Here is a 60,593-nt window from a genome sequence, read left to right as displayed (position 1 = left end):
AGAAGAAAATAACTCAAGTCGACGTCACAGTTTAAAACAACAAACAGTATGAACACACACACACACACACACACACACACTTCTGTTTAAAGGGGCAAACTCAGAATTTTGATATTTACAATATTAATGAGGTAATAATACAAAATGGTTTCCTAAAGTGAATAAACGAGCTGTTTGCAGCTAGAAGGGTGGCAGGGTCCGCCACATATAGACAAAGTAAAACAGTATGAACTGTGTCGTCCTTTACGGTCAGTTTGTTTGTTCAGTCATGAAAACAAAGAGTTTGATTATTAGTCGGTGAAGATATTTCTCTGCTCATTAAACTACAGAATGCTCCTTTAAGACCAGAATACTTCATTACACTCTCCTTTAAAGTATTATATATATAAATATAAGAAGTACAAGACAAATACTTTGACCTTCTGTCAGTAAACATTATGTTGTGTGTCTCTGACGCACTCAACAAGTTAACTAAAATAATTCTGTCTTACTTTGTGTGAAACGTGTTTCTAAGTTTAGCTCATCAGGCTACAGAGGCTAACCCGGATGTGGCGTCATGACAACGGTTGCTAAGCAACGGTGTTTTTGCATTTCGGCTAACTGAGCAGCTAACCCGGACTGTAATAACCTAAACCTGGTTAATTTAAACTTATCCGGTGATGACGGCGGACCCGAGCCGGGCCCCGGTGGCCTTCGGCCGGCGCGCGGTCCCGCAGCTGTTCGAGGAGCTGCAGCGGCCGGAGGCGGAGCAGAGGCTGCGGGCCCTGAACTCCCTCTGCGACCTGATGCACGACCCGGAGCGGCTCCACCAGACCGTCAGAGGCGGTAACTCACATCCAGACAGCAGTTTAACAGCATGTCACATAAACACAGTCCAACATTCAACACTCACCTGACCAACTAAGACACTCACACACAAAACAGATGCAACAAGTGCAGCTTCAGCGAGTCATTCAGTCTGTAGACTCGATAATCTAATATATTACAAAGACAGTATGGAGGATAATATCTGCCAGTTACAGAAAAATAATATTAAACTAATCTTGGTTAAAAAATCCCATGTTTAGTCATAATTATAGGTTAGAAAGTCACAGTCATGTCATAAAAAGTCATTATTATTAGATATAAATCATAATTATGGGATAGAAAATTAAAACTCTGAGATAAAATCTTAATTATTGGACACTTCTGATTAACGTGGGCTTTTTTTTATCATGGCTACATTTTCATAATCTCGTGTCTGTCACAGCAGAAATGTGCTTCGTCACAGTGGAGCTAAATAAAATGAGCTGCACCACCTACAGCAGCAACATCCTGCTCTACATGAACGACTTTACATCTGATGACTCTCTACTGACACCAGCGCGTTCACGTTTAATACCTGAAGTACCTGCAGCTCTGCAAACATCTTTAGATTTGAATGCAGCATCTTTATGTGTAATGGGGTATTTTGCATCACAGTATCAGAAAGTATCTGAGTACTTCTTCCAGCACCTCTGTACAACATCTACAACCATCTCACTGATAACACTCACTCGGCTGTGGGATTCAGATTAATAAGATGTTTTGTGGCATCTTAATCTAAATCGTCCTCTCTGTTTCTGAAGGACTTTTATGTTCGTACACAGAAACTCCTTCAAAAAGTAACAAACTGATTTTTCCAGTATTTTCAAATATGTGAGAAAATCATGTTTCATCATAATCAACAGGGAGAGAAGTGAAGTCATCTCTCTCTTCTCCTTCTTCCTCTTCTGCAGGTTTTCTGGAGCAGCTGAAGGTTTTGTTGAAGGATGAACATCCTTCAGTCAGAAGAGAAACCTGCGAGCTGCTTCTCCTGCTGAGCAGAAAACACACTGCCAGGTAAACAGTGTGGAGACACACCTGTACTGTCAGGTGTCACCAGCAGGTGGCGCCATGACACAGCAGAGGAGTCCAGGTAAACTCACTCATGTAAATAAACACAGAGAGAAGTGAAACCACATCGTCTCCTCCTGATGATATAAAGTCAGGCTCAGCCATCGTCTCCTCCCGATGATATAAAGTCAGGCTCAGCCATCGTCTCCTCCCGATGATATAAAGTCAGGCTCAGCCATCGTCTCCTCCCGATGATATAAAGTCAGGCTCAGCCATCGTCTCCTCCTGATGATATAAAGTCAGGTGAAGTCTCGTAGTCCACAGAACATTTCTGGAGCTTCACAGTAAAACAGAGTTGCAGCGTTCTGCTGAACACCTGAAGCAGCTGGAGATGATTCAAACATCAGATGTCTCCATGCAGCTCGTCTGCTGTGATCTCAGAGATCACAAACTGATTTTCACTCTCTTTAAAGTTGAACTCTTCACTGGAGCTGCTGAGCTAAAAGCTCGACCGCACATCGAGGGTGTAAATAAAGTTTTTTAAAACTCAGCTGGGTTCATACCTGTGTCTGTGTCTCCTCCTGCAGCGAGGCCCTGCTCTCCTCCTCCCTCCTCCCTCCTCTGTCTCAGCTGCTGGACGACTCCTTTTACTCCTGCAGGAGGAGCGCCCACCGAGTGGTGAACCAGCTCAGTGTGTGGATCTCAGGTACCCACATCTCACCGGATTCGTTTTATTTCTCTGTCTTGATTCAGTTTGGTTACAACTAGACGATGTCTTCTGATTTAGATAAATAACTGCAATTTAAGATTTCCATCAAGTAAAGTCCTCGATTCATAATCAGTGCATTGACGCAACAATCAAATGTTTTCACTGAGCTTCACTCCTGACAGTTTGGGTCTCATCCTGCTGGTTTTGTAAAATATTTTCTGACGTTTCTGTCGAGGTCAGACTGACAGTGACGAGTCTGTCTCTTCACCCTATCCTGGGATTAATCCCTGTGCGTCGTCCTGCAGGTGCCAACGCTCTCCTGTCTCTGGTTCCTAAACTGATGCTGAAGCTCAAAGAGGAGGAGGACGAGGAGGTGCTGGTGCTGCTCCTCTCCACCATCAGCTGCTGCTCCAGAGGGGACGCCCTGCCGGCTCTGGCCTCTGACGGAGTCTCGCTGCTGGGCCAAAAACTGTCCCATCCGTCCCCGAACATCCGCAGGGAGGCGGCTGCAGCCATGATGACCCTCAGGTTAAACAGCCTTTACTCCACATCATGCTCACACTTCAACCTCTCTCAGCTCTGACATGGAAACTCAAGAAATCTATGTTTGTAGAACATTTGCTGAATTTACAAGAAGGCCCAGATAACAAAGAATTTGTCAGAGACAGCGTTTCACAAAGTTTATAAAGTTTCTCAACTCAACAACTCACTAAATCACACGATTTGTAAAGGGAGTCTGGTGACTTTCCCCAAGAAGCAGCCTATGTTGGTTGCCGTTTACTGCATTTGTAAAATGCGACATGTTTAGCGTCAACAAAATGATAAATAAATAGAATAAATAAAAGCGTAATTGGTGAAAGTCTTTCACCTAAAGTTGAACAAACCTGAATCATGTGTGCAAACATGAAATAATGTTTGTAGTTGTGGGAAATGTGTCTTTTGGTCGATGGTGTCATGCTGCGGGATGTTTAGTTAAAAGCTTCAGTTAATCTCACGCAGTCATACAGGCCTCTGGTGTCAGTGTGTGTGTGTTTGTTTGTTTGTTTGTTTGTTTGTTGTGATCGCTCTCTGCTGGTTTCAGTGTGTGTGAGGACGGGAGGCAGCAGATTTGTGAGCAGTCGTTACTTCCTGTCCTGGTCGGTCTGCTGCGAGAAGACGACATAGAGCTTCAGATCAACGCTGCAGGAGTCATCATGTACACTGTGGTCATCACACCAGGTACAAACACACACCTGTCTGTTTGTGCAGCTGAAGTTTCTGTTTTCAAACTGTCAGTGAAGTGGACACTCAGAGACAGCCGGCCGTCCAGCAGCACTGAAAGTTATGGAAAAATGTTTTTCCTCAACATTTCCTGTTTTTTCTGGAAATGAACGATCTTCTTGAGGCGAGACAAACATCTCTGGACCAGGTTTCCTGCAGAACAGCTGGAGCAGATGTGTGAGTTTCTCTGAATGTCCTCCTGCAGGGAAGCAGCAGTGTCTGGACCTGGACGTCATCCCCGTCCTCCTCGACCTGGTGTCGAAGAGGGAAGAGGAGGAGGATCGCAGGAGGGTCCTCGTCATGTACTCCCTGCGGGCTCTGACCGCCCTGGCCGAAGCTCCAGATGGCCGCCGCCTCCTGCTGGAGCAGCTCCCCCTGCTGGTGGCGAGGAGCGGCGCTGCAGAGGAGAACGAGAACATCCGGTTGGCCGCTCAGACCACCGTCAGGGTCATCACCTGGACTCCCTGATGACCTCTGACCTCCAGAACAGACCAGCCGAGTTAGAGATCAGAAAGAAAACTATAAATGCATCAACTACGTTCATTATTATGTATTTTTGATGACAGTCCACAGAAGATGAACCCTGATGACCTCTGACCTTTCCTCCGGCGCCACCACAAGTTCAAATGTGTGTTTATTAGAGAAACATGTCAGCGACTGTTGGACTGAAGTCTTTGTAATACTGAACATGATGTAATGATAATACATCAAAAATGATCTGTTTCTTATATATTATATTAATGATCTCAACCTGCAGATTAACTAAAGTTATCAGATGATTATCATGGTGTAAAATAACTTCCTCACAGTGCAGTTGATATATATACATGAATATGAACACAGAGCCTGACAGCTACTGTTGAACCTTCTCTTCCATTACAAGAAACACACAGATCACCACAATACTCAGAACTGAATCAAGCTGAGGAGTACGCAGGGACACCTGGGGGCTTTAGTTAGCAACATGCTACATTCAGTCTAATATCAATGCACACAAACAAAGATAAGGGGAAACTAATATCAGTCAAACAGCATGATAGTTAGCATGTTAGCATGGCATGGGACTGATTAAGGCACGTTCCCTGGTAAATAAATAAATAAATAAGAAGGCTTTTTATTTATACATAATTGTTTAATTAATGATATGATAGATATTATAAAGTCTTACCAAATATATATGTATTAAGATCTCAAAGACCCAGAAGAAGATCCCGAGGACATGGCCTCAGCTCCGGCCGTCTCCACTGGATGTTTGTTGTACAGTTACACGGAGCAGGTCGACGTCGCCTCCTGAACACAGCTGAGTGGAGCTGAATAGAGTTTCCTCTGACCTGCTGCTCTGAATGCAGCTGCTCTTCACTCACATTAAGGCCATCAGCTCATCAGAACCATGACTGAAGCTCCTTTATTTCACACCAACACTGAGCTGAGCGACCGCCTGAAGCTGCTGCCGCTGACGTGAAGAGGAGGCTGAGATATCACCTCCGACATCACGACGCAGAGGAACATCAGGGCTGAAATCAGCTGAGATATTTTCCTCTAAAAATACAAAAAGCTGTCGAATGTTTAAGCTGCAGTATCTGAAAATTGGCGTCTTGTCGACTTCATGCTCAGATCATATAGCGGGCAGCGTATCCTCAGAAAAACCCCGACTGCTGCCTACTGTAGCCACCGTTAGCTAGTTAGCTCAGTTAGTGGTGCAGCTAGCGGCCCAGACTGACAGCTCTGAGCACCGGGGTGATATGATGGCATGTGAAGGCTAGCTGGTTAGCATGCTAACTTCATGATGTCAAAACTGTTATTTCTTCAGATTATGTCGATTCTTAATTCACCATTCAGTTTGTTCTGAACACAGCAGACGCACAATACGTTTGTTTAGACAAGAAAGAGTCGAAATGATGATTTAAATCAGGAAGTGATTAAAACATCACAGATTTTCTTTAAAATCATCAGTTTTCAGACCGATTTCTGCTGAATTCACTTCAAACAATAATCCTGATGACTGAAGAGCAAAACTGAAAGTTGACATGCAAGAAAAAATATTACAGAAATATTAAAGTCTGAAGTGTCACGGGAGTAAAAGTACCTTAAAGTCATACTCGAGTAAAAGTAAAGATATGATGTTGAAATGTTACTTTGGTAACAGTGAAAGTCAGCCATGTGAATGTAAAGTAACTAGTAACCAAAGATATCAGTACTCGAGTAAACGTCTTAAAGTATATGATATTAAATGTACTTAAGTACAAGTAAAGGGATACATATATACTGTATACTACCAGTAATCATTTTACTGATTATCAGAATCAGTCAATATAATAAAATGATTTAAAATGGCTCTGAGGATGTAATCTGTAAAGTAACTAGTAACTAAAGTTATCAGATAAATGTAGTGGAGTAAAAAGTACAATATCTGTGGAGTGGAAGTGTAAAGTAGCAGAAAATGGAAATACTCAAGTAAAGTACAAGTGTAAGTACAGTACTTGAGTAAATGTACTCAGTTACATCCCATCAGTGCTTATTAATTGACGATGCAGGAATTTCACACACACACACACACACACACACACGCACACACCATGTTGCACCGTCATGTTTAACCCCCCCACACTGCCGCAAATGGACTGGTCCAGAGAGAGAGAGGTGGAGAGACACTGACAGGTACTGGGCCGAAACAGAGAGAGAGAGAGAGAGAGGCACACTGCTGCTATCACACACACACACACACACACACACACACTGGGACTATATGTGGGGCTGCGCGCGGTGGGGACAGTTGATGACGGAGCTGCTGGATGTTTCTGACGAACACCGGCATCAACACACAGGTAAGAGCCGCCTGCTGTCGCCCTGCTGCGGGTCGCTGTTGCTGCGTGGCCGCTAATGTCTCTCAGCTGTAAAAACACTGTAACTGTGTGATGATAGAAATATTTCAGCCTGCGTGTCCTGACCAGCCGCTCTGTTCGTGCATGTGTGGTAAATATCACACACGTCATATTAAATATTAAAATATATTATTACAGGAATATTTCAGAGATGTTCGTTTATTCATGTTCAGCCACAGTACGAAGTGAAGTTTGGGTTAAAACACACAGTGAGACGTGAACACAGAGGAGATATTACAGGAGGAGCTGCTGGAAAGATGTTGTCGGTATAAAATGTCGCAGTTTTTAGCGGGACTCCGGCCCGGCTCTCCCCGCCTGTGCTCGACCTTGTCCGGGGGAGCCGGCGCTGTGACACGCCGGTCTGCGGTGCGCCGCAGCGGGGCAGAGCAGCTCCGGCGGGCCCCCTCCCTCCTGCGGCCGCCTCACCGCACACACACACACACACACACACACACATGTGTCATCAGCAGGTTATGGAGGTACAATCAGGTGTGACTGAGTTACCGTGTGATGGTGTGAAGTTATGTAAGAGGTGCTGAGAGTGAGCACGCCGCGGAGGAGAGGACGGGAGGAGGGATGGAGGATGGATTAAGAAGGGGAGGATGGTTTTATGTAACACCCCCCTCCTCACCCAGCACCACAACATCTGCCGGCCGGCCTCCACTCTCAAATCCTCCCCGTGCTGTCCCAGAATATCTCTGAAATGCTCCTTTATTTCACACCATGTTACCTGTAATACCTGTAATACCATCCTGTAATCTATCTATCTATCTATCTATCTGTCTATCTATCTATCTGTCTGTCTGCAGTGCTGACATTATGTTATTTCATCAGGCTTTAACTACATTAAAGGAACAGTTCACCCCAAAAATGAAATGATGATATAAAGTCAGGCTCAGCCATCGTCTCCTGATGATATAAAGTCAGGCTCAGCCATCATCTCCTCCTGATGATATAAAGTCAGGCTCAGCCATCGTCTCCTCCTGATGATATAAAGTCAGGCTCAGTCATCGTCTCCTCCTGATGATATAAAGTCAGGCTCAGCCATCGTCTCCTGATGATGTAAAGTCAGGCTCAGCCATCGTCTCCTCCTGATGATATAAAGTCAGGCTCAGTCATCGTCTCCTCCTGATGATATAAAGTCAGGCTCAGCCATCGTCTCCTCCTGATGATATAAAGTCAGGCTCAGTCATCGTCTCCTCCTGATGATATAAAGTCAGGCTCAGCCATCGTCTCCTCCTGATGATGTAAAGTCAGGCTCAGTCATCGTCTCCTCCTGATGATATAAAGTCAGGCTCAGTCATCGTCTCCTCCTGATGATATAAAGTCAGGCTCAGCCATCGTCTCCTCCTGATGATATAAAGTCAGGCTCAGCCATCGTCTCCTCCTGATGATATAAAGTCAGGTGAAGTCTCGTAGTCCACAGAACATTTCTGGAGCTTCACAGTAAAACAGAGTTGCAGCGTTCTGCTGAACACCTGAAGCAGCTGGAGATGATTCAAGCATCAGATGTCTCCATGCAGCTCGTCTGCTGTGACTTATGGACTACGAGACTTTCACCTGACTTTATATCATCAGGAGGAGATGATGACTGAGTTTGACATTTTTGGGGAACTGTTCCTTTAAAGTTTGTAGCCGTGCTAACAGCAGCTAGCTCCAGAGAGAATGAGATTAGCCGTCTAAATTAAGTAAATAAAAAATAGACTTAAATATGTCGACAGCTCTGTGATGGATTGCTTCGGACTCTTAATCTAGCGCCATCATCAGGTCAACATGTTCATGTGTCCGACTGGACTTTGTGTTCACTGCTAACTAGCTAATGTTAGTACGCTAACACGCTAAAGTAAGCGGGAGAACACTGTAAACATTTAATCAGCACGTTAGCGTGAGCTGGTGTTAGCATTTAGCTCGTAGCCTCACCTGTAAACACCTGAGTGTTGACTGACAGGAGGGAACAGCAGAGCGGATGAATCCAAATGCTTCCGTCGGTTCAGGTCGGCGGACCGAGCTGGTTTGGTTCTGTGTGGGAGAGATGCGTCGTCATGGTAACAGTGAACAACAGACTCTGCTGATGGATGTGATGTTAAATATTTCAGTTTTAAAACATCTTTTATGAGCTTTTTAACTGTCTTGTCCTGGATCTGGAGGTCAGAGGTCAGAGGTCACAGAGACATGTGACCTCTGAGACGTGTGAATGGACCGGGCCTGTATGAACTGTACATAATGTGAAGTATAACAGGCTCTGATGACTCGTGTCCTGTTGAACCTGCTGGAGCTGTGAATAATGGGTTTACTGTCCTGTGGGAGCTAGAAAGAACCTGCTGTGTGTGTGTGTGTGTGTGTGTGTGTGTGTGTGTGTGTGTGTGTGTGTGTGTGTGTGTTTGTGCGTGCGTGTCTGTGTGTGTGTCTGTGTGTGTGTGTGTGTGTGTGTGTGTGTGTGTGTGCGTGTGTGTGTGTGTGTGTGTGTGTGTGACAGACTGCTGCAGTTAAATCTCTTCATACTGAGGATTTTATTTTTCCATTTAACACAAAATTTCAGCCTCATTTAAAAAAACACAACTAACTGGACACATGGTCCTACACTGTAAAAAATGACAACAACAAAAACCTGTAATATTCTGTCAGTAAATACTGTAAACCAACAGAGAATAGATCTCATGAAACACAGCACTTTTCTGTTTTTAGCCTGAATTTTACATCAGATCTTGTTGATTTTGTTTGTTTTTTCATGTTTAATTAAAGATATTTAAAAAATTAAATTACTTTTAAATGTGATCAAACACTGCCATAAGATAATCAGGCTCAAAGTGACAGACGAGTGCTGTTATCATATTATTATACTCATTCATTGAGTTAGCTATGTATTTGAGCTCATCTATTTATAATTTGATCTTGGCACAAGTATAGCTGAGGTTGTGCGAGTTTAAAAATGTATATTAAAAAAATACTTAATAAAGTTTTAGACCGGAGATTCTTCTAGATTTTTATATTTCTTAAATATTTTAAAATGTACGTTAAACGTTATTTAAAATGTTCGTTCTTTTCTCCTCCGACTGGGCTCCTTAGTTTCAAATACTGAATAAAAAATTATTATTGTGAAGTTACGAGTTTTTTACAGTGTTCGGCCATTAAGCAGCAGCATGTTGAACCTTTCCAGGCTGCTAACGCTGCAAAAAGTTACACAGATATAAGAAAATAAAATATATTTATGAATAGATTTGAGTCATTTTTAACATGTTCAGCAGCTGCAGTGCAGAGATACAAAATACTACAGCAGGTACAACACCAATTTATTACTTTATAAAGCAGAAGTCATCTTCATATACAGTGATGGAATGTAACTAAGTACATTTACTCGAGTACTGTACTGAAGAACACATTTAAGGTACTTGTACTTGAATCTTTCCTTTTAATGCTACTTTATCTGGCAGCTTTAGTTACTTTACAAATGAAGATTTTATGAAATATGATGTTTTGTTTATAAAGTACAGCTCAAACAAACAAAATCGGTAAATTAACCAATGAGAATATTAATTATCAACTATTGTAGTTTCAGAATAGTTGAGCCATCACAGGGGAGTACTTTTACTTGAGTATTTTCACAATCTGCTTTTTGTACTTTTACTGCAGTAGAAACACTTCCTCCACCTCTGTTTACGTTGTGTATTTCATTTTGTCTTTGACTTTTTATTAAATTTGCTATTTAGGAACGTAAAACACTGAAAAGAGAAATTTTTTTTATATAAATATACAAAAAAATACAAAACAGGTGGAGTGAAAAAAATCATACTAATACTAAACATGATAATAATCATAATGTATTGTGTATTTTAACTGGTCATAACTTAAAACTTTCGTGTTCAGTCTTTGTCAGTTTGAGAATATCAGTATCTGAGCAGCTGAGGAGGCTTCAGGGTCACAGAGCTCCTCTCTGCTCGTCACTGATGCTTCTTTCTGTTGCAAACATTCACAGTTTGGGTTTTTGGCGACGCGTTCTCGTACAGTCCCTGAACGTCTCAGCGCTGCGTGGGCGCTCTCCTCTATTTCTGGACACATGAGTCATCTTCACTCTGTTACACAACAGAAACTTTGTCCACTGAGACTCGACTGCAGCAGAAATAGACGCAGGAGCTCAGGTGCTGGTTTGAATCCCTGACTACAGCTCAGAGTGAAGGTTTAACTGAGCCCGGCTCTCCGGGGTTACTCAAGTAAATCTAGTCGAGTATTACTTTTAAATACGAGTACTTGAGTCAGTGCTGCTTTATACTTCAAGGTAAACATTGTGTTGTTACTCCAGTATTATCTGACAGCTGCGTCTCTTTGCAGATTTGGATTTTAAAAACCTTTAATGATCCTATAAAAAACAGAAACTTGTTCTTGTTGGAAAACTGAGTTATTTTGGCATCTTAAAGTGATAATGAGTGACGTCAAAGATTTATAATATGATCAATAACATGGTGGTCCTGCTGGTCCTCTGACAGACTGTGTACTGCAGGGCTGTACTCAGACGGGTCAACAGTCCTCACAGTCTGTCCTCCAGGAGACGTTCAGACACTTCAGAAACAGACTCTGGTAAAAGCAGAAGTGCTGAATCAGTTTCTTTACTCCAGTAAAAGTAATCGAGTACAGGCTCTCACATGTACTCAGAGTATCAGAGTAAAAAGTCTCCCTCTGAAGGACATCTGTGGTCAAAGCTAACTGAAGCTCACGTCATATTAATATAATTCAAAGACTGTTAAAGTTAAAGGTAGAGTCAGCAGGATTTGTCCCAGCTGTTCCTGAACGCACCACAAAGATAGTTGATTGTTGAGTCTCATTCCCAGGACGTCAAATAGCCACATGTTGGGTTGGTAAAGCGTCCCGAGCAGCAACAAAGAGAGAAAATAAGAAACTCTCTGCAGATACGAGACACTAACACGCCTTTTCTCCCCATTCAGCCTCCCTCTCTGTCTGTTCACGTCTTTTACGTCTTTGTTTCGTCTCGCTGCGTCTTTATAATTCACCTCAAATGCATCAAACTAAAGTAACGAGGCTGTTTTGAAGCTGTGAGGAGGAGAAAGTTCAGATGTTTGTGTTCAGGTGTAGAGAGGGAAAGTCTCAGAGATACTCAGGTACAGGACAGACACCTGAGACATGTACTGAAGAGCAGTAACTAAGTATTTGTACTTTGTTACTTCCTAACCTCTTCTAAGCAGCTGGAGCCTCATTACTGTTCAGTGGACGACTGCTCGACCTCCTGATCCACTGGTTGAGATGTCCTGATACTGACGGGGCATATTTTGTTGGATCAGTATCAACTGAAATGAAGCTGATCTTCACTGAAGTCTGCTGCTGATGTCACAGCACTGTTCTGACAGAGACGTTGGCAAAATGCACAGATTCACAATCTGTTAATGAATCCTCATCTCTGTTCTTTACATCAGGGAGCAGTTCCTCCGTCTCGTATCAGCTGCTGCTGATTAATGTTCCCTCTGTGAGTTAATGAGAGGACGAAGGGAAAATATGTCAGTTTGTGTCTGAACTCGACTAAAGATCATCTGTGAGGGGAGAGGCTCCACTCCGTGACGCCACTGCAGAACCAGAGGGTTTCTGTAGTCCAACAGAGTGAGACCTCTTCTCTGATAAAACATCAGCTGATCTCACATATCAGATCAATAATTCAAGTTATAAATGAGGTGAGGTCTGCTGCTTCAGGGGTTCAGTGTTTCAGACGATCTCATTCCCTCTTTCCTTCCCTACGTCCTTGCCTCCTTACTCCCTGGTGTCTAGAGGAAGTGTGCAGCTGGTTTCTGGTTGTGTTGACTTTAATCCTCAGGTTGTAAAAAGCTGAATGTTCCTTTAATAACTGGTGTGATGTTGCCGCAGCAGACGGAGGCCTCGGCTCTTATCTCTGAGAGCAGCAGGGGGCCGAGGGGGGCCGGGGCCGGGGGGTGTTGATGCTGCAGGAATGAGGCCATGGACGCAGCCACTGCTGCTGGTGTGTGTGTTTCTGTGTGTGTGTTGTTTGGCTGCAGGCGTTCAGGCTGCCGTCAGCGCTGCAGGAATTTTAAGTTGAGTGTGTTTGCTGATAGGACAGACGGACGAGCTTCAATCAGAACAACACCTTCCTTCCTCTGTCCTCGGACATCAGAGCAGGACGTTCACAAAGTCGTCTGTCTGACACACCGAGCCGCCGTCACGTGATCGAACATCCAGATAACTTCAGCTGAGCACACGGCACAGGTGTGTTCCCGACACACTGCTCGACTCTGATTGGTTAAAGGAAGAAGGAGACGCTGAGAGAGATGAGGAAGATATTGATCAACTTTTATAATCACAGACTTTATTTTTATAACACACTTCAAACAAAGGACTTATATTAAAGCAAAGACGTTTACAATAAAACAAGGAGGTTAGGAAGGAAGGACGGTAGGGAAGGTAAGAAGGAATGAGGAAGCTTGGTGAGGAAACAATAGGAAGGAGGAAATGAGACAGAAGAAGTATGGAAGGAAGGAGGATGTTGGAAAGGAAATAAGGAAACAAGGAGGGAAAGAGTGACTATGGCAAGGAAGTAGGAAAGGAAAAAGGAGGAAAGGAGGAGATAGGAATGGTTAGGCTCAGGAAAGGAGATAAAGGAAAAAGGGAAAGAGAGTTGAGAAGGAAATGTGGAAGGAGGAAGGGCGTTAGGAAATTAAATAAGAGGTGGAGGAAAGGTTGGGAAATGGTTAGGGAGTATGGAAGGAAGGAAGACACTGAAGAGGAGAGAAGGAGAAAGGGAACTCTGGAGGTAAAGGAGAAGGTAGCTAGGAAAGGAAAGAAGGATTTGATTAAGAAAAGAAGATGCATACAGGAAGAAGGACGCTGATAAGGAAAGAAGGAGGTAGAAAAGGAATGATGGAGGAAAAGAAATAAGGAGGTAGGAGAAATGGTGAGGGAGTATGGGAGGAAGGGAGACACTGGAGAGGAAGGAAACTAAGGAAGGAAAGATAGCTAGGAAAGGAAAGGAGGAGTAAAAAGGAGGAAGGAAAGGAGGAAGATGAGGGCACATGGAAGGAGACATCGTCAATCAAAACTTCACAAACACCTAAAGACGTTACACAGGCGCTGTGATGTCACCTGAGTCAGCCAATGACGGTGCTCAGCTGGGTGTGGTCACACGCCTGTGAGCAGAGATAAAAACCTGCCAACACACACACACACACACACACACACACTGTAACTGTTGCGTCTTGTGATTTCCTGTAACTGAAAACAAACAGGTCAAAGTGAAAAATGAGCGAGAAGTAAATGAAGTTTGGTCTGAATGTTTAGCATGTTAGCTTATTAGCATTGGGCCACTGATAGCAACAGAACCACATGAGATGATCCTTACAGGTCCGTCCTGATGATCATCCATCCATGTCCATATTAGTATAATCCATCAGCACCACGTTACACAACTCTTTCCAGGAAACATCGCTGATTTTGAATTATTCAGAAGTGACTGACCTGTAAAATAAAGCTCTATAACTTTAGTTACTAGTTACTTTACAGATTACATGCTGCATCAGAGCCAAAGAAACACATTCATAACATCAGTACATAACATACACTTCACAGTGTTAGTGAAAAGTGTAATCTTGTCTTGTAAACGTCCCTGAACGTCCCTCGTTTGCTTTAGTGACTCGAGCTGCATGGACTCCACTAGTGAGTGTAAAACCTGCTGACTCATGGAAACCCAGCATGACTTCTGACCGGCTCTCAGCCTTCAAGTGCCCCCATAAATGTTGAATGGGGTTGAGGTCAGGTGACTGTGGAGGAGAGTCCAGGGCAGTCGGGACTCCTCGGTCCTCTTTGGTCTTCAGGTAGTCGTCAGAGCTCTGCGGTGTGTTTGGGCTCATCGTCCTGCCGCAGGATGAACGGGTACTCTCACAACACGGGTCAGAGTGTTCAAGGAGCGAAGGAGCCAGAAATTCATCTGCAATCATTTGTGGAAAACAGGACGCAGCCAGGATCTGCGTGTCAGGGTTTTACCATGTCAGTCACGTGTTAATATTCATTTTCTGCAGTTCTCTGGAGGCGGCGCTCTGCAACATATCCAGCTCTTCATCTGTCTTCGTCCTCTTCGTCTAATCTTCTCAGCAGCAAATGTAAAAATGTTTCAGTTGATGAAGATGAAGTCGGCGGTTCAGCAGAGGTTGAGTCGAATCAGTGAGAGCTGTGAATGTGACTCAGCAGATTTCAGTCTGTGACCCACTTACAGCTTCAGGCATCAACATGTTTTACATTTCACTGCATCACGACTCGACAAACGCTCTGATGAGACCGACGGCAGGATGCTGCTGCTTTTTATCTGAACACGGACACTGGAGAGAAAATGTAACATTAATGAAACTAGAAATGATGTTCGAGATGTTAGTTCAGTTTTCTGCCTCGAGCCGGAGAACTGATCTGACGACTGTGCTTGTTGGTGCGTTCAGGGACACAAATCATCTGGTGAACAGAATGTTTTTAATCAACCACAAAACAACAAAAACAACAGTCAGTGCACGTTTACACACGTGGCAAAAGCTAATTATGTACAAATGTATGTAATCCACATGTAAAAATGTAAATTTCACATGTGACAAAGACGATTACTTGTGAAAATGTCTCATGTAAAATTTAAGTTAACAAAAGTTTATATGAACAAGAACAGCATCATATCACTCAGAGGTGTGTGTGTGTGTGTGTGTGTGTGTGATGTGTGTGTGTGTGTGTGTGTGCGTGTGTGTGTGTGTGTGTGTCAGATGTTATAAATCAGTGTAAGGTCTGCACGTTCTCAGGACCTCAGTGTGTTTTCAGAAGCAGTGACCGTCACTAACGACCTCCTCGGAGATAATTTACGTCCTCAGACACAAAGAGAAGAAGACGGACGGACCAGTCAGTGAACGTCCCTCTGCTGCTGCCAGCCAGGGAAAGTAACTAAGTATATTTACTCAAGTATGTACTACTGCGCTTGGAGATTAGTAAGTGATACGTATATTTCCATGATAACTTCCACAATACTTGAGTAAATGTACTTAGTTACATTCAGTCACTGCTCATTACAGTTTTGGTCACAGAGGCCTTTTTCATTAGTGAGTTTAACGTCAACTCAAGTAAATTTACTCAAGTACTGTACTTAAGTACACTTCTGAGGGTACTTATTTTATACTTCAAGATACTGCAGTTACAGGAAATCGAAGTACCTCAAAATTGTATTTAAGTACAGTAGTTGAGCTCATTGTCTTGTTCTCTGATCAGATATTTCCTGATTGAAACAATATTTTTTAAATTTTCTTTCATTTATTAGAAGTTTTCTTTGCTCTGGTATCAACGCTTTTGAAACAACATCCATAAACTAAAGATAAAGTGTAAAATCCTCCAGCTGTGAAAGTCCTCTCCTCAGACACATCCTGCTGTTTGTCTTCATTTTGGCTCCATTTTGGAAACGCTTTGTGTTTTCCGGTCAGGAGTGAGACTCACACTTCTCCTCCTACACACCAGCAGCAACAAGCTGGAGCACCTTCACTCTGAGCTGCTGAAAGGAATTCTGGGAAATGTAGGAACTCAATAATGAGGTGGATTCACCCAAAAAAGTCATCATCAAAAGTCATCAGAGGAGGAACTTTGATTTATCCCCCCAGGCGGGGCAGCTGGGCGGGGTTTACCTGAGACTGTGCCCTGCAGAGTGTGTGTGTGTGTGTGTGTGTGTGTGTGTGTGTGTGTGTGTGTGTGTGTGTGTGTGCGTTACATGGACACACTCTCTCTCAGTGTTGGGGTGGTCTGATGGTGGGAGGTCTATTTTAGTGCAGCATCTCTCTCTCTTTGTCTCTCCCACATTCCTGCCAGCTGATTGGACGGCTGGGTGTGGTAACCTAGCAACCTTCAGATATCTCCCAGCATTCCTCTGAGTTATCTCCCGTCCCAGCAGACTGACAGATCTGCTGAACGCGAGCCTGAGCACTGGTTCATCATTATGTTCAGTGTGTTGTTACAGCAGTGCGCAGGCGGCAGGTGAGGTGTCACAGGAGTGCTGGAGGGGGAGGGGCCTCCTGAAGCCCCGCCCCTTCTGGGTCCCCTCATGGACCTTATTGATATTGACCTGATAGTGATGAAGAGAGACTGATGACTGTGATGTCATTATAAAGACGTCACAGCCAACAGTGTCGTTAGTGACGTCGCCTCCTCACTGAAACTTTGCCGAGCTGCTCCTGTTTATCAGCGGCTCACAGAACTGAACCAGAACCAGCTCTCCTTTCACAGAACTGCAGTTGTCAACATGGACGGATTTATTGTGATGTTCATCTCTGTTACGACCTTTTTCTACAACAAACTGACACTTTATTGATTTGAATAATTATCTTTTCAATTCACAAACATCATATGTGTGATTCATGACACATTAAAGAAATGAGGCCCACCAGAAGTGGCACGACTTTGGTTCTGTTTCCCTCCGAAACTCCTTCCGGTCGCAGTCTGGGAGAAACGAACGAGAGCTGCAGGCGACAAGATGAAATCATACCGACTCCTGAACGTTATCAGGCTCTCTGTTATCACTGAGTTTAAATCCGACATGCTGCCAAACAGCCGCTCTGTAAAGCTAAAGGCTAACGTGACTCTGCTGCTGGCCCCGCTGCCTCCTAACGTCTGCCTGTTGATCCTTAAAAAGTGAGATGGCGGTGCGGACGGTGATGCAGCCGGTGTTCGCCCCGTCACTACCAGATGTCAGCATATATTTATGTAGAAGAACTATTCTGCTGCTCTGTGATTAAATCTGTGGATGTTCCTAATGTAGCGTCCTGGGTGGATGCGTGTCCGCCATCTTGGACAGCTAGGTACGACAACACGACTCGACGAACCACAAGAACTTTGTGAAATTAGTTTAAGATTACATTATCTTATCTTATTACCTGTTGTAGCGTAGCATATTTTGTTAAGTTTAATAATTTTGATAAATAATACTTTATGCCTCTTTCACTAGTGACATGTCATGAGAGGCAACAACACACATCTGATTTGTTCTTTTTTAATCTTGACATTGTTGTGTTACATTAATTGTTCATGTAAATACAAAGGGTTATTCAAACATTATTCATTTTACAGCTCATTCATATGCATGAAATAGACAACATCAAGTCAAACGTGTACAAGGGTGAAAATAAAAATATATTAAGTACCTGATTTTCTTTATTAGACAGCATTTTACAAAGTAATTGAGAAAATATAATCATAATCATAAACTAACTTAACAAATTCCCCCTTTTACTGCAGTTCTGTGTGGTTTGTCCACGTCTGTTTGCCGTACCTGTCTTCCCAAGGTAGCAGACGTACCTGTGCATGTGGCACTGAGATCAGGTGGTGAAGACCTGACCATGTGCATACAGATGTTTACTTCTGTTTGCATTGTTTTTAAATATGAGGAAACTTTGAGCAGAAGTTCTGCCAGGCGTCTGAAGTAATTACAAATGTGTGTCATTTGTTGGTTCAGGCCTCTACAAGTGGACAGTACCAGCACAGTGAACGCTGCTCAGAGTCCAGCTGACATCAGAAAGGATCCAGTCGGTCAAATCGTCTCATTAAGTCAAACCTGGACGCCGGTGTCCTCCTGAGCATCTCTCAGCTTCATGTTGTGTTTTGCGATGGAGCAGATTTCATTTTCAGATCAAACTCCTGCCAGCACCGTCGCCTAGCAACAGCGTCGACTTCCTGGAAATAAAACGTGGATCTGAAAATAGAAACGGAGCAAACAAGAGGAGAACGACTCGGGCTGAGCAGAACTCCATTCAGATATCTACTGATTTTAACCGAGAGTCGCTCTGACACGTGAGCTGGTCGTCTTCACCTGAAGCAGCTCTGAACTCACCTGATGATACGGTTTATTCTGCAGGATGAGGCTGTTTGGTTCTGCTTGGTTCTGTTTGGTTCTGGTGTCCTCTGAGTGTCAGATATGTGAAAGTGAACACTGATGACATGTTTTGTTTGTTTGTGTTTCTGTCATCAGACCGGTGAGCTGAAGAATCTGAGCTGCAGAGTAAACATGTGAGTTTCATCTTTATTAATTTAATGTTTGCATCAGATAGTTTCACACAGTGACTTTTTACCTGGACAACTTCATTTTTATATTCTTATATATTCAGTCTTTTATCGAACATCATTCAGTCGTCTGCCTCTCAAAGTTTAAAGTCATATTCACGCTGTAAAACTTGAACCCTAATCACCATTTTTGTCTTAAATTGTAAGAAATGTTACTGCTGAGGGCTGCGCTCATCATTCACAGGCTGATATATGGAAGATTTTATTCATAAAAACACACTCAAATGTTTTTTATGGCTGTTTGTTCTGATTATTGAGTGAAAACAGAGATATCCAACGTTACCTCGGTAGAAACGTTTCACTCTTACATGTCAGCAACATGGAACAAGAAGTTCTGCTCCTGCGGTCTCGCTTCCAGGACAAATGGCCGGTTCTGGTGTCAGACCGCTTTTGTCCAAAGGGGGCGCTAGAATCAACAACAGCTGAAAGTTCCTCGTCGTCTCTTTAAGAACAGTTCTGGAGTTAAATTGTGAGGGAGAGGAGGAACTGATACCTGCCGCCTCCAGTCTATTGATCCGGTTATGTATTGATCAGATTGTAACTGATCTCTCTCCAGAGGCGGACACAGATCTTCTTCTTCTTCTTCTTCTTCTTCTTCTTCTTCTTCTTCTTCTCTGGAATCTCAAACACACGCTGTTTTAAAATACCTTGAATTAATATCATTTAAGTGAAACTATGATCTTTCTCTGACATTAACCACAGTGCTGTTGTTGTCGAAGCCCCAGACGGGATCAGGATGTGAAGCCTGATCCTAATATTATAATACAACATAATTAAAAACAGTTCAGTGACACAGAGACGTGTGAAGGTTGAACCTGCTCGATGGGCCCAAAGAATTCAGACTTTTTGTGGAGAAATATTAAATATTTAAAAATAAAAATAAATGAACATTCATTGTAGGAATCCTCCGGTGCTCCCAGTCAGAGTGAAACAGTCACATTTTAACATATTAATTATTCAGTGACAGCAGACACCAGCAGAGATCAATAACACTGCACACACACACATATGACAAGACTGCGACAGAAATCTGCAGGTTCATCATCTCTGAGTATCGTGACGAGGAGAAACTGCTCAGATATTTGAGTTTCTGTAAAATAACTTGTGTCTGCTGTGTTTTATCTTCATAGATTTATTAAAGTAGTCGTGTTTGTTTCAGGTTCTGATCGGGTGGACGGGCCTACAGACGGACACACACAGACATGATCCCTTATTCTCCCTGAGGTATGAACACACACACACACACACACACACACACACACACACACACTGTATTTCATTGTGAGTGTGTGCAGGGATTTTCCCGTCACTGACCGCACGTTACCCAGACATCCACCTGTGTGTGTGTGTGTGTGTGTGTGTGTGTGTGTGTGTGTGCGTGCGTGTGTGTGTGTGTGTGTGTGTGTGTGTGTGTGTGTGTGTGTGCTGGACAAAGCTGTGGACTCTGGAATAATCCCTTTGTGTCGGTCAGTCACGTCGGACAATAAAGCAGCTGCAGCAGAGCGCTGTGTACTGACTGTGACTGTCTGAGAGTCACATCTGATCGAACCATCTGAGACTTCTGTCCACGTTTCTCACGCTCAGATGTGTCAGACGGACATCAGTGTGTCCATCACAGAGATCAAGTGTTATTTTTGTCTCTAGGACTGTCCCACGTTGTCCCGCCCGCCTGTGTCAAGCGTGGCTAGTACTCGTCTCTCAACACGACGTGGAAAATGACTTAACACCAGTCGAAGTATGAGGCCGTTCAACTAAAGTGAACAACTTTTAAAACAGGAGAATTCATCTGATATTTTTCCAAATTTACGATTTAAAATCTCAGTGAGTGCAGAACTTTTTGCAGTGTATGCTCGTGCTGCGTTCACGTCATCTATGTGACGTAGCTCACTGCTAACGCCGTGCTAGCGTCGTGCTAACGTCGTTGTCAACAGCCTGAAAAAACACTTCTTGAAACCAAAGAAACAGCTTGAAATGATCTGAACCGACTGTGTTTGTGTTATTATTGGATTTTATTGCAGTATTCTGTAATATAATGAATATATCGTCACATCTGTAATATAATACCATGTTCTGTCTGTCCCTCTCAGGAACTGACCAATCAGCAGTCAGGATGATGCCCAAGGTAAACAGCTCCTCTTGATCCGACTGAACATTTGAACGTGTTGTTTCTGTTTCTGCTGGTCGACTGTGAGGGAACAAACCTGACTAACGCCGAAGGTTCAATCAGAGGAGCTCCTCACTCCGTCTGAAACACCTCAACCAACCGCTCAGCGCTGACTGAGACGCCGCAGTAAAGCTGAGTCATGTCACAGACATATGGTTTGTCCTTTAACGAGTAACTCAACAACAAAATCGCAGTTGTTCACACCATCAGCATCTCGTTAAGGTCGTAGACAAGATCAAGCAAATATCATCCGTCACCACCGTGAGGTGCCACATTCACAAATGTTTCCGGTTCAGCTTTTGATAACAAATATCATTTAAACTCTTCTCGACATTTTGTGTTGATTGAAACTTGATATTTGTGTTTTACTCACTATATTAAAACATGTAATCAGGAAACAACACAAATGTCTCCTCCCATCCATCCGTCTCCTTCATCTTATCCGGGTCGGGTCGTGGTGGCAGCAGGCTCTGGATCCCGAGGCGTTCCCAGGCCAGATGAGATGTATAATCTCTCCAGCAGGTCCTGGGTCTCCTCCCAGTTGGTCTGTGTGCCTGTAACGTCTCCAAAGGGAGGCGCCCAGCAGGATCCATATCAGATGCCTGAACCACCTGAGCCGGCTCCTTTAGACGTGACGGAGCAGCGTCTCATCCTCTCTGAGGCTCAGCCCAGACACAGAGGAAACTCATTTAGGCTGCTCGTATCTGCGACCTCGTTCTTCCAGTCACTGCCCACAGCTCATGATCAAACTTGCATGTTGAAACGTAGATGGACTGGTAGATGGAGAGCTTTGTCTTCTGGCTCAACTCCCTCTTCACCACAACGGTCTGGCTACACGCCTGCAGTGCAGCTGACGCCGAAAACCTCCGGTCCATCTCACGCTTCATCTTTCCGTCGCTCATGAACAAGACCCAGAGATGAAACTCCTCTGCACTGACCTGGAGGAGCTGTCCCTGATCCCAACCGCTTCATACTCGGCTGCAGACCACCACAGCGGCTGCTGGAGGTCACAAAATGGCTCTATTTCCATTTGTAAAACAAAAAGTCCCTGATTTTATTTCAGTACAGAACATCAGTTGAGACGCAGGTTCAGGGACTCAGCGGCGTCGACTCTCCAGATACATGAAATCATCCCGAGAAAAAACCTGAATGATTGTCATCGATTCCTTCATCAGCCGAAGTCTTCGTCCATTTGGCTGCTTATCAGTTTGTGTCTGACCTCCGACCTGTGTGTGTGTGTGTGTGTGTGTGTGTGTGTGTGTGTGTGTGTGTGTGAGCAGCAGCTGGCTCAGACGTCTCCAGGGAGTGTGTTGTCGCTGAGAGGGACCAGCGTCCCAGGATCCCCTGCTGCCGCCATCGTGGTGAGAGACACACACACACACACACACACACACACACACACACACACACAGACTGAGTTATATTATCCTTCAGATTAATCTTGAGGCAGTAATCTGTAATCCCTCCCTTCAGGCCCGAGTGGAGGACGGAGTCATCGGCTATAAGGACTTAGCAGCGTTACCGAGAGACAAAGCCATCCTGGACATCGAGAGACCAGATCTGATGATCTACCAGCCGCACTACAGCTACAGTCCACTGGAGGTGATCAGGTTCTTCTTCACAGCAGTCACGTATGCATGTGTAGTCCTGCAACAGCGTGTATTAACCCTGGCTCACTCGCAGCGTGTGTTCGATGAAGCTACTGCACGGCAGCAGCGGGAGGAAAGTGCTCGCTCATCATGAATTAGATGTCAAAGCTTCGGTCCGTGATCGGTCATACGAGTACGTTACCAAAAACAGCGACTACAGCCGCCGCTGTGCCTTCAGTGAGCGACTGTGTCCGCGGTTCAGAGCAGAAGGAAACACTTCATCATGTTGTCGACGTGTCACTTTAAAGTTGGAGCAGTATTGTTTACAGCTGCCATTCACACGCATACTGCAACGTTCATACTTCTATAGACAAATCAATTGTCTGAAGCACGTACTGAGACTGTCCCACCGAACCACAGGCCCACCCAGGTGCATCATGGTCCGACACCTATCCTTCAGCACACTGTTTCAGAGATTTAGAGACGGACACGTTAATCATTGAACAGTCCAACATCACCTGTTTCTCTGTGGTGCAGAAAGAAGTCCAGGATGTGTTAGCGTAGCTTAGCATCAGATGTCAGAGCACCAGAGTGTGACAGCAGGCTGCGGCTGGTCCGACAGGCGGTTAGTTTGTCGGTTGGTTAGCTGAGCGTCAGACTGCGACATGAGACATCAATCTGCTGCTTAGAGACCGACAGCTCGTTACCACAGCTGAGACCCAGACTGTGTGTGTGTGTGTGTGTGTGTGTGTGTGTGTGTGTGTGTGGATGAAGTGATAACCAGGAGAAAGGGAAGCAAAGAGATCAGACTCTGTGTCTGTTTGTGTCTTTAAAGCCGACATACAGTATGTGGATTATTTACACACCTCGTCAGTGTGACGTCACTGACGTGTTTTAAAGAGAAAAGCAGCTTTCTTTTGTCTGAATCTGGAGAACACGGCCAGAACATCCAGAACCTGTCCGTCCTCAGTACACGTTCATTCAGGTCTCAGTAGTGATTTGTGTAAGTCCGTATTATCAGTTTCCAACATGAATGCACATAGAAATAAATAAGTAACGGTGAGGTATCACATTAAAAAGAAGGCAAACAAAAGAATATTGATGAGAAGCTGAAGCTTTATTTAATTGTTGCATGATGACGATGATTGATTTTTATTTGTGCCCGACCCTCCCGGATCTACAAGACGCCAAAAATACAGCCGCAGCCGTCGAACAGTTCAAACCACAAATGATTTTGCAGCTCAGTCTTTAACAGAAACACTCGCTCATGTTCGACACTTCACATCTGCTACAGTAACGTTCCTCTGAAGCCGGCCCCAGATTTTCATGATCATCCAAAACAAATCAGCAGAAACTGACATTTCAGGGAAAAGACAAGAAATGAATCTCATTCTCACCGAGCTCACACAACAATCAGTCTGTCCTCTGGAGCGGCGCTCACGTCCCTGAGCTGACTGTGCACGTTGACTTTTGTTTACGTTTGCCTCCGGGTTTAAAGGAGCAGTCTGTAAGAATCGTCCAGATTTTTAGTTTAAAACCTTCAAAAAACTGAACAAACATCCTGAACAGAGCGAAGAAACAACAGTGCTGACGTGTCAAAGACGTCTCTCTGTGGTGTTGCTACTGAAGTTAGCGTGCTAACCAGCTAGCGAGGCCGTCCTCCCTCCTGAGGGGGTGAAAGCAGTTTGAACTCTGAGCTCAAGTTTCTCTCTTTGACTGAACTAAGTCCTTGTTTCCTTTCCTCCTCAGAGGTCCTTGTCTCCTCGCTCCATCTCTCCTCCTCCCTCCCCCGAGGTAAGACTCCTCACACCGTCCTGTAGTTCACACTGTGACCTGCCGAGTCATCGGTGAGGTCGGAGGTCAGAGGTCGCAGCAGCTTCACCCTGTTCCTCTGTGTTTCAGAGGGAGTCCAGGGAGTGGCTGGAGAACCGGTCTCCTGGAGGTTCTTCTCCTGGTTCCACCATCCAGACCAGCAGAACACACAGCACACACACCCCGTCCACGCCACACACACCCAACACACCACACACACCCAACACACCACACACACACTCCTCTGGAACCAAGAGCACCATGCAGCACTTCCACAGGCCTGGTAACCCTCGTCTCCTCTCCTCGTCTCCTCTCCTCGTTTCCTCTCCTCGTCTCCTCTCCCCGTCTCCTTTCATCTGCCTTTGTCTCCTCTCCTCAGTCCTTGTCTCCTCTCCTCTCCTTGTTTCCTTTCCTCTGTCCTTGTCTCCTCCCCTCACATTGTCTCCTCCTCTCCTCCTCTCCTCTCCTCTCCTTGTCTCCTCTCCTTGTCTCCTCTTGATTTCCTAAGGTCACTTGCTCTCATGTCTCCTCCTCTCCTCTCCTCCTCTCCTCCTCTCCTCTTCTCCTTGTCTCCTCTCCTCTCCTCCTCTCCTCCTCTCCTTGTCTCCTCTCCTCTCCTCCTCTCCTCCCCTCCTTGTCTCCTCTCCTCCTCTCTTCCTCTCCTTCTCTCCTCCTCTCCTCCTCTCTCCTCTCCTCTCCTCCTCTCCTTGTCTCCTCTCCTCCTCTCCTTGTCTCCTCTCCTCAGTCCTTGTCTCCTCTCCTCTCCTTGTTTCCTTTCCTCTGTCCTTGTCTCCTCCCCTCACATTGTCTCCTCCTCTCCTCCTCTCCTCTCCTCTCCTTGTCTCCTCTCCTTGTCTCCTCTTGATTTCCTAAGGTCACTTGCTCTCATGTCTCCTCCTCTCCTCTCCTCCTCTCCTCCTCTCCTCTTCTCCTTGTCTCCTCTCCTCTCCTCCTCTCCTCCTCTCCTTGTCTCCTCTCCTCTCCTCCTCTCCTCCCCTCCTTGTCTCCTCTCCTCCTCTCTTCCTCTCCTTCTCTCCTCCTCTCCTCTCCTCTCCTCCTCTCTCCTCTCCTCTCCTCCTCTCCTTGTCTCCTCTCCTCCTCTCCTTGTCTCCTCTCCTCAGTCCTTGTCTCCTCTCCTCTCCTTGTTTCCTTTCCTCTGTCCTTGTCTCCTCCCCTCACATTGTCTCCTCCTCTCCTTGTCTCCTCTCCTTGTCTCCTCTTGATTTCCTAAGGTCACTTGCTCTCATGTCTCCTCCTCTCCTCTCCTCCTCTCCTCTTCTCCTTGTCTCCTCTCCTCTCCTCCTCTCCTCCTCTCCTCCTCTCCTTGTCTCCTCTCCTCTCCTCCTCTCCTCCCCTCCTTGTCTCCTCTCCTCCTCTCTTCCTCTCCTTCTCTCCTCCTCTCCTCTCCTCTCCTCCTCTCTCCTCTCCTCTCCTCCTCTCCTTGTCTCCTCTCCTCCTCTCCTTGTCTCCTCTCCTCAGTCCTTGTCTCCTCTCCTCTCCTTGTTTCCTTTCCTCTGTCCTTGTCTCCTCCCCTCACATTGTCTCCTCCTCTCCTTGTCTCCTCTCCTTGTCTCCTCTTGATTTCCTAAGGTCACTTGCTCTCATGTCTCCTCCTCTCCTCTCCTCCTCTCCTCTTCTCCTTGTCTCCTCTCCTCTCCTCCTCTCCTCCTCTCCTCCCCTCCTTGTCTCCTCTCCTCCTCTCTTCCTCTCCTTCTCTCCTCCTCTCTCCTCTCCTCTCCTCCTCTCCTTGTCTCCTCCTCTCCTTGTCTCCTCCTCTCCTTGTGTTACAGAGAATGATCTCATCTCATTGCAGACATAAACATTATATCACTGCGTGTTGAGTTGACACAGTTTGGCCACCAGGGGGCGCTGACAGCTTTATATTGACTCAGTCTGTAATTGATCTTTAATCAGATCATTTAAGGGATTTCTATCACAAATATTTCTTTATGTTATGAGTCTACATTTAAAATATCAACTCTTCTTTTTGTATTTCCCCCATTTTAACTCTTCTTCTTCTCTTTGTTTCAGAAAATGGCTCCAACATCTACAAGAAGCCTCCCATCTACAAACAAGGTGTGTTAGTCACATGTGACGGGTCCAGTGCGGTCCGTCTGCGTCATGCTTTATGTTGAAGTCGTTGTAATTGTAAATGTTTCTTAACAGGTAATCAGGCTTTTATAAGATGCTCATTAATATTAATGAGACTAAGTGTTGAAGGCCCCGTTCAGCCAAACAGTAAAACTCATCATCATCTCCTCCCTTCTTCTAAATGTGGGTCAGCTGCACAGACACGAGCATTAATCAGCTTTAACATGCTGTGTGTGTGTGTGTGTGTGTATGTGTGTGTGTGTGTGTGTGTGTGTGTGTGTGTGTGTGTGTGTGTGTCTGTGTGTGTGTGTGTTGTGCAGATGTGTCGTCCTCTCAGGTTCCTCAGGGGAAACACATCGAGGATCTGATCATCGAGTCGTCAAAGTTTCCAGCAGCTCAGCCTCCGGACCCGAACCTGCCCTCCAAGATCGAGACCGAGTACTGGCCCTGCCCCCCCTCCCTGGCTGTGATTGGTACGATCCAAGCGCACACACACACACACACACACACACACATACGTTTTTCCTCTCTTTTACACGTCTCCTTCCCTTGTCTCCTCTCATCTGTCCTTGTCTCCTATATCCTTGTTTCCTCTCTCTTTCTTTTCTCATCTGTCCTTCTCTCCTCTTCTTGTTTCCTTGCTGCATTTTATCTCTTCTCCTCTCCTCTGTCCTTGTTTCCTCTCCTGTCCCATCTTCTCACCTTTCCTTGTTTTCTTTCCTGTCCTTGTCTCCCCCTCCCATCTCATCTCATCTCATCTCATCTCCATTGTCCTGGTCTCCTGTCCTGCAGAGAAGGAGTGGAGGAAGAAGGGTCAGAGGGATGAAGATGAGGAGGAGGACGGGGAGCTGGACGATGAGCTGTGGGGCCTCCGAGTTCTTCAGAAACAAGAGCTCAACAAGGTGACGGAGGAGGAGACGCCGATCAGCTGATCCAAGAGTTACATTTAAATCTGTGTCTGGATCAGAACTGAACTTTGTCTCTGCGTCTCTTCAGATTCAGTCCAATCTGGGAAAAATCATCCTGAAGGAGGAGCTCGATAAATCTGCTGCTCCTCTGAGGAGGAAGACTCGCTCGCTCCCGGACCGCAGCCCACACGGAGGTGAAGCACCTGTCACACACACACACACACACACACACACACACACACACACACACACACACACAGTGAAGCATCTCAACATGATAAATCATCTTTGCGTCCTCTGCAGGATCCAACGCCTCCAAGTCTGTTTATTTCCCAGCGTCCTCTAAGACCGGCCTGTCCAGGGTGAGTCCTGCTGAACTGAACCGACCAATCACAGCAGAGTGTAGTGATGACGGTGATGAAGGTGTTTCTGTCTGTTTTCAGCTGCAGTCGGCCGAGTTCAGCTCGACTGAGAAAGCTCCTGCAGGTTCGTCACATCGTCCATATGTGAATGTGTTATTTTAAACAATGTTGAGGATGTTGTCATATTTAAGCGCTGTGGTTTCAGTAATATCTTAAATTAATGTAACTAAGTATATTTACTCGAGTACCTGAGGTTGTCCACTGACTGTCAGTAATCATGTTGTCTCTCTCTCTTCGTCTCTCGCTCGTCCTGCAGATCTTCAGGTACTTTCTGCTTCACCTTCATGTTTTCAACATTTTTCTGGTCGATACTGAGACGACGGTCTGTGTAACTGACAGTGATTTGATAACGTGTGTTTGTCAGAACGGAGACTCCAGGATGGACCGAGGGAACTCGCTGCCCAGCATGTTGGATCACAAGGTCAGTTCACAGCCTCGAGTCTCCTCAGTGGAGCCATGTGACATTTAGATGAACTGACCCTTTAATTCTAGACATACAGAACTAATGTGTGTTTTTAAATAATGAACTGTAGCTACATCCATTGATTGATTGGTTGATTGATTGACTGATTGATCTCTCCAGGTCTACCCCTACGAGACGCTGGTGGTGACCCACAGAGGACGGAGCAAGCTGCCCCCCGGCGTGGACCGAACCAGGCTGGAGGTAAAACTGTCGCTTCACTTCCTGTTGGATCATCAAGTGACGCTTCATTCATCACTGAACTCTCGCCCCCCCCTCCCCCCCTCTCTCGCCCCTCTCTCTACCCCTCCCTCTCCCTCCCCCCCCCCCCCCCGCAGAGACACCTGTCTCAGGAGGAGTTCTTCAGTGTCTTCGGGATGTCCATCGAGGAGTTCGACTGCCTCTCCGTCTGGAAGAGAAACGACCTGAAGAAGAGAGTGTGTCTCTTCTGACGCCGCCGGGACCGCATCCCCCACAATCCCCCTGCTCTTCCTCATCACGGACTCTGAACAAAACGTCATCATCAGCACCGCCGCCGCCGCCGCCGCCGCCGCCATCATCACCACAGCAGCTCACTGTTAGTGAGGCGCTCAGTGAGACGTCTCAGGCTTCAGGTTTGACGTGATTCACAGTGAAGGTTTTCCGCTCCAGCTGCAGAGCTGCTGTTTGATTTAAGAGCCAGTTTGTAGTTTTCTGTGGAAATAAATAGAGAAAAAAACTACAGAGCGAGCACAAAGACTCAGGCTGAAGGTTTGGACGCACAGAGACGATCCTCGGATCCTCGGATCCTCGGATCGTAGCGAACTGACAGCAGAGCAAACTTCCTCTAACGCCCGGTCACACCAGCACTTCATCCTGTTGCTCAGAGGACGAAACTCTGGTGGTTTCAGAGTGAACACACCGCGACTTAACGACATCACTTCCAACATTTCTGCATTAAAATCTCTAAGAACGACTCGAGCTTCGTTGGATGTTGTTGAGTTGTGTCGTCTGTCGCTGTAACGTCAGGAGAGTCAGAGAGGAAGTCTGAGACCGAACGTAACGTGAAGAGAACTTTAAAACATTAGACAGTCGAGGTGAAGCTCTGAGTGAAGTCAGCGCTCAGCACAGACTCTGGTTCTGGTTCTGGTTCTGGTTCTCTGTCTCCTCTCTGTAACGTTACGTTCATGAAGTAAAGTCCTTTTCCCCTCCAGCTCCAGTCAGCAGTCAACATTACAGAACCTGGAGGTCACCTCCGGGTCACTGCTGCAGTCGGGCTGATCAACAGGAGTGAAGATAAATTTAAATTAATTTAATTTTTAAGTTACAAAGTAACTCTGAGCTCTGCTCCCGTCGGTCAGAGCAGAGTCTGATGTGACTCCGGGTGTTTGTTCCTCCAGGATCTGGATCTGCACCTGCAACACTCAGCAAACATCTTTTGATGTGATAGCGACCCCTAGTGGCAGAAATTACTTATTGTGCTTTTAAAAACACTGAAAATAACTGAACTAATTAATTTCCAACATTTTTCTAGATGTGTTTTTTGTGCGTGAAGGTGATTTCTTTATTTGCCTGTGTTTTCTTTAGTTGCAGTGTTTTGAGCTCTCTCAGCCACCGTAGAACAGAGAGGAGCAGCAGATCCACCGTCTCAGCCGCGTCACCAGAAAGATGAAATCTGGACGTTTATTAAAGTTTTCTCCAGTTAGCAACTGAGCTACATAGCGAGCTTTCTTTCAGCGAGCAAACTGAAGGAGAGCAAGTCACGTTTCAGATTCATAACGTCCAGCGGCGTGGACCCCTTCTCTCTCAAACACATGAAGGGTTCTGGTGTGACCCGGGACGACGTGAGGACGCCTCGCTGTCGCCTCTCTCAGCTTCTCATGTGTCTAAAACTTTAAACTGTGAAAAAAGAGCAGCAGATACGAACACGAGTCCTCTGGGTTTGTTTCTCTGAGCCGCAGGAAGTTTTAGTGGTGGAATTCTGGGAAATGAAGTTAGTTCTGCTGTTGATCTCACTGGAGATTTGAGGCTAATTTGGGCTTTTAAGTTTTCCATTGATCAGATTAAACATTAGTCAGACCGACATGTTGAGACAGTTTGTTTGACGGACGTCTGAAGCTGCAGATGTTTCCATCGGACTGGATTCATTCAAAGTGAAGTAAATATTTTATTATCGAGCTTCCAGCCGCAGTCGAGCTTCAGATCAACATTCCTGCTGACTCTGATCAGCTATCAATACAGATTAGATGCTGACTGCAGGGATAGACCGTTCCTATTGGCTAAGCCAGCTATGATGTCATAATGACAACATTTCTCTCCCAGCACCTAAAAGAAAATCAAGGACACAGTTTGATCACAGTGACGCCGAGCATCACATCCAAGAAGCTAATGAAGCTAATGAAACAAGCTACACTTCATCTTCTACTGAATTAATTTATTTTAATGATTTGTTGTTTTATTAACTTCCTCAGTGTCTTAACGTCGGATGGAAAGCTACTTTCTAAGTGTTTGAAATCGAGTCACTTTGAGGGAAAACCTTTAAGAAGCTTGTGTGTGACAGTTAAACATGCGTTTGACTTCTGAGCAAAAATTCAGTCTTAAAATGTCTTTAAATCAACCAGTCTCCAGTCATGCTAGCAGCTCTGTGAGGCTGTGTGCTGAGCAAAGCTAACAGCAGCATGCTAACACACCCAAAAGACAATGCTAACGATGCTGATGTTCAGTATTTATATTTAGAGATGTCACGATTTCTAAATCAAATATCGAGCGGAATGAAAAGCAGGATTGGTGATTGTCCAACTTTTTCCTCTTCACACCCACCGTAGCTTAGCATTAGCCTGCAGCTATCATAGCGTTAGCCTGCATCGTCACTTCCAGACTCTTCACCTGTGTGATGAAGACGATCAGCTGACTGGTACCAGAGGAAACTCTGACGGCTTCGGACATGTTGGTTTATTTTCATTTTCAGAGATCCTTTATTGACTTGTTTGTGAAGAGGGTTCACTCTGGACAGATTACAGATACTGAACTCTGTAACAAGCTAAACTGAACTATTTCTATCTCTTGTTGTTTATTGTTGAATCACTGACGGTACAAAGGCAAACTGAATTGAATCAGAACCTTGAAATCAAATTGTGGATTTGATGAAAGTCGCCTCCATTTATAATGTCTGTTTCTGATGCTCTTAGTTGAGCGTCTTTGCATGCTAACATTTGCTAATTAGCACTTAACATAAAGTGATGGGAATGTCATTAGTTCTGCAGGTGTTTGGTCGTAAACCAAAGTTAATATGTTTTTGTGGAACAGTAACAGACGCTCAGAGGACAAATATTTAATGACATTAATATAAAATCAAACTTCCCGTCAGGGTGGAGCACAGCCAACCTTTCCTCGGCTCCACCAGCTGTGATCAAACTGTCTCCTCTTTGGTTTTCTCTTTGTCCTACAGCAGAAGCCACTGCCCTCTTGTATCTCAGTACACCACACACACACACACACACGCACACACACACACACACACACTCCTGCAGTGTAGAAGAACAATGAAAACCTTCAGACCGGAGCTCAACTGAACTCTGGTTTGTCCAATAAGCAGGTTTTTAGACGTTTAGCGTCGGCTAGTGTTGCTTAGTGACCAAATGATGTGCAGCTATTTTTTAACCTACATAGAGAAAGTGGCATGTTTGTTATTAAAATCTAAATGAAAATGTAAAATTATATCAATACATGAATGTCGAGGAAACAGAATGACGCATTTTCACCATCGAAGAAGACGACGGAGACTTTTCTGAGGAATGATGGGAAATAACTGGAGATCTTTATCGAAGTGAACTGAACTGATGAACATCCTCCTCGTCACCACACAGACACTTCAGGACATCTGTCACGACTTTAGCGCACACACATATATATCCTTAAAGTATAAACATCATCATCGTCATATCTGATCGACGAACAGGTCAAATCTGAGTCTGTTAGCAGGAGAGCGAATCAGACGTCTTCACCTGATTCAGAGCAACACAGGTGTCGATTTAAAACTGAATCCTGACCTGAACGGACTCTTTAAAGGTGCAATGCGAAGGATTTCATGTTTCAATAAATCAAATGAATACAGTGAAAATGTGAACGAGACTCGCAGCGCCTTTAAATTCAAACAGCTCAGAATGAATTCACGCCAAAATCACCGCCGCCACATCCTGCATCACACGCCGCCATGTCTGCCTCGACTCCACACGCTTCCTGTATCTGTGAACAAAACAAAAAAGACTGGAAAAAAAAACTGGATGAAGATGTGAGACTTGTTGAGTGAGCGAGCATTGGTCACTTTACGTTGAGATGATTTCCATTTTTCTTTCTTTTTGTTTTTTGAGGAATGACTCTGACGCAGTTCGATGATACTGAGGGTTTTACGCTTTGTTCTGATTGGTTGTGTGTAGTTAGAAACAGGAAGTGGGTTGCTGTGACTGACACCATGATGACACAAAGATTGTTCCACGATATTTTTTTTCTTTTTGTATATTTTAAAGTGTTTTTGTTCTTTTTTTATCAAATTATTTTGAGAAGCAGGGCGACTTCATGGAGGCGTGTCACCGTCAGCGCGTCTGATGTTGTAACTGCTGCGAGCATGATGTCATGATGATGATGATGTCATACTTTTATTTAACCTTTAATTACATAGATTTATATAATAACGCTGGCAGTTACACTTCCTGCTTCAGGTGCATGACAGGTATTAAACATCTGAAGCGACGCGTCTTCAGAGGGGAGAGAGGTCGGACTGAGGTCAAAGGTCAGCGTCGCGGCGGTGACTCTCCCGCCTGAAGTCGCCCCGCTGCTGTACATACTGAACCACTGAATGACAATATGATTATTGTTGTTGTTGTTGTTGTTTTCATATCTGGATGCAGGTGATGTAACAGATGAATGGTGACGTGAATGATTAACCATGAGTTACAATAAAGAGCATTTCTATTTGCTTTGAGGAGACTGTGCACGTTTATTGATGTGATCGTTCATTAAAAACTTTATTCGCAGACGACAGTCCGACAGCAGCTCTCTGAGGCCGTGTGCACACAGAGTGCTGCTTTGAGCTAAATGCTAATGGATGCATGCTAACAGGCTGATGAACAGCAGGTATGATATTTCCCCTGTTGTTAGCTTAGCGTGATAGCATGCTAACATTCTCACGCTGGTAATGACGACGTGTCTCGACCGAGTCACTCGTTTATCACGTTTGTATTATAATTGATTGAATCAGTGAAATAAATGTAATCAAACTATAAAAGCTGATTATTTCTCAGTTTCTTCTTCAGTTAAAAGTATTCCTGATTGATGATACTCAAATACTCTCGGCTACTTAAGTTACCTAACTAGTAAAGTAGTAACTGTAGTGAAGTTTAAAGTATTTAATTTCCCTCTGAAATGTAGTCGAGTCCACGTAGAAATGGAATGAAGTAGTTACTTTCGACCAGTTGGATTACTCCGATTACAAACACAATTTATTTACTTTCTCCGTAACATGAAGTGTTTTAAAAAGTACCTAAAGTGATACTTGAGTAAAGATATGCTGTTGAATATTACTGTGGTCACAGTTAAAGTCACTCAAACCAAATGAACAATACTCGAGTAAAGTATCTGATGTTAAATGTACTCAAGTCGAGTCAGAATCATAATAATGGATCAGCTTCTCTGGCTCTGATGCAGCATGTAATCTGTAAAGTAACTAGTAACTAAAGTTATCACATACAAGTATAAAGTAGAAGAAAATGGAATTACTCCAATTCTACCTCAAAATTGTACTTAAGTACAGTACTTGAGTAAATGTACTTAGTTACATTCCAGCAGTGATTACTGGACATACTTTATAAACAGCATTAACAGCTGAAGTACAGTGTGGTGTATTAAACTATCAGTGTGATCTGAAATCAATAGAACCTCAGCTGTGGAGGAAGTACTCACATCCTGAACCAGTAAGTAAAAGTACTGAAGTAGTTTTGAGTACTTCAGACACAGTTTTGTCCCAATTTAGGAAAAACTTCATCTGAAAAGTAAACAAATATATAAATGTAGTGAAGTGAAAAGAGATTTAGTGGAGTAGAAGTAACTAAGGATGTAACTAAGTACATTTACTCAAACACTGTAAGTTCTGAGGTACTTGTACTTTACTTGAGTATTCCCATTTTCTTCTACGTGATACTTCTACGTGCTTTTTAACTTTAGTTACTAGTTACTTCACAGATTACATGCTGCATCAGAGGCAAACGAGGGCGTTGATAAATTATTGACGATCAGATCATCAGATCATCTTGATTAGTGGATCAAAGCTGAATTTAACACACATGTAAATAAAGTAGCTTATAATTTACTTTTACTCCAGTTTGCCTTGGGATCCTTCACGCTGATGACGACGTTAACGAGGAGACAGGAGCAGGCGGTGAGTTGCCGGGACTACTTTCAGCGGCGGATGAATCCACATATTTCACAATAAGCTCCAGCGTGTGTTCATGAGGATGATGATGATGATGATGAACATCTCAGCCACAGTGAGGACGTTTCTCTCTCTCTCTCTCTCACAATGAGTGAGTGTCGTCCGTCCTCTCTCCCCGCCCTCCCTCGTGATGTCACGCGATGACGTCACACGGAGGCGGGGCTGGAGCGTCAGAGCCGGAGCTGCCTCACAGAGCAGACAGATGTTTGGACTCCTCAGCAGAGACATGAGACTGAAGACCAGCAGCTACTGAGAGACATGGACAAACAGAAAGGTACTCACTACACCTTATATATATATATATATATATACAGAGTAACTAAGTACTTTTACTCAAATACTCAACTTTGAACAGATTGAAGGTACTTGTACTTTCTGCTTCACCTCACAGAGGAATATTGTACTTTTCACTCCACAGCTTCAGTTTCTTTACACATATAAAGTTTATATTTGTAATATAAAATATGACTTTTTGTGATAAATTAAAAACCCAAAAGTTGATGTAAGTACATCTGAAGCGATTAGTCGATCAATCGATCAGAACATTACTGATCAGCTCTTCTTCTCGTGTTTCAGTAAAAACTTTTGGTGGTTTCAGTTTCAGAGACGTGAAGATTCACTTCCTGTGAATGATTCTGATCATTTCAATGTATTTTTTAATAACGATGACGTTTGACAGTAACGCGTCAAAATGTGCAGCTCGCGGCTGGACTGGGAGCTTGGACTGGTTCTGTGACAAAGGACGGGCCGGGGCTAGCTGGTTAGCATGCTAACTTCAGTAGATATCTCAGTACAGAGACGTCGTCATGTCAGAACTCTCATTTCATCTCATTCTGTTTATAATTATAGTTAATTTAATGTATTAAACCAGAATTTGTACGTGTTGCACCTTTAAGCAAAGAAACTGAGTACTTCTGAACACGAAGAGCAGTGGTCCAACAATAGACCCTGGAGCTCCTCACGTGGTCTTTGCTCATCAGCACTGACGACTTGAAGAAACACCACGAACATTGAAAACACCAGAGTCGTAACGTTACAGTAAATATAAAGTATCATCGAGTGAAGTTTCATTATAATCTTGTTAATACTTTAAGACTTTTACTCGAGTACTATTCACATGTGTGTTTGACTGTGACTTTTAATTTGACATTTATTTGATGTGTTAAAACATAAATAAACGTAAATTATTACATGTAAGCTGTCAAATGTTATATAAAAACTAAATTGCACTTGTTTTTTATAGTTCATAGTGTGTAAATAATCCATAAACTTCACTTAAATCCTCCTATTTGACGTTTATTTACTGTTTATATATAAAAACATTTAATAAACTGTCTATAACACACAGATTTAAGTACATTTTAATGATTCTTTGTGTGTTAATGCGCAGTATTTGTTTAAAATCACAACTTCTACTATGAACACATTTATTCTATCACAACTCTGGTTTGCTGTCGTCTGTTTGACCAGCAGCCTCGACAGGAGGAACTAACACATTATTAATGTTTATCGTGGAGTTATAAACCATCTACACGTTCTCATGTTGCTTATCAGAGGATCAGTGGACTCGATCTTCTCACAGCGAGTCGCGGTCGTCACCGCACAAATATCTAAATCAAACCTGTTGATGTCACAAATTCCTCGTCTTTATCACACTGATGGTTTGTTAACTACAGCAGCACAACAATCGGAAACACCCGCCTGTCCTCCTCCATCATCCTTCCTCCCACCCCTCATCATCATCATCATCACTTCCTCCTGCTGCTGCCCTCAGGAGACCGAGCTAATAGACTGTTTAGATTCAGACTGAGTGTGTGCGACGTCCAGACCCACAGTCACAGACTCACTGACCACTGCGGCTTCAGTCTTATGACTTCATGTGATAAGTCCAGTTTATTCCAACTTGGGTCTGATTCGGGTCATTTTGTCCTTAATGTGTGTGTGTGTGTGTGTGTGTGTGTGTGTGTGTTTCCAGTGGCCTGCTTCTATCAGGCTAAAGCTAACAGGTACCAGGTCATGATATCATGCTAACAGACTGAAGCTAAGTCACAGTCCTGCTGTTCAGACGAGGAGGCGGCTCCTCCGTTAGGTTCAGGAGAAGATCCTTGATCGGGTCAAAATGAGTATGTTCGCTTACATCAGCTGCGTGATGTTGGTGAAGTTAAACATGAACATGGGTGATGATACGCCGCCTGCACAGATGAGCTGCGCTGCAGACGAACACGCTGTTTCATGTACTTCTCAACACTTCAGTTGTTTTTGGTGTTCAGTCTCTGTGCTGATCCGTGTGGTGGAGCTGATCGGGTCGGTCTGAGGAACCAGCGGCTCGGTAATGTAAATGTTTCTGCTGCCCTGTGTTTACCAGCCAGAGGATGAAAGAGAGCGCTGCTCCACGCCCTGCAACACACACACACACACACACACACACACACACACGCCCTGCAACACACACACACACACACACACACACACACACACACACACACGCCCTGCAACACACACACACACACACACACACACACACACACACACACCCTGCAACACACACACACACACACACACACGCCCTGCAACACACACACACACACACACACACACACACACACACACACCCTGCAACACACACACTTGCTAACCTCAGTCAGCTTCACTGGCCAGAAAAACACAAATCTGAGTTTGAAGCTTTGACTTTAAAAAAATTTAATATTGACACCATCAACTCTGTAAAGAACATCACAATGTTCTCCACCAGAACCGCCAGAACCGCCAGTGACAGTGAATTACTTTTAAACCAGTTTGTTAGTTTGTAAGAAAATAGATTTATGTTTGTTTGTGTTGTGATTGTTGACTTGTCGTCTGTTTCTGCTGCTGATTTTATGAGAATGACATTATCTGTCTTTCATTCACATGGACAGTGTGTGTGTGTGTGTGTGTGTGTGTGTGTGTGTGTGTGTGTGTTATGCAGCATCAAAGCCAGAGACAGGATGTGATGTTGATGGTCAGATAAGCAGCGTTCAGAAACACAAACTGGTCATTTCTCTGCAGTCTTCTGTTGTGAAGCCGTCCTCGTGTGTCTGAGGTGTTCCTGAGCAGACAGATCGTCCCGTCGTTGTCGTTGTCGTTGTCGTTGTCGTTGATGTGTTGTTGTGTTGATGTGTTGTGGGTGTGTGAGGTATGTGCAGCTCAGTGTTTAAAACGGCAGCCGGCTGATAAGCAGAGCTGCAGGATCCTTAAAATCAGCAGAGACGAGTTAATCAGAAACATTTAACCTCCGTCTCCCACTCAGCGCCGAGTGTGAATGGACTCACTCAGTCGGGCTGAATGGAGCTCAGAGACAATCACCGTCTGTTCGGAGGGTTCGCTCTGCATTTTTTACATTTTACCCTCCTTCTCATGATAATTCTGTTTTGATACCAGTTCAGTGGAGCCCTCCGGCCCGGTCGCTCCACGACACAAAACAACACAGTCAACAAAGGTTCAGCAGAAAATTCTGTTTCCAACCAAAGTGATGGTCCACATCAGATGTGGTTCTAGCTGTGTCAGGTTCCTGTCAATCATTTTATATCATAAGTTTGGATTTAAAAATGTGTAATGTCTTAGGAGGTTGCAGTCATCAGCAGTGAGGTTCTAGAGGTCCCTTTGGAGGTTCTACGAGTCCTGTAAGAAGTTCTAGTGGTAATCAAGGAGCTTCTATGGGTCCAACTGTGGTTCTAAAAGCCTAGTGGTCACCGACCGGGGTGAAGAAGTCCTGCTGTTGATTGTATAACTCCTTCACATTACTGAAGAGGTTCCTTAGGTGGTTTCTACAAGTCCGATAGGAAGGTCTAGTGTTCATCAAGAAGGTTCCTAGAAGTCTTCAGAGGTAGAAATGGTCAGTGATGAGGTTCTAAAGATCATTAGGTGGTTCTTTTTTAGAACTTTTTTAGATGATTGAAGATGTTCCACGGGTCCTTTAGGTGGTTCTACAAGTAAAACAGGAGGTTTGAGTTGCTGTCTAGGATGTTCTGGGGGTCTTTGGGGTGGTTTCAGAAGTCTCCATGAGGTTTAATGGTTTTATTGATCTTTAGGTGGTTATTTTGTTTCTTTATGGAGTTCGAGTGGTCCACGGTCCAGAAGTCCTTCTGTTGGATGTAGAACTCTTTTAGATCATTCAGATGTTCTAGAAGTCCTTGAGGTGGTTCTACAAGTGTTGCAGAAGGTTCTAGTGGTCATCAAGTAGATTATTGGGGTCTAGTCATGCTGTGGGAGGCTCTAGCTGTCATTTAGACAGTTCAGTCATCAGTTTTGAGGTCCTAGAGATCCTTGAGTGGTTCCCGAGCTTCTACTGGCTTTCAGGAGGTTCTAGTCCTGCTGAAGGAGGTTCTAGTGGCCATTAAGTCTGTTTTGGGATCCTTCTTATGGTTCTTCAGGTCCTTTAAGACATTCTAGTTCAACTTACGGGAGATTTCGTGGTAAAACAGATCTAACTCTGGTGTCTGTGAGGTGTTTCATGGATCAGATCAATGAAGGAAATCTTTCCTTGTGGAGAATTTGTTGTAAATGTTAAGAATCCAAAACTGTTATTTTCCACTCCAGACAACTTCCTGTTTCTCAGTTTTTGAGCTACGGGGACCTTGAGTTTTAAAATGATGTAACAACACACACACACACACACACACACACACACACACACACACACACACACACACACAGTGTCTTTATTCTGTGTTAAACATTAGCAGCATCCAGCAGCTTATCAGTGTGTATCCTGTCACATCAGTTAACGTGTGAAGGTCAGAACATCTGACTGTTTGAGATGGGAATCAGGTGCAGTCATCTCGGCTCAGCTCGGCTTTTTATTCACTCATTAATAAATAACGATCAGCACCAGACGAACACAAAGACTTCTGTTCCTGACCAACTTCAGCTGAACACGACTCCGGACCGAGCGCTCGCCGGCTTCATCAAATCACTTTTTATGACACAAGTGGTGACGAGTGAATTAAAAATAAACAGCAGCCCGTTCAGGAGAAGCAGGAAGTTAAAGGATTACACGATGATGATGAGTCAGCGAAAGATAAACATGCAGGAACACATTAATTAAGGAGTAACTAAAGTGTAAATAAGGGGAAGTAGCCATAGAGATAACAGGCAAATATGACCCAGTGGAAAACACAGTTTGTATTTTTAGTAGATGACATGAATTCACATCGCTGCTTTAATAATCTTCTGAGGCCAAAACACAAAGTCAGTGTTCATTCAGTGAAAGAGAGACAGCAGCTTCTTTCATCACATGAACACTGACTGACTTCATGATGGATTTCATGTTTAATTAACCTGCTGACGTCTGTTTACGACTCATAAAAGTCACAGAAATGATTTAAAATAAACAGCTGAGGGCAAAATCCTCAATGTGACAAATGTATTTTTAAATGTTTTAGACTCCTACTGATAAAAAATAAGATAGTTTTAAAGTAGCGGTGATGTGTTTGAGGATTTGTACACATTTGAATGCTTCAGAAGCTAACAGGCAAACACGTGCTAAATGTTACGCTCAATGCTAAGTTTAAAAATATAATTTTGCCATGTTAATATGTTTACAGCATGTTATTATTTGGTGTCTAATATTTAGCATTTTGGCTAAAACAGAAATGTAGATATTCAAAGGTCAATCCATAGTTTCAGTTTTGAAAATGATTAAAATCTTTAAATCTTTGAGACTTTCAGTAAAAAGTTTGACTATTTAAAAGCAGCTAAAGTTTATGTAAACTGGTGGCAGTACATTACATATTGTCTGATAAGCTCAGCTACCAGCTACTACTTGATTATTTTATTTGTTTATTTAGTTTATTCCTTGATCATTATTTATTTTCATGTATTAGCTTTATAGCTTAGCATAGTGCTGTTTAATGTAGTTGGTTGATTTTAAAAAGAGGACTGGGCATGTTAGCTTGCATGTTAGCATGTTAACATGTGTGCAGTTAGCATGATAACACTGTCGCTAATACTTAGCATGTTCGGATGTTTGTTAGCAAGCTCATCTTTAAAAAGTGAAACCTGCCCAACGTGCCTTCACTTAGCATGTTGAGATGCTACCTGATGCTGAGTGCTACATGTTAGCATGTCAGTAGCCTATAAGTTATTATCCAGTAGTTGTTACTGTAACATGGATTTCAAATGCTAACTGTGTTAGCGAAAGTCATATTTTATTTAAATGTGCTTTAAACATACATCCTTAATGTAACATTCCAGTTAAGTTAAACAGCAAGTTCATGTTGGTGTCCATCGTCCTGCTGCGTGGACAGACAGACAGCTGACGAGTCTGCCTGTCTGCCTCTCTGTTCACCTGTCTGTCTGCCTCTCTGTTCACCTGTCTGTCTGTCTGCCTGTCTTTAGTGCTGGCCAAGCTGATCTGGGACCTGCAGTCCTTCCTGTCTGTTCTGGACTCAGAGAACCTGAGTTACATCGCTCAGGCTCAGAAGAAATCCATCTCAGAGCTGCTGACCAAACTGCAGACGAGCGACACCCCTGGTATTTATACTGCTACACTGATACTACTACTAATACTACTAATACTACTATTACTACTACTACTACTACTATTACTACTACTACTACTAGTAGTAGTAGAAGAAGAACTAAAGTACTAAATATTTGTCTTGATGGTGTTTTTAATGGCATTTTAGTTTCGTTTATTTTTTATGGTAATTTTCTGGAGACTGATTTTTAATGACGTTGATGACTCGTCCTGATCTTGGGGGCGACAACAGGAGGATTCAGAGTCACAGATAATTAGTGAAGCACCGAAGCAGGAATCAAAGCTGCTTTAACAGTCGCTGCAGTTAAAGTGTCGTGTCACACTGAAACCATCCTGACGACTCTGGTCCTGTTCTGACTGCTGAGTTCACTGACAGACGGATGTTTGTTGTGTTTCTAGTGGAAGATGCTGAGTACATGATCATGAGCTGTCCATCACTGTCTCCTAGCAACGAGCAGATAGACACACCTGGGACAGGTAACACTCACCGAAATCACAGGAATACATGTGTTTGTTTGTTGCACTTTGTCACGTGTCATCTTGAAGTAAATGATTTATGTAACACTTGCTGCTTCAGGTGTCGTGTTCAAGGACAGTTTGAAATCCGGTTTATTTGTTTGTCCAGAAGGCGTCCGGTCCTCTGAGCTGGTCTCACGTCTGGACTCGTCTGTGTGGCTCCGAAACGGGGTGAGTCACATTTTAAAGCTTAAAAGACTCTTAATGTTTGTTCTCATCCAAGTTTAGTTTCTGCACTTCAGATTTTTACTTTTTTACTGTGACGTCTCCTCACGTCTTGACCTCCTGATGTTCCTCCTGAGGTTGAAGACGAGTGGTCAGCGGAGAAAAGGGCTTTTTTTTAGATAAGAGGAGGAGGAGGAGGAGGAGGAGGAGGAGGAGGTCTGTGATGTGGGTCAGTAATGACAGACTGAGTCCTCCTGAGGTTTGGGAGGAGACGGCAGGGTTACTGTGTGTGTGTGTGTGTGTGTGTGTGTGTGTGTGTGTGTGAGGGAGTGACAGGATGTTCAGTGTTTACATATGAGGCCATCTCCCCTCTTTCTGTCGTCCTATTGGCTGAGAGCTCTGCAGAGGGAGGAAGTGGTCACTGATGGCGGCTGATTAGCATCTGGTCTACGTGATGGATGGACGCACACACACACACACACACACGCACACACACACACACACACACACACACACACACACACAGCCTCCTGGGACATAGTGCTCATATGCAGCTCATTTACAAGCGTGATGTCAGATCCACAGTTCAGCCGGTGAACACAGGCTGTTTAACTTTACAGTCTGCGACACTTCACCTGTAACTGAGTATTTCTACATTGTTGTATTTGTACTTTTACACTACGAGGAGTTTTAACTGGTCCTGAACATCTTAATGACCGATTTAAGCAAACGAGACCATCAGTGAGAAGATCACTTGTTTCTTTTTAGTGGTTCTGACACCGTCCAGCGGGTCGGCGTGCAGACTGTGTTTACATTTCCCAGGCAGAGTTACAGTGAGAGGACCGTGATCATCGACAGTTAAAAGAAGCAGGGGGAGATTTTTCTTCACATCATTTTATTTTTGACATTATATGTTGTGGTTCTGATGGTGGAATCAGTCCACACGGGCCCAGAACCAACACAAGCATCACAGTTCCTCGTGGCTTGAAGTGACGGATCTGACACGTTCAGACAGAAACTTTAAATGTTTTCAACTTTGTGACTTTGTCCCTCTCACTTCTCCCCTCCTGCTGAACCACTTCCTGTTTCCTGTGATGTCACATCCAGGGCCCTGTAGTGCCGCCCCTCCCTCCAGGAGGTCTCGGAGGTGACGATGATGATGAAGATACCTACGAGGAGGCAGAACCTTACGTAGCTGACACGACCACGTCTAACGCCGGTATCCACACACACACACACACACACACACACACACACACACACACACACACACGCGCGTTGTAAATTGATCGTTAACTTGAACGTGTCGGTCGTTATCTCAGAGAAGGAGTCAGACAGCAGTCACTACGAGTCGTACGGGGATGATGATGATGATGACGAGGAGCCCGTGAAGGACAGAGCTCACTACATCCAATGGAGCGCCTCCCAGCCCTGCCTAAGGCCCGCCCCCGAGTCCCGTCTCTGTGGTTACCTGTGGAGGAGGAAGTGGCTCGGACAGTGGACCAAACAGCTGTTCATCATCAGGAACGACGTGCTGATGGTAACTTCTACTCAAGTACTGCACTGAAGTACTCACTCATCAGGGTCTGAGCAGCAGGAAGTAACTGTTCAAGTGTGTGTGTGTGTGTGTGTGTGTGTGTGTGTGTGTGTGTGTGTGTGTGTGTGTCAGTGCTATAAGTGTGCTCAGGACCTGCTCCCTCAGCTGGAGTTGAGCCTGCGCGGCTGTCAGCTCGTCTACAAGTCAAAGTGCAACAGGAAGATCCAGCACCAGCTCAAACTGGTCTTACTGGGCTCAGAGACGCTGGTTCTGGGATACAGCACCTACCAGCAGGCCGACGAGTGGAAGAAGGTCAGAACCACTGAACGTGTTGAGTTAACAGGGAACATTTACTCACTGAGCTGAAGTGAAAGTGTGACACACTTGTTCTGCTGCTATTACTTCTACTCCACTACATTTATCTGCTACTTTAGTTACTAGTTACTTTACAGATTACATTGCTGCATCAGCGTCAAAGCAGCACATTTTATATGGGAGACTGTGTGTGTGTGTGTGTGTGTGTGTGTGTGTGTGTGTGCAGGTGATCGAGGAGGTGAGTGCTGGAGGTGAAGTGGAGACTCAGAGCTCGTTGTCTCTGATCAGATCAGATCAGCTGCTGTCCTGCAGGGTGAGACACACACACACACACACACACACACACACACACACACACACACACACACACACTCAAACCTGGTTATAAAATGTGTCCATGTTGTGTCTCTTCAGTCCAGTACAGTCCAGACTGACTCTGAGGAGGAGAAACCTTCAGCTCGCTGCAGCAGCGACAGACACAGAGGTACTGAGATCATGACGACCTGCGACCCCGAGAAAAAAATACTTTATTACTTCATCTTGTGTCTTCTTCTGCCGCATTCACCTGATGGGTTGTGATTAGGTTTGTGATGTTCCCCTCTGATCCAACCATTGAACCAGAGACCACAGCATCACCAGCCTCCCTCAACACATGTCGAGATTTCACTGAACAAACTTTAAATCACTGCAGCTTCTTCTAATTTCACATGGACTCGTTTCTGTCTTCGTGTATGAACCTGCTGTCTGTTTGTTCCAGTGACGGACAGGATCAGATGAAGTGATGTCATGGTGACCTCTGACCTCAGGTGTGGTTGATTGACAGGTTACCTGAGCGTGATGATGAACTGTCAGTGGCAGAGTTTACTGTGTCAGGTGGAGGCGTCAACGCTCAACATGTTCGGAGAGGAGGAGGAGGAGGAGCAGGAGGACGAGGAGGGAGGGGAGGTGAAGAGGGAGCGCTCCCCTCAGTACACCGTCCAGCTCAGAGGATGTGACATCAGAGCCGGGCCCGACACGGGCCACTCCTACAGGATCACACTGAGCATGCTCGGTGACCAGGTGGCGGTGCTGGAGGTGAGCAGCTGACACACAGGAGCAGTTCATGGAGTTCATGATTCAGTCACGGTGTTCATGTGTCCGTCCGTCCTTCAGGTGAGCAGCTCAGAAGAAAAGGAGCAGTGGTTAAAGCTGCTGCAGGACGGAGCCGCCAACCACAGTCACCATGACAACAACACACAGGTGCACTCAGGTGGAGCTCTCAGGTAAGACGGTCTGTTTTACTTGATACTGGACTTTTAATATACATTTATTTCTTCTTCTTCTTCTTCTTCTTCTTCTTCTTCTTCGTCTTCGTCTTCTTCTTCTTCTTCTCCTTCTCCTCTCCCCTCCTCCCTCCCTCTTCTTCTTCTGTGGTGATTATGTCTTGTTGTTTCCCTCCTCAGTGGGCTGCAGATCAGGAAGTTTCCCACCTCTAACACCTACATGGACGACCCGTTCCACCTGAGTGTAACAGGCCGAGACCAGCCCATCTACTCCAACACCTCGGTCCTGGAGCACATGGTACGGTCCACAGAGCAGAAGCTCTCAGTTCTGTTATATTTGTACTTTGGATCTTTTACTTCAGTGTAAATGTGTGTTTGTCACTGCTTCAGCTCCACAGCTCTCAGGATTCAGTTCGCTGCAGCTCGGTGTCGTCCAAAGACTCGGTGACCTACAGCAACACCGTGTTCACCACACAGAGTGAGTCTCAGCTCAGACGTGAACTGGAGACTGAAACACGCTGAGTCCAGAAAGTGAACGTTGCTCCACAGAGATACCAGCAGTTAACATCAACTCCTGATTATGTTGAATCACTCTTTGTGTGTCGCCGTGTTTCAGACAGGAGGTCGGTGGAAGTGGAGCGAGGCGTTCAGAAGCTGGAGCTGACCGGGAAGAGGCCGGTGCAGCTGAGGGCGGGGTCAGAGATCAACCTGGCGTCTGCTGGGAAGCAAAACAAACGCACCTCGTTCAGACAGTCGCTGGCCGTCTGCACTGAGCGCGCTCAGGTAGGAACAGCAGGCACAGAAACGACTCATGATGAAGATCTGCTGATATGAAACACGCTGGGTTTTTGACCTCTCACTGGTTTCTGCTGGTCTTTGCTGGTCTTTGCTGGTCTCTGCTGGTCTCTGCTGGTCCAGGTGGGTTTCCTGAACCCTCTGCTGCGACGGACGGCCTCGGCTAAAAACTCTCTGAGACGAGCTCCTTCAGCGCTGTTCATCGAACACGGGAAGGTTTTCCAGAGGAGGAAGGTCAGAGTCACACACACACTGATGTGAAAGAGGTCACAGTCGTACGCAGTGAACAGAAGTTACTGGATCTTTATGTGTGTTTGTGTTCTCACAGGAGTGGGAAACCAAAGCTGCCGCCTGACACCGATCATCACAGTCCTCTCAGCTGAACCTCCGTCTGCATCAAATGTTCAGTAATCAGATTACATGAACATGTTCCAGCTGTGTTTGTGGCGACAAATCCAGATATTGTGAGCCAAAGCAGGATCTGTGTGTGCAGGCTGCCAGGCCAGAGACCAGTGCTCCTGCCGGTGTTTCAGCATTTGAAACCACCGGATGTTTTTAAAGACGCGTCCGCTCATTTCCAGACGTCTTTGTGATCACAAAACGTCAAAACATGATCTTTTAAAGAAGGCTTCAGCCAGAGACCACTGTTCCAGCTGGTGTTTCAACATTTGTAAGCGTGACGCCACCAGGATGTCGTTACATGTTTGTGTTTTTTAAGTTAAAGAGAAAATCTTTTGGAGGAGGCTGTGAGCCGCTGAAGGCTTTAACGACATTTAAAGCCAAAACATGATGTTTTTACCCGGTCGTTGACTGTAACCCAGCAGGTTCTGTTCCTGATTCTGACCCGACCCGAGCTCAGCACCGAACCTCAAGAAATGTCAAGTTTCAAAAAACCAGTGGTTTGTTGAAACTGCCGTCATGTATCCTCCGATTGTGTTGCCGTGTGTGTCGACACCTGATGTCACACAAACAGATGACACACTCTTCACAGCTGATGACTCAGACTGAGTCTTCATGTTTCTGTTAAACCACCTCCTCCTCCTCCTCCTCCTCCTCCTCCTCATCATCCTCTTCCTCCTCCTCCTCTTCATCCTCCCTCCTCCTCCTCCTCCTCCTTCCTCCTAATCTGGGTTCATTTAAAGGCTCTTACATGTCAATACCAATGTTTCATTATCACAATAACATATTAACAATGCAGCGTACTTCCTGTTGTTGGTGGTGCTTCTTCTTCTCCTCCTCCTCCTCCTCTTCCTCCTCCTCCTCCTCCTCCTCCTCCTCCTCCTTCCTCCTCCTCCTCCTCCTCCTCCTCCTCTTCCTCCTCCTCCTCCTCCTCCTTCTTCCTCCTCTTCCTCCTCCTCCTCCTCCTCTTCCTCCTCCTCCTCCTCCTCCTCCTCCTCCTCCTTCTTCCTGTTGTTCTTGGTGCTATGAGGCAGTTACAGCAGCAGGTCAACGTGACATGTTACTGATGATCCAGAGCTCAGACATCGTCCACATGATGAACTCTGTGTGTGTGTGTGTGTGTGTGTGTGTGTGTGTGTGTGTGTGTGTGTGTGTGTGTGTGTGTCATGTTACACGCTCTCTGATGTCACCGTGTGTCAAAGACAGTGGTGAAAGAAGTAATCAGATACTTTACTGCAGTAGAAGTACTGTGAAAATACTCAGCTACTTGTCAAAGTCCTGCATTGAAAACAGTCTAGTTAAAGTATTTCAGTATTGTACTTGCAGTTTTCATGTTGCAGTGAAATGTTTTAATTTGTATTAAATTACAGTATTTGAGTAAATGTACTTAGTTACTTTCCACCACTGTTGATAACTGATCAGCTTCTGATGGACACGATGTTTTTATACAGTCTGACTACAAATTATTGATGATTTATGTTTATTATCATGACGTCACTCGTTTGTATGATTTTTATAGTTCCTGGGTTTTATAATAATCTCAGGAGAATGTTTGTTTGTTTACTTGTTTATTGTTGACTGAACACTGATCTGTACAATCATTCTGTAATATAACTGTAATTATTAAAAACTGAGTTTTACATTTAATGTTCTGTGTTTGCTCCTGTGTATTAATACTCAGAGGAAACACACTTTTGTTTTAATATAAAAGTATTAGTAGTCGTATTTATTTACAGTATTATAATTATTGATTCATGCGTTCATCACTTTAATGTTCAGCAGGTGGAAGTGAAGCTCGTTTTAGTGACTTTATATTTTTGCTGTGGAGATTTTCAAAGTTTTATCTGAAGCAATAACAGCTCATCATCATTTATTTGTATTTATTGATTTCATTTTTTATTAATAATCTAAATCTGCAAAGTAGTTGAAGTAATCAAATAAATGTAGTGGAGTAAAAGTAGCAGAACATGGAAATAGTCAAGTAAAGTACAAGTACCTCACAACTGTACTTAAGTACAGTACATGAGTAAATATACTTTGTTACATCCCATCACTGTTTTTACAACAAAATATTCAACTCTTCACTGGACTACATGTATATATTTGTTAGCTTTTCAGATTCTGAACTACTCGACTACACTGTGTCTGAAGTACTCAAAACTAGTTCAGTACTTTTACCTAAGTACAGGTATTTTTATCTCTGCAGATAATAGTGATAGTCATACATCTACACTGTACCTCAGGTGTAAATATTCTATATCTAGAATGAGTACTTGCGGTAATCAGTGATGGACTGTAAGTAAGTACATTTACTCAAGTACTGTACTTAAGTACAATTTTGAGGTACTCTCTAGGTCTGCTACTTTGCACACCCACTCCTCTACACTTTGGAGGCAAATATTGGGCTTTTTACTCCACTACATTTATCTGATAACTTTAGTTGCTAGTTACTTTGCAGAACCAAAGTATCACATTTTTAATAAAACATTTTTTTTTATCAGTATTCACATCAAAATCATTAATTCTCATAATCAGAGTACACGGTATAAACATACATGTAAATATATGCATCAGTTACTTTTACTTGTACTCACTGTAGAGTCATATTTGATTAGAAATCAAAATATTGTGTTAAAATATTACTTTAGTGAAAGTACTTGAGTAATAAAAGGTATAAAAACACTGTTGGTTCAGTCAGTCAGTTTATATGAACGTCCTCCTCTCGTCCACTGGGTGGCAGCAGACACCTGTAAGTCTCGCGGTGTTTCCGCTGTTTTCGCTCGAGAAGAAGAATCGCGGAAGCGGAGAGAGGTTTCCTGACGGATCACCGGGCTAACAGCTAGCAGAGATAACTGTGTAATCATCACTTTCATCAGGTTTACAGGTTAGATAGACTCCCGGACCGAAGGTAAGACACCAGGGTTTCTAACACACACCGCCTGCCTGCGTTTGTATCTCACTGCTCCTGTTGTGAACCCGATGAAAGTGGCCTCCTGCTGTTAGCATGTTAGCAAGGCGTAGACAGACCTGCAGCTGTTAGCCGGTTAGCTACAGAGCTAAGCTAACAGGAGGAAATCAGAGGATTTCTCAAAGAGGGAAGTCAGCTGATTGTGTTTAATACTTGTGTTAAATGTGGCTGCTTTCATCCTGCGTGACTGTCACGGTGTTCAACGCCTCATGCTAAAGCTGAGCTCCGGGTTTAGCTTAGCTTTGGCTTAGCCTAGCCGGCTGCTTCCTTTTGTTTGTTGGCCAGTTAAACGGTTTCGGTTGAGGTTGTTTCAGCGCAGCGTTGATTAAACTGAGACAGACACTCCGACGGGGTGTGGACTCTCTGTGGACTCGCACTTTATCAAAGTTTAATCTAATTCTGGCATTTCTCCCTGTTTTTTCTCCTCCTCGCAGGATCAAGATGACAGCCGCACCTTACAACTACTCCTACATCTTTAAGTACATCATCATCGGTGAGTGGGACGGGTTGATGTGTCACACTGGAGCAGGTGTGACAGTGAACACAACACAGAGTGTGGCCTTCACAGTCAACACGAACTGATGAGAAAGAGTCTGAGAAGATTTGATGTTGTTTACATGAAAACATGAAACAGTGATGGAGGAAGAAATCAGATCCTTCCATCAAGTACTTCAGTTACTATGTTGCAAGTAGAAGTACTGCATTGAACGTACTACTTCAGTAAAAGTGTGTGTGTGTGTGTGTGTGTGTGTGTGTGTGTGTGTGTGTGGTCACCTTCAGTGTTCGTTTCCTCCAGACTTCAACATTAAAACAGATAATCACTTAAACACTTTCTGTCGGTCGACTAATCGATTAACAGACGAACTGTCCAGCTGATTGTTTGATTTTTAAAAACATGATATTTTATAACTTGTTAAAATGATTTTTCAAAAATCAGGTTAAAAAACTTACATTTGTGAGTAAAAGTACAATATTTCCCTCTGAGATGTGGTGGAGTAAACATAGAAAGTGGCATGAGAAGAGAAGACTCAGGTAAAGTGAGAGTATCTCAAATACTGTGTGTACTTGAGTAAATGTACTTATGTTAATATTATTAATATTTCAGGCCATTAATAATTGATATTAACATTTTCAAGAACATTGTTCCAATAACAGGTTCTGATGCCATTATGACAGTTAATTTCAATGTTTTCAGCTTTGTAACAATATGTTTGTCTGCACGGTCTTAATTAGTTAAGTAACTCGTTAATATTAAAGCTGTCGGATAAATGCAGTGAAGTTAAAAGTACAGTATTTCCCTCTGTGACGTCTGTGAGTAGAAGTAGAAAGTGAAGGGGGAAGTAAAAATACCTCAGATTTGTACTTGAGTTAATGTTATTCAACATTCTGCGGTCATGGTTTTACATATTTTTTGACGATGTAACTAGAAGTCGTCCATGTTTCACTGTCCAGGCTTTGTTTTTCTAAATCACATCAACAGTTTTGAATCACTTTTCTTCCTCCCAGGCAGCTATCAGCTCGAGCTGTTTCTATGAAAATTGATTTGTAGAGACTTGATGTCGGACAGATGACTCGTCCGTGACGGGCTGACTGCTCGTGCTCGCTCCTCTGTTAACCCTCAAAGAGCAGCCGAGTGTGAGGAGTCAGTCCAAACATCTAAGGATCAACTGTTGTTGACTAATCTGCTGATTATTCTCATGATTATCATTTAGTCTGTACAATGTCCAAGAGATATGTTTAAACGCTCATCACTTGAGCTCAAAGTCTTCAAACGTCTTCTTTTGTCCAACCAACAGTCCGAAACCTAAAAATCTTCATTTACTTTCAGAAATGACAAAGAAAAACTGCAGTTTGTCACTTTTAAGAAGCTGGAAGCAGACGATGTGCGATGTTTTCACCTGAACAACATGTGTCTTAGATGATCTGTTTCTTTGATTAAAAAAGTTCACAGCTACAGGAAGTCTGTGGACAGACTACGACTCCCAGGGTGCATTTCACCAACAAACATCCAATCAGAGAGCTTCACATTCAGCGGTGTGCTCTGCTAATCATTAGCTGAAGTGAAAGATGACACTTTGTAGAGTTTACTCTGGATCAGTTCAGTGTCCACGCCTGCTTCTCCATTAGCAACAGCAGCTGAGGCTCATGGGTATTGTAGTATTTGGAACCATCCACCAAAGGGACAAAAAAATCTAATTTTATAAGAAAACAGAGTTGAAAACTTAACTGAGTCAGAACATGAAGTTATTCAGCCGTCCTGAGTCCTGACGGCCGCAGCTCCTCTCACTTTACATCTAACAACAAGTAAAGATCTGAACTGAAGTGAGTCCTCACTGTGACCTCTGACCTCTGACCTCCTGTGTTTACTCCTCTCTCCAGGTGATATGGGAGTAGGGAAGTCATGTCTGCTGCACCAGTTCACAGAGAAAAAGTGTGAGTCCTTCCTTCTTCTTATTGTCTCCTTCTATACATCCTCCTCCTCCTCTTCCTCCTCATCATCATCATCAGTTCTGTTTGAGCTCTTTCTCTCATCAAACTCGACGACCTCTCGTCTCCAAACCTAAAACTTTCTTCTTCTTTTGTTCAGAAAAAAATCTTAGACTGACACATATTGTACGTATGTTTGTATGTGTTTCTTATATGTATGTTATACATTATTGATTTATTTTATTCAAATTAAATATGTTCATGTTCAGTGTGTTGTGGAGGCATTTCATCGTGCCGTCCTGTATAATGACAATAAGCTAAACCTTTAGATAAGAATGAGTCTCAGTTTAACTCACTCAGCAGCGTTTGGCTTTTTTAAATAGTTTTTTTGTGTCGTAATTTTGCTTCAAATTCAAGTTGCAGGAGGCAAAAACAAATGAGAACAGTAGAAAGTAGATTTCATATTGATGTGTGTGTGTGTGTGTGTGTGTGTGTAGTCATGGCGGACTGTCCTCACACCATCGGGGTGGAGTTCGGGACGAGGATCATGGAGGTCCATGGTCAGAAGGTGAAGCTGCAGATTTGGGACACAGCCGGTCAGGAGCGCTTCAGGGCCGTCACCAGGTCCTATTACAGAGGGGCCGCCGGGGCCCTCATGGTGTATGACATCACCAGGTACTGACGGGGAGGGGGAGGGGTCTGGAGGTGATGTCATGTGGTTGGTTGTTAGTATGTGTGTGGACGCTCGTCTTCTGAAACTTCCTGTTCATGTAATAAGAACTGGGCTCCCGTAATCTGAGAGGAGCCGATAGAGAGATAATACAGAGACATGATGATATAAAGTCAGGCTCAGCCATCATCTCCTCCTGATGATATAAAGTCAGGCTCAGCCATCATCTCCTCCTGATGATATAAAGTCAGGCTCAGCCATCGTCTCCTCCTGATGATATAAAGTCAGGCTCAGTCATCGTCTCCTCCTGATGATATAAAGTCAGGCTCAGTCATCGTCTCCTCCTGATGATATAAAGTCAGGCTCAGTCATCGTCGTCTCCTGATGATATAAAGTCAGGCTCAGCCATCATCTCCTCCTGATGATATAAAGTCAGGCTCAGTCATCGTCTCCTCCTGATGATATAAAGTCAGGCTCAGTCATCATCTCCTCCTGATGATATAAAGTCAGGTGAAGTCTCATAGTCCACAAACATTTCTGGAGCTTCACAGTAAAACAGAGTTGCAGCGTTCTGCTGAACACCTGAAGCAGCTGGAAACAAGTCAACATTTCCTGTGTGTGTCTTTGTGTTCAGGAGAAGTACTTACAATCACCTGAGCAGCTGGTTGACAGACGCCAGGAACCTGACCAACCCAAACACGGTGAGCGCGCGCGCGCACACACACACACACACACACACACACACACACACACACACGCACACACACACACACACGCACACACACACACACGCACACACACGCACACACACGCACACACGCACACACACACACAAAGTCCATCCACACCAACAACAATAATAAAATCATTGTACCTTCAGTAGGTGACAGAGTCCACACAGCAGCTATCAACACAGTGACGGTTGTGAGTTAAATCTTTATGATCATCTTACAATAAATAAACGATAAAATGACTCCAGAGGAAGAAAACTGCGTCAGTATGAAGAGTTGCGCCATCACAGGACAAAGATTAGTTCTCACAGGATCAACACTCAGATATGTTGACACATGGCCGGGTGTGATGCAGACTGCAGCCACAGTGCGGCGCCAAGTGTTCAGTGTCATTAATGTGAGTCTAATGTCTCCTGATGGTTCAGGCTGCCGGCGTCACTGAGCAATTCATTTATTTCAGTCTTAACGTATAAAACAATGGAGACAATGAGGCAAACAGCTGTTTAAAAATAGGTAAAGACTCTTTATATCACAGAAAATACAACATAAAAAAAGGTGTTGGCTGAAGCTGCAGTTTATTATTTTCCTACACACTTCCTGTCTGACTTCAGGAGCTCACATCTGCCCAACAAAAACGCAAATTCCTCTTAAATCAAACCGACTTTTTCTTATTTTTAAGCTAATAAATGATTTCTAACTTTATTTGACTTCACAAATGTCTGGTGTGCTAATGAGTCTGGTGTTCCCAGGTGATCATTCTGATCGGGAACAAGGCCGACCTGGAGGCTCAGAGAGACGTGACGTACGAGGAGGCCAAACAGTTTGCAGAAGAGAACGGTGAGACGTGTGTTTGTGTGTTGTGACACTGTTTGTGGGTAAAACATTTAAATGAAAATGAAGCTGAAAACAGGTCATCAGACAGATTTTGATCCTTATATCTTGTTTATTAGGTTTGCTGTTCCTGGAGGCCAGCGCTAAGACGTAAGTACACAAGAAACACACAGCTGAAAACACGCGGGCCGGCCCGAACACCGTGTTTGAGGCTTCGAAGTTTCAGAACAAATCTTTCACAAATATTTGGATCGCACAAAGTGACGCACGCTTTACTTTCCTCAAACAAAAGACATCAGCCACCGTCTCTTCCATCGCGTCTCAGAAGTCAACTTAATGAGCAGAACCAGACCGATGATGGGTTTTGGGGGCTGATGCGTCATAAACACACATTTTTTGTAATGATCCTTCTAATGTTGTAATCAAACACTTGTAACAAAGATGCATCACAAAATGGAGGCAGGATATTTAGTAGTTTAATAATAAGTGCACTGAAACAGGCAACATCACTGGTAATTTATAAATGGCACATCATCCCAAGCATCTTTTTCAGCACTATGTTCTTTAATAATATCATTGCACTTTTGTTACGCTGACAGATGTTTGTGAAAGGCCATAATCAGCCGACCGTTATATTGTTCAGGCTCGAGTTCTGAGGTGAATTAAAAGCCACAGAGGATCTCCCTCCCCGTCCCGACACGTCTCCTTCCTCTGAAAAAGACAAAACAAATGAGAAACATTCAAATACTTCTTTTAACACGAGCCACTCACCTGGAGAAACCCTGGATGAGAAAAAAAGCTGTTTATCAAGATAAAACCGTTTCTTCTCAATGAACCGCTCATTTGAAATATTCTGATTTCATGTTTCTCTTCTTTTTTTTTCCTGCAAGAAACTGGTGATTCATTATTTTGTCATTTAATTGATTTTATATATTTATATATATTTTTTCTCTGTTTTATATATATATTTTTATTTGTAAAACTGGATGATGTCACACGTTCTTGGGCCAGATGTCGACACGACAGAAATAAAAATTAACTAACCACTGATTTGGCTGCTGGTTACCATGGCAACTGCCAAAGCTTTCAAGTCGGCCCTAAAAAAAAAGAGAAAAGCGTGCTTTGGAGTAACTCATCCCCATAGCAACATACACTGACATGTTGTTACATGTGAAGCATTAACACGGGTTGTGATGACCTGAAACTGACTCGTGACCATAAATCGACATCATTTTCAGAACAAACATCAGTCCCGTCCGTCCGCAGACTCCTCACTGTTTATCTGTATCTTAATCTTTTTCCTCAGAGGGGAGAATGTGGAAGAAGCCTTCCTGGAGGCCGCAAAGAGGATTTACCAGAACATCCAAGATGGCAGTCTGGACCTGAATGCTGCCGAGTCGGGAGTCCAGCACAAGCCGTCTGCGCCTCAGGGAGGCCGCCTCAACGCCGACAGCCAGCCGGCCAAAGAAGGCTGCAGCTGCTAACCACAGACAGGAACTACAAACCCCTCAGACGGACGGACAGACGGACAGAGACGTACACAGAGATCCCCTCTTCACCAGGCACCAACATGCGTCTGCTGACCAGAGTCATCAAACAGGATTTAGATGGATTATAATTCATATCTCAGTGCTCACACAGCCCAACCACCGACTGACCAATCCAGACCCGAGTTCAGTCCTCCAATCAAACGTTTACGAGCTTTGGTTAAATCACTTAAATCAACTCCATGCCAGCTCTGGATCAGTCTCAAATCTGGATCAGTCTTTGGCAACACCTGAATCAGGACCATCCCAGACCTGAACTGGACCGCCGTGTGGACAAAATGAATCCCTCAGCATAAATCTCAACCACTGTCCACACCTGAATCACGTTGGGTCTCATTCCAACAACCTCGACCTCCTTCAGTCCACATTCAGGCTGTTTTGACCCCAGAAGAGGACAGCGATCCTCCCAGCAACAGAAACCAGTTTACCAAGGCTGGACCACTGTCCCGTCCCTGTTTCTTCCAGGTCTGGAGCACAGCTGGCCTAACTCACACAAGGGTTGTCTAACGAAGGGACTACCTTGATCCAGACTGCAAAACATCAAGAGACAAAGGCTCAAATCTGGACCACTTAACCCCTGAGCAGAATAGTCCTAAACCATTAACCTTTTGACGCATTTCCCCAAAACTGGACCACGCCCTGGACCTCGTTTCTTCCAGGTCTTCGGTGCTGCTGGCCAGATTCAAAGATACACCAAGAGGGACCGGAGATGAGCAGCTCTAAGCTTATCACCAGACAACCCTTCTCCTGGACAGGAGCTCAGTCAACCAGAGCAAACTCGGCCGTCCCTCAGATTTGGACTTCCCTTGTCCAACGAGACAAATGAAGACACAAGGCTCAAATTGGTAAATTCACAGCTTTGGCTGAAGCTGGACTGCTCTCGGTCCAGATCTTTAAATCTAGGCCGTAGAGTCAAATTTTGCTATAAATCCAGATTGCCCCAACGCCCGGTTCTGATGTTCTCTTTGATATGAACTTCTGAACTTGTCGTCGTACTAATGTCTTGGACGTGTGTGATGTCCCATCATTTGTTGTCCAGTTGGAAAAGATTCATTCTAACAGAGAGCGACCTGGACATCTGAGCTCCACCAGGATCCTTCCTCACAGAACATTTCCCCTGCTCTCTTGTTCCTCATCCGTGAGATCCAAACAACGTCCTCTGGTGGAGCCGGGTAGTATTCACTTCTGCGTGAACCGACGAGCCGATCCACGTTGGTGATGTGGATCAGAAGACACATTTACGCAGTTGTTGATGTGGATCAGAGACTTCTGAAGCTGTTGTTCTTGTGGGCTGATGATGTCATTTTACTTAAAGCATGTTAAAGGGGCACTCCACTGATTTTACGCGAGGATCAGTTTCAGCCTCTAATAGTATCTTTGGTGGCTCCTAAAGTCTGCAGAAATAACCCAGTTCTAGAGACGGTAGCGTTCACTGGGCAGGGTGGATCTGCTGAAAGACGCTTATGCTTATTATTGACCCATATTATGTACTAAATATCAGGATATGTCAGGCTTTGCTTTTCAGATTCGAGCGGCCTGTTTTTAATATGTCTCTCGCATGTTCCCCAGTTTTATGGAAGTGCAATAGTAAAGCTTAGGAGCGGTAAATCACTGGAGTACCCCTTTAATCCCAGCTGGAAGGAGGGATCACAGAAATAATGGAGGATCTCTGAGACCACCATTTAAACACACATTACAGCATTAGTTCACACATTACATGTCTTCATGGGTCCAAGACTGAGCTGTGGACACCCGACACCGTGCATACGAGTTAAGTTTAAACAAAGGATGGACGGTGACGACACTAAAACGCTGACCGACCAAATTAAACTCAATTATTCGGACCCAGTTTCACTTGGACCCTTGAAGACCTCTAACACAAATCCAGACAGAAACCCAAACCCACCATCTCCACACTTTGCCTTTTTAAAAATATCTTAACTGAATAACTTCGCTGAAGGCGACTCTGAATATTGATCGCCCTGTGGAGAGATAAACGACTGATCGATGAAGGTGATGATGAAGGAGAAAAACCTGAACCAGAATGTCAGCACCGGTCCCGCAGTGGATCACAAGTTCAGGATAGATTTTTATTAAATTTTCTCGTTAATGTTGATTGTTTTTTCTAACGTGTTTCCAAATATATATATACAGTATATTTTCGATGTCACGGCTCCCCCTGGTGGCCATTTCTTGCATCCCTCCTGGTTTCGGGCGTGTTGAAGGAGGAGAAATGGCCTCGAGTGGAAGCGAGGCAGATTATTTTAATTTATTACTGCCTGTTTTTGTTTGTTTGGTTTTCTTTTTAACGTTCGGCCGGGATTACACTTGACTTGAATGCGTTATTCTGGCTTCTGGTTCATTACACAAACGTATGTGAGTTGCAACGAAGGTGTAGAAACTAAACTGAACATTCAGCTCTGCTAAAATATGAGACGAATGAAAACGCTTGATATCCTGAAGAGACATTCTGAGATAATCCAAAGTATTTTGCCGTCTAATAAAATGTTAGCGTTTTCCTTTAATCGTGATCTGGTTCAACTCTAACTGTCCCGAGCCCCGACATCCTGAAGTGCTTTAAAGTTTTCTCTAACGGTCATCAACTAAATGATTAAATGTAAAATGAGTTCCTGGTGTTTAGAGTTTGATCCCGGCGCTACGTGAACCAGTTCTCCCAGTCCAACTGGATCGGTCAGTAAATTTTGTTCCTTAAGAATCATTCCAGCACTAACCAGCTACAAAACAAGCGCCACCCGTGTAGCTCTGCTTAACTTTATTTTACACTTTTTAAAAATATTTTAAAGCTGTTTTCATTCAATTTTGTGGTCACTTGAGACGAAAATGAGCCGACTGATGTGCAGTCATCTGATTCAGTGTTTTAAAATAAATCGATGAACGCAGCTTTGACCTGACATCTCTTCTTTTGTTCTCAGATTTACACTAAACTGTCAAGCTTCCAGTTTGTCCAGTGAGTCTCCAGCTGGGAAAACACAGCGTGAAATGATCTTTAATACTAATAAACTCAAATATGAGGAGGAATCTGAGATTTTTTAAAAAGCCTGAGAAATGTTTGAGTCCCAGAAGCAACGAATGTCACGAACAGGCTGAAGAATCAAAGAACGAATTATTGAATTAATATAAAAAATGAAAAAGTGAATCGGTCAGCGAATCATTTCTCTTCGTTTCTCTTTATAACTTTTTTCCCTTCTTATGAAAATGTGAAATGTTGAGAGGATCAACAGGCTCAAACATTTAAAAAGCCTTTTATTTTTACTTTTCATTAAATTTGTATTCTGAATTTTTCTCCAGTGATTTTCCCTTTTTATAAAAAGTAATAATTTTGCCACACGTGATCATTTGGACTTATTATCGAACACGTTTGACCTGCATTGCAACATGAATTAAATAATTCAGGATTAAATGTATAGATTGCGATTATTGAACTCTCTGTTCCCACTCGACTCATAACGTTGTGACATTTGTCCCCTCTGGGACTCCGTACTGTTGTGTTGTAGTTTTGAATGAAAGTTTATTTAAACTTTAAAAAGCAGAACTTGATCAAAAATGTTGTTTTTCCTGCCCGGCTCACTTCGACCTCGTCCTCTGTGGTACGGCGGTTCAGATTCTGGTCCGGTGTCGAGTCTCTCGCTCACATCTCATGTAAATATCCAATCGAACCTGAAGCGTGACGGATATAAAAGCCAGTGTTGAGAAGCACTTCATCGCAGAACCTGGTTTTAAAATGTGCCCACGTCAGTCTGAACGAGGAGTGATCGGTGTGATGTCACTCCTCGCTGTCCTCTGATTGGTGGACAGCAGCCTTGTTCAACTGTGATGCTTGATTTAAAGCTGAAGCCCCTCCCCCTCCCTCACTGTAAATCAAAACAACACATCGGACGCCCCGCCCCGGTGGTTCCTGTCGCTTTCTGTCGCCTAATAATCTGCACGCTGCATTCGCTGGGGAAAAAAGAAATGTTTTCTCGATCACACTTAAAATTTAAAAACTTCCCAGAAACCAAAGAGTCTCAAACGTCTGTTCCCAAAAGAAAAAACCTGGACTTTAAGGCTGTGCTGTGATGTTGTGACCACCGCCTTACGCCTCCTCACCAGAGGAAAACACAATCTGAACTCACAGCAGGAGGTGAAAGATTGTCTCCCTGATTTTCCTAAATTTGATCGCTGATCCGAGAGAGCAACAACATCTATAAATATTTTTTAAATTGTTCGTAATGTCTGTAGCAGCATTTTAAATGATCATGATACTGATCAGCCAGGTGGAGGAGCTGTCATCAGCCTGGAAACCGTGAATCTCTGAGTGAGTTTCTGACAAATATCCGGTTTAATCCCCGCTCGCTCGCTCGCTGGCTCACTGACTGTATCGTCCTCTGTACATTTTATTTTCTTTCTGTACCGTCTGTTGATTTTCTGTCTGCTAACGTAACAAACATGCTTCTTATGATTCTTTGACTATTTATATTCAAAATCTGTGATTTTCTTCAGCTGTACCTTTTCATTGTACGACCACGGGGGTTCAGTTATTTGTAAATAAAGTATATATACTGTATATACTCTGAGGAGTCGCTGTGGGTCTTTGAAAACAGTTTTTATTGCTGCTGATCTGTGATTGTAGCAGCAGAGTATAGATCTGTACCTGTTACAGACGAGTGGACAGTCCTCAGTCTGTCCTCCAGGAGAAGCTCTGATACTGGTGAAAGTGCTGATTCAGCTCTTTCCTCCAGTAAAAGTAATAGAGTACAGGCTCTGACATGTACTCAGAGTATCAGAGTACAAAGTCTCCCTCTGAAGGACATTTGTGGTCAAAGCTAACTGAAGCTCACGTCATATTAATATAACTCATAGACTATTAAAGTTAAAGCTGGAGTGTGTCAGATTTCTGGCGTCATTAGGTCAAAAATCAATAACAACCTCTCAGCACATTGTAACTCAGTGTTATGACAGAGCACCGCACCTCTGTGTCCTCTCCCTCTGTGTTCAGGCTTTAACAAATCAGTGACGTGACGGCAGCGTTCAGCCAATCACAGGTCATTTTACAGAGCAGGCTGTTTTGGGCGTTCCTATTGGTTGCTCGACCAAAGTCGATGCGCGTTCCGGCATTACCAACAAAAGCTACACGGCTAAAGGCCAGAAGAAGAAGAAGAAGAAGAAGACGAAGACGAAGAAGAAGACCGCGTGTAAACACAGAGAGCGTGTCGGAGGAGAG

General features: G+C 44.1%; 4 protein-coding genes across 4 annotated transcripts; all 4 read left to right on the top strand.

The window, feature by feature from the left end:
• The first annotated feature begins 554 nt into the window (after positions 1–554).
• rsph14 (radial spoke head 14 homolog) lies at positions 555–4,558 on the top strand. The gene is made up of 6 exons (XM_084359561.1): positions 555–825; positions 1,758–1,860; positions 2,442–2,560; positions 2,869–3,091; positions 3,645–3,781; positions 4,029–4,558. The coding sequence occupies exons 1-6, from the start codon at positions 660–662 to the stop codon at positions 4,289–4,291; spliced, it is 1,011 nt and encodes a 336-aa protein (XP_084215687.1). The 5' UTR covers positions 555–659; the 3' UTR covers positions 4,292–4,558.
• Positions 4,559–6,513: 1,955 nt separating this feature from the next.
• Positions 6,514–33,186, top strand: LOC311261856 (dematin-like). The gene is made up of 17 exons (XM_084360869.1): positions 6,514–6,648; positions 18,689–18,726; positions 19,940–20,004; positions 20,868–20,902; positions 22,225–22,305; positions 22,418–22,546; positions 24,283–24,327; positions 24,436–24,628; positions 26,377–26,421; positions 26,757–26,909; positions 27,229–27,338; positions 27,433–27,538; positions 27,648–27,830; positions 28,023–28,030; positions 28,131–28,187; positions 28,350–28,430; positions 28,565–33,186. The coding sequence occupies exons 4-17, from the start codon at positions 20,891–20,893 to the stop codon at positions 28,676–28,678; spliced, it is 1,317 nt and encodes a 438-aa protein (XP_084216995.1). The 5' UTR covers positions 6,514–6,648; positions 18,689–18,726; positions 19,940–20,004; positions 20,868–20,890; the 3' UTR covers positions 28,679–33,186.
• Positions 33,187–34,929: 1,743 nt separating this feature from the next.
• LOC311261148 (actin filament-associated protein 1-like 2) lies at positions 34,930–46,524 on the top strand. Its single transcript, XM_084359556.1, has 16 exons — positions 34,930–34,966; positions 41,068–41,202; positions 41,609–41,686; positions 41,835–41,896; positions 42,998–43,109; positions 43,213–43,430; positions 43,560–43,739; positions 43,969–44,055; positions 44,157–44,226; positions 44,566–44,816; positions 44,895–45,004; positions 45,185–45,302; positions 45,395–45,482; positions 45,621–45,787; positions 45,923–46,033; positions 46,128–46,524. The coding sequence occupies exons 1-16, from the start codon at positions 34,951–34,953 to the stop codon at positions 46,152–46,154; spliced, it is 1,830 nt and encodes a 609-aa protein (XP_084215682.1). The 5' UTR covers positions 34,930–34,950; the 3' UTR covers positions 46,155–46,524.
• Positions 46,525–48,971: 2,447 nt separating this feature from the next.
• Positions 48,972–59,936, top strand: LOC311261157 (ras-related protein Rab-14-like). Its single transcript, XM_084359567.1, has 8 exons — positions 48,972–49,106; positions 49,601–49,659; positions 51,546–51,599; positions 52,091–52,268; positions 52,898–52,964; positions 53,744–53,831; positions 53,945–53,975; positions 55,132–59,936. Exons 2-8 carry the CDS (start codon positions 49,608–49,610, stop codon positions 55,307–55,309), a joined length of 648 nt encoding a protein of 215 aa, XP_084215693.1. The 5' UTR covers positions 48,972–49,106; positions 49,601–49,607; the 3' UTR covers positions 55,310–59,936.
• Positions 59,937–60,593: the final 657 nt, after the last annotated feature.

Source organism: Pagrus pagrus, assembly GCF_965226575.1.
Source record: "Pagrus pagrus genome assembly, chromosome: 8".
Lineage (NCBI taxonomy): Eukaryota > Metazoa > Chordata > Actinopteri > Spariformes > Sparidae > Pagrus > Pagrus pagrus.
The sequence above is the reverse complement of the archived record's forward strand: the minus strand, read 5'-3'. Positions and strand labels throughout refer to the sequence as shown.

What these genes read in the sequence shown, in the direction of transcription:
- LOC311261157 (XM_084359567.1), top strand. Translation starts at nt 49,608, where the DNA reads ATGACAGCCGCACCTTACAACTACTCCTACATCTTTAAGTACATCATC. An exon ending in CTTTAAGTACATCATCATCG is followed by an intron (nt 49,660 to 51,545) that starts GTGAGTGGGACG and finishes TCCTCTCTCCAG; the next exon opens with GTGATATGGGAGTAGGGAAG. An exon ending in ATGGTGTATGACATCACCAG is followed by an intron (nt 52,269 to 52,897) that starts GTACTGACGGGG and finishes CTTTGTGTTCAG; the next exon opens with GAGAAGTACTTACAATCACC.
- LOC311261856 (XM_084360869.1), top strand. An exon ending in ACAGCTACAGTCCACTGGAG is followed by an intron (nt 22,547 to 24,282) that starts GTGATCAGGTTC and finishes TTTCCTCCTCAG; the next exon opens with AGGTCCTTGTCTCCTCGCTC. An exon ending in CTCCTCCTCCCTCCCCCGAG is followed by an intron (nt 24,328 to 24,435) that starts GTAAGACTCCTC and finishes TCTGTGTTTCAG; the next exon opens with AGGGAGTCCAGGGAGTGGCT.
- rsph14 (XM_084359561.1), top strand. Translation starts at nt 660, where the DNA reads ATGACGGCGGACCCGAGCCGGGCCCCGGTGGCCTTCGGCCGGCGCGCG. An exon ending in AGCAGAAAACACACTGCCAG is followed by an intron (nt 1,861 to 2,441) that starts GTAAACAGTGTG and finishes CTCCTCCTGCAG; the next exon opens with CGAGGCCCTGCTCTCCTCCT. An exon ending in GCAGCCATGATGACCCTCAG is followed by an intron (nt 3,092 to 3,644) that starts GTTAAACAGCCT and finishes TGCTGGTTTCAG; the next exon opens with TGTGTGTGAGGACGGGAGGC.
- LOC311261148 (XM_084359556.1), top strand. An exon ending in ACCAGGTGGCGGTGCTGGAG is followed by an intron (nt 44,817 to 44,894) that starts GTGAGCAGCTGA and finishes TCCGTCCTTCAG; the next exon opens with GTGAGCAGCTCAGAAGAAAA. An exon ending in CCTCGGTCCTGGAGCACATG is followed by an intron (nt 45,303 to 45,394) that starts GTACGGTCCACA and finishes TCACTGCTTCAG; the next exon opens with CTCCACAGCTCTCAGGATTC.